This window comes from Salmo salar, unplaced genomic scaffold, assembly GCF_965601325.2.
Source record: "Salmo salar unplaced genomic scaffold, fSalSal1 ptg000358l, whole genome shotgun sequence".
Taxonomy (NCBI): domain Eukaryota; kingdom Metazoa; phylum Chordata; class Actinopteri; order Salmoniformes; family Salmonidae; genus Salmo; species Salmo salar.
The window spans coordinates 216,515-288,603 of record NW_027675359.1 but is presented as its reverse complement, the minus strand read 5'-3'; the positions used below and the strand labels follow the sequence as shown (position 1 = coordinate 288,603).

Sequence of the window (72,089 nt, the reverse complement as noted above, 5' to 3'; positions counted from 1 at the left end):
GCTCAGACATTTCAGTTGCCCAGGCTTCCCCTATGGATAGATAAATACAATAATCATGAAAAAAGTCATTGATGAAAGAGACTTCAACTAGGACTATAAAATAATGAAGAAACAGTTTAACATTTTGTTATTTTATGGCTTATATTTATTGTAGAAGTTGATAAATAACACCTGGGGACAAAAACGCCTACATCTTCTGACAAAAAGTGTTAAAATGCATAACATTCCCTTTCAGGATCCATATTTTGGTGTTTATAAGGTAAAGGACACCTGATATTTAAAGCCTTTTTGAATCCACATTTTACACTAAATAAGAACTGATATTTCCCGGGGACAGAAAAGGCACCACATGGTAGGAATGACTCAGCAGAACTCCTACACTAGTTTAGTGGATTCCAAATGTTCCCTCTACTTTATTCTACATTATTAACCTGAAATACTCACTTTACTTGGAAACTGAGTTGCAGTTTAGAGGTTAAACTATGAGCTGCTCTGTCATCTCAAAATGACCCTGTACAGATACTTTCTTATATTCAGTTTCAACTGTAGTCAAGGAGTCACCCTTCATATAACAACAGTAACCAGAGGGTGGAGCTAACAGTCAGTTTCAACTGTAGTCAAGGAGTCACCCTTCATATAACAACAGTAACCAGAGGGTGGAGCTAACAGTCAGTTTCAACTGTAGTCAAGGAGTCACCCTTCACATAACAACAGTAACCAGAGGGTGGAGCTAACAGTCAGTTTCAACTGTAGTCAAGGTGTCACCCTTCACATAACAACAGTAACCAGAGGGTGGAGCTAACAGTCAGTTTCAACTGTAGTCAAGGTGTCACCCTTCATATAACAACAGTAACCAGAGGGTGGAGCTAACAGTCAGTTTCAACTGTAGTCAAGGTGTCACCCTTCACATAACAACAGTAACCAGAGGGTGGAGCTAACAGTCAGTTTCAACTGTAGTCAAGGTGTCACCCTTCATATAACAACAGTAACCAGAGGGTGGAGCTAACAGTCAGTTTCAACTGTAGTCAAGGAGTCACCCTTCATATAACAACAGTAACCAGAGGGTGGAGCTAACAGTCAGTTTCAACTGTAGTCAAGGAGTCACCCTTCATATAACAACAGTAACCAGAGGGTGGAGCTAACAGTCAGTTTCAACTGTAGTCAAGGAGTCACCCTTCACATAACAACAGTAACCAGAGGGTGGAGCTAACAGTCAGTTTCAACTGTAGTCAAGGAGTCACCCTTCACATAACAACAGTAACCAGAGGGTGGGGCTAACAGTCAGTTTCAACTGTAGTCAAGGTGTCACCCTTCACATAACAACAGTAACCAGAGGGTGGGGCTAACAGTCAGTTTCAACTGTAGTCAAGGAGTCACCCTTCACATAACAACAGTAACCAGAGGGTGGAGCTAACAGTCAGTTACATGAGACAGCAGTAACGTGACACTGTTCTGAATCTTGCTTAAAAAATGTTATAGTCCTTCTTCAAGACATCTCTCTTACATTATTTTAGCTAAACTTATAATTTACTGGAAATCAGGTTTAGTTGTGTTTTTCCCCTGTAAGGTGTGTACGTGCTGGATAAGAACCAAAGGATGAGAAACCCTGAGATAAACATTAAACCATATAATGTAAAAGCTCCTCCACCATCTTTACCAGACGTTTTACTGATAACATGTAGACCTACTGATTAGTTTCCACTTTGAAAACTGCTGTCAGCAAGTCAGCTCAACAGTTCTTCTAACTAGTAATATCTCATTCCAGGTATTCATTCACATACTCTGTCATTTAGAATGAATTATTGTTCATAAATACTTACTTTATTTGTCAGTATTGTCCATATAGTGTTTTCTGCTCTGTCATCTCAAAATGGATCCTGTACAAAATCACATATTTACTTTCAGTCACCTCCTGGGTGGTGCAGTGGTCTAAACCACCCCATCTGAACAGTTTCTCACCAACTGGCCACCTGGTCTATAGAGACTAAATGACTATACACTCTACGCTGCACACCACATCAACGGGGATGTAGTGGAGGGTAAACCCACGTAAATGCGCTTAAGCACCTTTTTATTTGTAAAATAGCGTTTACTCAACTTTGTATTTTGTTAATTATCGTTTACCACTTCTTATGCGTTTCCAGCGTTAAGCCTAAATTCCATCGTGGAAAACGGGCCCAGGTTGGTCAGCATGATAAAGAATCATATCTCAAGCCTACTCTGTCTATTGAATGTCTGACTACGACCTAACTTTATAATAGTTATATGTAGCCAAGACTTACCAGAGTCTGTACGTCTGTCCTTCAAATCAACACATTTATCCTACTTCTAATGTTGCAGAGAAATGTGCGCTACATTTTCTACAGTCATTTTGTAACGGTGTAGACTACACAGTTACTTTCACTTTCATATGAGGAAATCACGTCCCTTCTGACGTCACCGGTGTATGGTTAAATAATGATGACAGAAGAGATCTACTAACTAGTAATAATATGTAATTCCAGGTATTCATTATCTTAATCTGTTCTTTATTGTTCAGAAATACTTTATTTGTACTTCTCTCCATATAGTGTGTTTTCCTCTTTTGTCATCTCACCATGGATCCTGCACTCAGCCGTCTCCCCACCCTGATAATAGAGTGTTTTATTGGTATCTTCCACTAGATGGCAGTAAACACCTGCTGTAACTAGACTTTACAACAGCATTCCTTATTCATAAAGGCAGTGTCTCAAAGGAGGAGTGCTGAATCAGGATCAGGTCCCCCTGTCTATGTAATCTGATTCATTATGATATAGGATCAGGTCCCTCCTCTCCATGTAATCTGATTCATTATGATCTAGGATCAGGTCCCCCTCTCCATGTAATCTGATTCATTATGATCTAGGATCAGGTCCCCCCTCTCCATGTAATCTGATTCATGATGATCTAGGATCAGGTCCCCCCTCTCCATGTAATCTGATTCATTATGATCTAGGATCAGGTCCCCCTCTCTCCATGTAATCTGATTCATTATGATCTAGGATCAGGTCCCCCCTCTCCATGTAATCTGATTCATTATGATCTAGGATCAGGTCCCCCTCTCCATGTAATCTGATTCATTATGATATAGGATCAGGTCCCCCCTCTCCATGTAATCTGATTCATTATGATCTAGGATCAGGTCCCCCTCTCCATGTAATCTGATTCATTATGATCTAGGATCAGGTCCCCCCTCTCCATGTAATCTGATTCATTATGATCTAGGATCAGGTCCCCCCTCTCCATGTAATCTGATTCATGATGATCTAGGATCAGGTCCCCCCTCTCCATGTAATCTGATTCATTATGATCTAGGATAAGGTCCCCCCTCTCCATGTAATCTGATTCATTATGATCTAGGATCAGGTCCTCCTCTCCATGTAATCTGATTCATTATGATCTAGGATCAGGTCCCTCCTCTCCATGTAATCTGATTCATTATGATCTAGGATCAGGTCCCCCTCTCCATGTAATCTGATTCATTATGATCTAGGATCAGGTCCCCCCTCTCCATGTAATCTGATTCATTATGATTCATCATTATGCTTTGTTTGGCGACTTTTTATCCATTGCCTATTGTGGTGAAATGTCAGGAACACATTTTTTTAAATGTACTTTTAATCGTTTTAGAAACGTTTAAATGACCCACATGGATTCTAACTGGGGATTCAGCTAAAACTTGTATTTTTGGGACCAAATAAATTGATACCAACAGTGGACAATTCACAGCAAAAGCATGGAGCTACAACTGTCAAGAGGAGAATAGGGGGAGTATTCCCCTTGGAGAACCCAGAGTGCAACACTGAAGAGAAACATATTGGAGAATAACAACAATCTCAATCTGAAGCTCTAAAGAAAAAATAGGAATTGTGAAAATCAGGAACACAATTCTTCCTCCTGTCCACCTATTGTCCCTGTATGAATCAGGACCACCATTCTTCCTCCTGTCCACCTATTGTCCCTGTATGAATCAGGACCACCATTCTTCCTCCTGTCCACCTATTGTCCCTGTATGAATCAGGACCACCATTCTTCCTCCTGTCCACCTATTGTCCCTGTATGAATAAGGACCACCATTCTTCCTCCTGTCCACCTATTGTCCCTGTATGAATCAGGACCACCATTCTTCCTCCTGTCCACCTATTGTCCCTGTATGAATCAGGACCACCATTCTTCCTCCTGCCCCACCTATTGTCCCTGTATGAATCAGGACCACCATTCTTCCTCCTGTCCACCTATTGTCCCTGTATGAATCAGGAACACCATTCTTCCTCCTGTCCACCTATTGTCCCTGTATGAATCAGGACCACCATTCTTCCTCCTGTCCACCTATTGTCCCTGTATGAATATTAGTTGGCATCTAATTGAAGAACATACTGCTTTATAGATCCCAGCCTGACAAACAATTGTTTGGGCCTTACTTTGAGCACTTGCACTGGGCCTCCATTGAGTCTCCATGTGTCAAGCAGTACAGAGAAACCCCCTCTAGATGACAGCAGAGGCTCTTGGAGCTACCCTGTCTATCCACCAGTTTAGTGACCTTGTTCCATCAATATGTCCATACTACTTCACAACCCATTTGAGGTCTTGACCAGCAATGTCCCATTGGGCTCAACCAAGCCGAGAGTGAGGTTCTAGAAAGAGGACTGACTTTCATACCAACTCCTAAACAGGTGGACTGACTTTCATACCAACTCCTAAACAGGTGGCCTGACTTTCATACCAACTCCTATACAGGTGGACTGACTTTCATACCAACTCCTAAACAGGTGGACTGACTTTCATACCAACTCCTAAACAGGTGGCCTGATTTTCATACCAACTCCTAAACAGGTGGACTGACTTTCATACCAACTCCTAAACAGGTGGATTGACTTTTATACCAACTCCTAAACAGGTGGACTGACTTTCATACCAACTCCTAAACAGGTGGACTGACTTTCATACCAACTCCTAAACAGGTGGACTGACTTTCATACCAACTCCTAAACAGGTGAACTGACTTTCATACCAACTCCTAAACAGGTGGACTGGGAGGAGCTCCGGAGGGGATCTACACGTCTATCATAGAAGATTGAAGTTATCAGATCATTGTGAATATGAAACAGATTTTCCTCAGATACTATTTCCAAACCCCTCACATTTGGAACCTCAGTTGGAGTCAGAAACTATACAGACTCTGATACGTAGGGATGTGGCTTCCTTTTCACTATTCAGAACCTCACCTTTTTTATCAGCTTAACCTTACAAATGGTTAAAAATCAAGCTCTAGAAATATAGTGATTAAACCAGCAGATAAGGGGGCTCAGATTGTTGTAATGGATAAAGTGAATATCTTCTTGAAGCCAATAGACAATAGGATCATGTTAAACACTATGTTCCATTGTCCCACTCAACACAACCGGAAAACACAAAGATTAATCCAGGAGATAAACTGTATGAGGATAAGTACATTACAGATAAACAGATGGTCTGTCTTTTTTTGGACAGATTCTCCAAGGCCTAGGCAGTTGTACTTACTGCCTAAAATACATATCTCCTGAGACGTGGGCGGTTCCCTGCGGCTGACCAATAGGAAGTGATTGTGTCTCAGAGATGTGGGTGGTTCCCTGCAGCTGACCAATAGTAAATGATTGTGTCTCAGAGACGTCGGCGGTTCCCTGCGGCTGACCAATAGGAAGTGATTGTGTCTCAGAGACGTGGGCGGTTCCCTGCGGCTGACCAATAGGAAGTGATTGTGTCTCAGAGACGTGGGCAGTTCCCTGCAGCTCACCAATAGGAAGTGATTGTGTCTCAGAATCTTACTGTATTGCTGAATATATAGACTTTTATTGCTGAATATATAGACTTTTATATCAACCCTCTACCCCAGAAACACCCAGCTATGTTCAGGATACTGATGAATGAAGGGTTTATTACTATTGTAGTACTGACTTTAACCTGTTGGGGCTAGGGGGCAGTATTTTCACGGCTGGATAAAAAAACGTACCCGATTTAATCTGGTTACTAATCCTACCCAGTAACAAGAATATGCATATACTTATTATATATGGATAGAAAACACCCTAAAGTTTCTAAAACTGTTTGAATGGTGTCTGTGAGTATAACAGAACTCATTTGGCAGGCAAAACCCTGAGACAGATTCTGACAGGAAGTGGATACCTGATGTGTTGCATTACCTTTAAACCTATGCCATTGAAACACACAGGGGCTTATTAATGTTTTGGCACTTCCTATTGCTTCCACTAGATGTCACCAGCCTTTACAAAGTGTTTTGAGTCTTCTACTGTGAGATCTGACCAAACAAGAGCCTTGGAACGGTGATGGCCGATTAGACTCTGGCGCGCGAGGTCATGTTGGGTACCCTCGTTCCAATACGTTTTAAAAGAGAATGCATTCGTCCGCCTTGAATATTATTCATGTTCTGGTTAAAAAAGGCACTAATGATTTATGCTATACAACGTTTGACATGTTTGAACGAACGTAAATATATTTTTTCCCCTCGTTCATGAAGTGAAGTCCGGCGGGCTTAGATCATGTGCTAACAACACGGAGCTTTTTGGACATAAATGATGAGCTTTTTTGAACAAAACTACATTCGTTATGGACCTGGGATTCCTGGAAGTGACATCTGATGAAGAGAATCAAAGGTAATGGATTATTTACATAGTATTTTCGATTTTAGATCTCTCCAACATGGCGGTTAGTCTGTATCGCAAAGCGTATTTTTCTGGGCGCAGTGCTCAGATTATTGCAAAGTGTGATTTCCCAGTAAGGTTATTTTTAAATCTGGCAAGTCGATTGCGTTCAAGAGATGTAAATCTATAATTCTTTAAATGACAATATAATATTTTACCAATGTTTTCTAATATTAATTATTTAATTTGTTGTGCTGACTTGACTGCCGGTTATTGGAGGGAAACGATTTCCTGAACATCAACGCTATAGTAAAACGCTGTTTTTGGATATAAATATGAACTTGATAGAACTAAAAATGCATGTATTGTCTAACATAATGTCCTAGGAGTGTCATCTGATGGAGATTGTCAAAGGTTAGTGCATAATTTTAGCTGATTTTATGGTTTTGGTGACGCCTGTCTTTGAATTGACAAAACATTACACACAACTATTGTCAATGTACTCTCCTAACATAATGTAACTTTATGCTTTCGCCGTAAAACCTTTTTGAAATCGGACAACGTGGTTAGATTAAGGAGATGTTTATCTTTCAAAGGGTGTAAGATAGTTGTATGTTTGAAAAATTTGAATTTTGACATTTATTTGGTTTCAAATTTGCCGCTCTTGAAATGCACCTGCTGTTGATAGGGTGCACCACGGGTGGCACGCTAGCGTCCCACATAGCCCCAAGAAGTTAATATCAACCCTCCATCCCAGAAACACCCAGCTATGTTCAGGGTACTGATGAATGAAGGGTTTATTACTATTGTAGTACTGACTTTAATATCAACCCTCTATCCCAGAAACACCCAGCTATGTTCAGGGTACTGATGAATGAAGGGTTTATTACTATTGTAGTACTGACTTTTATATCAACCCTCAATCCCAGAAACACCCAGCTATGTTCAGGATACTGATGAATGAAGGGTTTATTACTATTGTAGTACTGATTTTTATATCAAACTTCTACCCCAGAAACACCCAGCTATGTTCAGGGTACTGATGAATGAAGGGTTTATTACTATTGTAGTACTGACTTTAATATCAACCCTCTATCCCAGAAACACCCAGCTATGTTCAGGATACTGATGAATGAAGGGTTTATTACTATTGTAGTACTGACTTTAATATCAACCCTCTATCCCAGAAACACCCAGCTATGTTCAGGGTACTGATGAATGAAGGGTTTATTACTATTGTATTACTGACTTTTATATCAACCCTCTATCCCAGAAACACCCAGCTATGTTCAGGGTACTGATGAATGAAGGGTTTATTACTATTGTATTACTGACTTTTATATCAACCCTCTATCCCAGAAACACCCAGCTATGTTCAGGATACTGATGAATGAAGGGTTTATTACTATTGTAGTACTGACTTTAATATCAACCCTCTATCCCAGAAACACCCAGCTATGTTCAGGGTACTGATGAATGAAGGGTTTATTACTATTGTAGTACTGACTTTTATATCAACCCTCAATCCCAGAAACACCCAGCTATGTTCAGGATACTGATGAATGAAGGGTTTATTACTATTGTAGTACTGATTTTTATATCAAACTTCTACCCCAGAAACACCCAGCTATGTTCAGGGTACTGATGAATGAAGGGTTTATTACTATTGTAGTACTGACTTTAATATCAACCCTCTATCCCAGAAACACCCAGCTATGTTCAGGATACTGATGAATGAAGGGTTTATTACTATTGTAGTACTGACTTTAATATCAACCCTCTATCCCAGAAACACCCAGCTATGTTCAGGGTACTGATGAATGAAGGGTTTATTACTATTGTATTACTGACTTTTATATCAACCCTCTATCCCAGAAACACCCAGCTATGTTCAGGGTACTGATGAATGAAGGGTTTATTACTATTGTATTACTGACTTTTATATCAACCCTCTATCCCAGAAACACCCAGCTATGTTCAGGATACTGATGAATGAAGGGTTTATTACTATTGTAGTACTATTTTTATTAACCTCTTGGGGCTAGGTGGGACGCTAGCGTGCCACCTGTGGTGCACTCCATCAACAGCAGGTGCATTTCAAGAGCGGCAAATTTGAATCCAAATAAATGTCAAAATTCAAATTTTTCAAAAATACAACTATGTTACACCATTTGAAAGATAAACATCTCCTTAATCTAACCACGTTTTACGATTTCAAAAAGGTTTTACGGCGAAAGCATAAATTTAGAGTATGTTAGGACAGTACATTTACAAGAGTTGTGTGTAATGTTTTGTCAAGTCAAAGACAGGGTCACCAAAACCATAAAACCAGCTAAAATGATACACTAACCTTTTACAATCTCCATCAGATGACACTCCTAGGACATTATGTTAGACAATGCATGCATTTTTAGTTCTATCAAGTTCATATTTATATCCAAAAACAGCGTTTTACTATGGCATTGATGTTGAGGAAATCGTTTCCCTCCAATAACCGGCAGTCAAGTCAGCGTCACAAATTAAATAATTAAAATTAGAAAACATTGGTAAAATATTATATTGTCATTTAAAGAATTATAGATTTACATCTTTTGAACGCAATCAACTTGCCAGATTTAAAAATAACCTTACTGGGAAATCACACTTTGCAATAATCTGAGCACTGTGCCCAGAAAAATACGCGTTGCGATACAGACTAGACGTCATGTTGGGGAGATCTAAAATCGAAAATACTATGTAAATAATCCATTACCTTTGATTCTCTTCATCAGATGTCACTTCCAGGTATCACAGGTCCATAACGAATGTAGTTTTGTTCAAAAAAGCTCATCATTTATGTCCAAAAATCTCCGTCTCGTTAGCACATGATGTAAGCCAGCCGGACTTCTCGTCATGAACGAGGGGAAAAAATATATTTCCGTTCGTTCAAACATGTCAAACGTTGTATAGCATAAATCATTAGGGCCTTTTTTAACCAGAACATGAATAATATTCAAGGTGGACGAATGCATAGCCTTTTATAACGTATTGGAACGAGGGTACCCAACATGAAGTAGCGCGCCAGGTGTCTAATGGGACATCACCGTTCCATGGCTCTTGTTCGGTCAGATCTCCCTCCAGAAGACTCAAAACACTTTGTAAAGGCTGGTGACATCTAGTGGAAGCAATAGGAAGTGCCAAAATATTCCTAAACCCCTGTGTTTTTCAATGGGATAGGTTTAAAGTCAATACAACACATCAGGTATCCACTTCCTGTCAGAAAATGTCTCAGGGTTTTGCCTGCCAAATGAGTTCTGTTATACTCACAGACACCATTCAAACAGTTTTGGAAACTTTAGAGTGTTTTCTATCCATATATAATAAGTATATGCATATTCTAGTTACTGGGTAGGATTAGTAACCAGATTAAATCGGGTACATTTTTTTTATCCAGACGTGCAAATGCTGCCCCCTAGACCCAACAGGTTAACTTAGCTACTGACTTGTTCTATTGTTGTTGCATTGTCAAGAGGTTAACCTACAAGGAAGCATTTCAGTACATAATACTTGTATTGTACTTTAAATTATTATAGATATTTTAGGGTTGCCATGGATTTCAAGCAGGCTATGCCATCAGGTCCAAACCCAAAACAAGGAAATTGTAGGAGACAGGCGTGTTGGGGTTTCCTGCCAGCGTGACCACCCGCTTCACTTCCTGAACATGAAAAAGGGTGAAAGGTGGGATGCAGTAATAAGGAGTTTTTTTCAGTTTCTTTTTCAGTATTTTATTTCAGTGTTGATTAATTTAGTTAATTTAGTAAATTGTATTTAGTTATTTAGTGCAGATAATGATGTACTTCTTCTGTAGTTTGTCAGATGCAGTGAACCTGCTGAGAGATGAAGGAGGGGATGAGAGGCCAGAACATCAACCTCATCTTCATGGAGGACATTGATTCCAGATGCAGTGAACCTGCTGAGAGATGAAGGAGGGGATGAGAGGCCAGAACATCAACCTCATCTTCATGGAGGACATTGATGCCAGATGCAGTGAACCTGCTGAGAGATGAAGGAGGGGATGAGAGGCCAGAACATCAACCTCATCTTCATGGAGGACATTGATGCCAGATGCAGTGAACCTGCTGAGAGATGAAGGAGGGGATGAGAGGCCAGAACATCAACCTCATCTTCATGGAGGACATTGATGTCAGATGCAGTGAACCTGCTGAGAGATGAAGGAGGGGATGAGAGGCCAGAACATCAGTCTCATCTTCATGGAGGACATTGATGCCAGATGCAGTGAACCTGCTGAGAGATGAAGGAGGGGATGAGAGGCCAGAACATCAACCTCATCTTCATGGAGGACATTGATGCCAGATGCAGTGAACCTGCTGAGAGATGAAGGAGGGGATGAGAGGCCAGAACATCAACCTCATCTTCATGGAGGACATTGATGCCAGATGCAGTGAACCTGCTGAGAGATGAAGGAGGGGATGAGAGGCCAGAACATCAACCTCATCTTCATGGAGAACATTGATTCCAGATGCAGCTACATGTGCAAGTAATTAACCTTTTTAATTCAAGACCTCATTGACTTTAACATTTGAAAAGCAGTTTCTCCAACAATAGTTTTAACATGAACATTTTGTCCATAACTTTTTAGAGAAAGTTTCCTGAATTGAAGCATGGGACCAGATTGGTTGTTCCAGTTTTCCATGCTGATGGACATGACTTGCCATGTCAGGTACTTGAACAGGATCATTAATATTATCAGTAGGTATTAATTCATATTTTATAAGGTTTTAACCAAATAACCCTTTTACCATGGTATGACATGATTTTATATTTCTAGATGAAATTCAACACCCGATATGTAGACGGTGCTGGACTGGCAGATGGGGAGCAGATGGAGAGGCTGTGGTCGTATCTGAGGCGCTTTGGGAAGGTCACCAAAGAAATGAGGCCGTCCCATCTTATTGACCTCCTGACTGATGCACTTCTCCACCATGGGAAAACGCCAGAGGCTACGTTAGTACACTTGGAATTGTTATTCATTTACTTGATGCTGGTTGACTCTAGCGATGTTCCTAACATTTCCTGTTGTTTTGATGTAGTGGACTCTCTGCCATAGAGGGTTTCCCCAGCAACAGAAGTTGCAACAGAGGCAAAAAGGGAAATGGAAGAAATTGCACAGTCTCTTCCAGGTAAACTATTGTATCAATAATCTAGGCATAGAATTTCAGTATTGATTAGAAATGTTGTCACATCTGTCACTGTTGTTATGTTGTAGGAACAACACTGGACACCATTAGGGATTGGGGCAGGAATGTCAGTGTTGTTATGTTGTAGGAACAACACTGGACACCATTAGGGATTGGAGCAGGAATGTCAGTGTTGTTATGTTGTAGGAACAACACTGGACACCATTAGGGATTGGGGCAGGAATGTCAGTGTTGTTATGTTGTGGGAACAACACTGGACACCATTAGGGATTGGGGCAGGAATGTCAGTGTTGTTATGTTGTAGGAACAACACTGGACACCATTAGGGATTGGGGCAGGAATGTCAGTGTTGTTATGTTGTGGGAACAACACTGGACACCATTAGGGATTGGGGCAGGAATGTCAGTGTTGTTATGTTGTAGGAACAACACTGGACACCATTAGGGATTGGGGCAGGAATGTCAGTGTTGTTATGTTGTAGGAACAACACTGGACACCATTAGGGATTGGGGCAGGAATGTCAGTGTTGTTATGTTTTAGGAACAACACTGGACACCATTAGGGATTGGGGCAGGAATGTCAGTGTTGTTATGTTGTAGGAACAACACTGGACACCATTAGGGACTGGGGCAGGAATGTCAGTGTTGTTATGTTGTAGGAACAACACTGGACACTATTAGGGATTGGGGCAGGAATGTCAGTGTTGTTATGTTGTAGGAACAACACTGGACACCATTAGGGATTGGGGCAGGAATGTCAGTGTCACCCTTGAGAGGCAAAAACCTGCTCTGTGCTGGGAGGAGCAATATGTTGCAATGCTCCAGCAACATACAATTGCAATGTATGTAATGCATTTCAAATGACTAAACAAAGTTGTTATTTTTCGACATGCATTATTGTATGCCCTCTGTAATCCATGTTTTATTTTCAGGGCACAGCAGGAAAGTGGAGATGGAACAGCTGGTTTTCAGCTTGTGCAGTTCGATAGGTACTTCCTCAGTTTTTAACAGTGTCATTGTTAGATCAATGAATATAATTGATCTCCCTGGTCAAAGTATTTAGAACCTTTCTGATGACAGAAAACTGAAGACGATGGAGAGGAAGAACAGCATCCATCCTCCATCGATGGTCCCCCACCAGCAGTCTCATCCAGACTGCACTCCACAGACTGCAGAGTAACAGATTGATGGTCCCCCACCAGCAGTCACTTCCAGACTGCACTCCACAGACTGCAGAGTAACAGATTGATGGTCCCCCACCAGCAGTCTCTTCCAGACTGCACTCCACAGACTGCAGAGGAACAGATTGATGGTCCCCCACCAGCAGTCTCTTCCAGACTGCACTCCACAGACTGCAGAGGAACAGATTGATGGTCCCCCACCAGCAGTCACTTCCAGACTGCACTCCACAGACTGCAGAGTAACAGATTGATGGTCCCCCACCAGCAGTCACTTCCAGACTGCACTCCACAGACTGAAGAGGAACAGATTGATGGTCCCCCACCAGCAGTCTCTTCCAGACTGCACTCCACAGACTGCAGAGTAACATATTGATGGTCCCCCACCAGCAGTCTCTTCCAGACTGCACTCCACAGACTGCAGAGTAACAGATTGATGGTCCCCCAACAGCAGTCTCTTCCAGACTGCACTCCACAGACTGCAGAGGAACAGATTGAGGACCAATCTGGAGGGAACCTTCAGTCTGCTGCTAGAACGGAGGTTCCTCTGTGGCCTGAAAATATGCAGGTTATAGATATATATTCAACAATAGGAACAAGTCAACTCATATCAGTTCTATGATAATTCTGGGTGGTCAAACACAATAATAATGTTTATTTGTATCTGAACTTGGTTTCTGTTGCTAATGATCTATTGTTGGATGGTAATCAGAGTAATTTTATAGCAGCTTTAGGTCATTTTTTATTTATTTTTTGTTTAGATTGGATTACCTTCAACATATTTTCTGTCTGTATTATCTGTTATCAATAGATGGTCAAGGTATTGATTATGTCACACTCTGACCTAGGAGAGCTGTGTTTTCTCTGTTTAGCTAGGCCAGGGTGTGATAGGTGGGTGGGCAATCTATGTTTTATTTTCTATGTTTTGGCCGGGTATGGTTTCCAATCAGAGGCAGGTGTCTTTCGTTGTCTCTGATTGGAAGCCATACTTAGGCAGCCTGTTTTTCCTTTGTCCTTGTGGGAAGTTATTTTCTGTTTAGTTGGTGAAACCTGACAGAACTGTTTTGCTGTCGCTTTGTTTGATTGTCAGAGTGTTCTGAGTAAAATAAATACAAGATGAACATCTTCCACGCTGCACCTTGGTCTACTCCTTTCCACAGCTGTGACAGATAATCTGTTATCAATCGATGGTCAAGGTATTGATTATCTGTTATCAATACATGGTCAAGGTATTGATTATCTGTTATTAATTGATGGTCAAGGTATTGATTATCTGTTATTAATAGATGGTCTAGGTATTGATTATCTGTTATTAATAGATGGTCAAGGTATTGAATATCTGTTATCAATAGATGGTCAAGGTATTGATTATCTGTTATCAATAGTTGGTCAAGATTTTGATTATCTGTTATCAATAGATGGTCAAGGTATTGATTATCTGTTATTAATTGATGGTCAAGGTATTGATTATCTGTTATTAATTGATGGTCAAGGTATTGATTATCTATTATCAATAGATGGTCAAGGTATTGATTATCTGTTATTAATAGATGGTCAAGGTATTAATTATCTGTTATCAATAGATGGTCAAGGTAGTGATTATCTGTTATCAATAGATGGTCAAGGTATTGATTATCTGTTATCAATAGATGGTCAAGGTATTGATTATCTGTTATCAATAGATGGTCAAGGTATTGCCAACTGCCTGTCCAAAAGGCCACGGTCGGTAGTAGCATAAAAACACATGTGAAGGACTACAACCTGAGGAGACGAGGTTTGTCCTCACAGCTCCTACAGGCCCTGGTGTATGAGGATGCAGTGCAGGTGGACAGCACTGATTGGTCCTGGAGAGCAGGAGGAGCAGAGGATGATGGGGAGGTGCACCTCAAGCTAAGGCTCTTGGTGCTCTTTGTGAAGAGAAGCGGTAGATTGAGGATGATGTCTTCACTGCCAAGATGTTCTACTCACATGAGCAGGAACTGATCGTGGAGGCCTTACAACATTACACAGAGCAGGAACTGATCGTGGAGGCCTTACAACATTACACAGAGCAGGAACTGATCGTGGAGGCCTTACAACATTACACAGAGCAGGAACTGATCGTGGAGGCCTTACAACATTACACAGAGCAGGAACTGATCGTGGAGGCCTTACAACATTACACAGAGCAGGAACTGATCGTGGAGGCCTTATAACATTACACAGAGCAGGAACTGATCGTGGAGGCCTTACAACATTACACAGAGCAGGAACTGATCGTGGAGGCCTTACAACATTACACAGAGCAGGAACTGATCGTGGAGGCCTTAGAACATTACACAGAGCAGGAACTGATCGTGGCGGACTTACAACATTACACAGAGCAGGAACTGATCGTGGAGGCCTTACAACATTACACAGAGCAGGAACTGATCGTGGAGGCCTTACAACAATACACAGAGCAGGAACTGATCGTGGAGGCCTTACAACATTACACAGAGCAGGAACTGATCGTGGAGGCCTTACAACATTACACAGAGCAGGAACTGATCGTGGAGGCCTTACAACATTACACAGAGCAGGAACTGATCGTGGAGGCCCTACAACATTACACAGAGCAGGAACTGATCGTGGAGGCCTTACAACATTACACAGAGCAGGAACTGATCGTGGAGGCCTTACAACATTACACAGAGCAGGAACAGATCGTGGAGGCCTTACAACATTACACAGAGCAGGAACTGATCGTGGAGGCCTTACAACATTACACAGAGCAGGAACTGATCATGGAGGCCTTACAACATTACACAGAGCAGGAACTGATCGTGGAGGCCTTACAACATTACACAGAGCAGGAACTGATCGTGGAGGCCTTACAACAATACACAGAGCAGGAACTGATCGTGGAGGCCTTACAACATTACACAGAGCAGGAACTGATCGTGGAGGCCTTACAACATTACACAGAGCAGGAACTGATCGTGGAGGCCTTACAACATTACACAGAGCAGGAACTGATCGTGGAGGCCTTACAACATTACACAGAGCAGGAACTGATCGTGGAGGCCTTACAACAATACACAGAGCAGGAACTGATCGTGGAGGCCTTACAACATTACACAGAGCAGGAACTGATCGTGGAGGCCTTACAACATTACACAGAGCAGGAACTGATCGTGGAAGCCTTACAACATTACACAGAGCAAGATGGATGTTGTCTTGGGGAAAGAGCTGTCCTTGCTGGAAAGCTTGATGAGATACAGCACGCAGAAGGACAATGTGAATCGTTCAGAAGGGCTTTTATTGAGGGCAGAAACTATGAAGAGGAGGATGACTATTATGATGTCGACGACGACGATGACAACGATGGTGATATTGATGGAGGAATAGATGAATGAGGCTGAGGGTGATGACTACAACAACGATGGTGATATTGATGGAGGAATAGATGAATGAGGCTGAGGGTGATGACTACAACAACGATGGTGATATTGATGGAGGAATAGATGAATGAGGCTGATGGTGATGACTACAACAACGATGGTGATATTGATGGAGGAATAGATGAATGAGGCTGAGGGTGATGACTACAACAACGATGGTGATATTGATGGAGGAATAGATGAATGAGGCTGAGGGTGATGACTACAACAACGATGGTGATATTGATGGAGGAATAGATGAATGAGGCTGAGGGTGATGACTACAACAACGATGGTGATATTGATGGAGGAATAGATGAATGAGGCTGAGGGTGATGACTACAACAACGATGGTGATATTGATGGAGGAATAGATAAATGAGGCTGAGGGTGATGACTACAACAACGATGGTGATATTGATGGAGGAATAGATGAATGAGGCTGAGGGTGATGACTACAACAACGATAGTGATATTGATGGAGGAATAGATGAATGAGGCTGAGGGTGATGACTACAACAACAATGGTGATATTGATGGAGGAACAGATGAATGAGGCTGATGGTGATGACTACAACAACGATGGTGATATTGATGGAGGAATAGATGAATGAGGCTGATGGTGTGTTGTTTTTAACATGTCCATTGCTTTTTAATTGATGTCATTGTATTCCTGCCCTTTGTTTATAATGGTATGTTTTTTTTGCTCTTTTGGGGTTGAAAGAAGCACATTTCTGTTTAATTGTTAGATGTGATACAGGCCATTGTTGCATGTCATTTACTATTGATGTCATGGTGAGGAGAACCTGATTTGAGCCTGATATACCCCAAGAGTCTAATGGAATAGACAGGTTTGCTTCCTCTAAAGTATTGTCTTTTTATTGACCTGTTAGTTGTGGAGTTTGTAAATATATTTTATTTAACCTTTATTTAAATAGGCAAGTCAATGTAGATTATTTTGCAAATATTGTCATTTGAATATCTAGATCACCATCATCAATGTATATTATAGTGTAAATATTGTCATGTGAATATCTAGATCACCATTGTCATCTTTAAATAACCTTGTCATTTCAGATAAATTCACTTTGCAGGAGAGGGGAGACTGGAGGCCATGGTGGGGTCAAAGTAGCACATTTAATAAATAATTATTCTAAACAAAAACATTGTTTCTATTGAACCTGCCATACTAATAAAGGCATTTTAATCAATTATATGAAGAGTGTCTTGGTCCTCCTTTCTTTTTGATGACCTACTCACCCCTTTTACCAAAGAGCACCTTCTGTCTACCAACATTTACTATTGTGTACCTTAGTAGCGCTTCCCTTCCTCCTCTTTCTACTAACCCACAAAGGGGTTAGAACTACAATTCCGGCGCCATTTTCCCGGTTGCCGTCGCTGGACGCGATGCAACGTGAAACAGGGAGTTGTAGTTCTTCACAGAAAGCCCAGGTGTATTCAAACCATTACAGTTTTAACATTTACATTTTAGTAATTTAGCAGACGCTCTTATCCAGAGCGACTTACAGTAGTGAATGTATACATTTCATACATTTTTATTTTCCCGTACAGGGAAAAAAATGACCCACAGTTCCTCAGCACTGGAACATTTTGGAATCACAGTCATGAAACCCCCCTTAAACATATGACACAATGTTCTCACTACAACTGAGGACTCTTACAGTGGTGGACTTTATTTTAATAAATAGGTCTCAAATCAAGTCAAAGTTTATTTGTCACGTGCGCCGAATGCAACAGACCTTAGAGTGAAATGCTTCCTTACAGGCTCTAACCAATAGTGCGAAAAAAAGGTATGTGTGTGTGTGTGTGTGTGTGTGTAGGTAAGTAAAGAAATAAAACAACAGTAAAAATACATTTGAAAATAAGAGTAGCAAGGCTATATAAAGACATCGGTTAGTCAGGCTTAAGAGTTGTGAACTACAAATATGGCGTCTTTTTGTAGTTTTCTTCCTAACCCTAACCCTAGCTCAGTTGATCTGCTTTATCAATGGTGCAACATTCAACCCCTCCAAAATGCCTTAATTCATCTGATGCATCCCTCACGCAGATCCACTGACGTCTGAATCACTATTTCAATTTGTCTACAGACTCAATAGTATTTGCATTTCAAAATGCAGTATTCTCATTCATTTTGATAATTCTTTCTCATTAAGGGACATTCACTAAGAGGATTTGTTCAGATCAATGGGCTGCTCTAACATTTTAACACTGAGCCATGTGACTATACAGTAGCCTACATCTATAGTGTACTGTAAAATCATATGCTGCTTTAGGCTAAATACTATAGTTTTCTGTGTGTTTCAAAAGGACAAATGGAAAGAGGTCCTACTGTATTCTAGATGGTGGTGTAGAGTATTTACAATGTGACCTCCCTAAATAATGGTGGTGTAGAGTATTTACAATGTGACCTCCCTAAATAATGGTGGTGTAGAGTATCTACAATGTGACCTCCCTAAATAATGGTGGTGTAGAGTATCTACAATGTGACCTCCCTAAATAATGGTGGTGTAGTGTATCTACAATGTGACCTCCCTAAATAATGGTGCTGTAGAGTATCTACAATGTGACCTCCCTAAATAATGGTGGTGTAGTGAATCTACAATGTGACCTCCCTAAATAATGGTGGTGTAGTGTATCTACAATGTGACCTCCCTAAATAATGGTGGTGTAGTGTATCTACAATGTGACCTCCCTAAATAATGGTGGTGTAGAGTATCTACAATGTGACCTCCCTAAATAATGGTGGTGTAGTGAATCTACAATGTGACCTCCCTAAATAATGGTGGTGTAGTGTATCTACAATGTGACCTCCCTAAATAATGGTGCTGTAGAGTATCTACAATGTGACCTCCCTAAATAATGGTGGTGTAGTGTATCTACAATATGACCTCCCTAAATAATGGTGGTGTAGTGAATCTACAATGTGACCTCCCTAAATAATGGTGGTGTAGTGAATCTACAATGTGACCTCCCTAAATAATGGTGGTGTAGTGTATCTACAATGTGACCTCCCTAAATAATGGTGGTGTAGAGTATCTACAATGTGACCTCCCTAAATAATGGTGGTGTAGTGAATCTACAATGTGACCTCCCTAAATAATGGTGGTGTAGTGTATCTACAATGTGACCTCCCTAAATAATGGTGGTGTAGAGTATCTACAATGTGACCATATAAATAACTTAACTGGCTGAGCTAGGCTGTGTGGGGGTGAAGGCCCATATAAATAACTTAACTGTCTGAGCTAGGCTATGTGGGGGCGAAGGCCCATATAAATAACTTAACTGGCTGAGCTAGGCTGTGTGGGGGCGAAGGCCCATATAAATAACTTAACTGGCTGAGCTAGGCTGTGTGGGGGCGAAGGCCCATATAAATAACTTAACTGGCTGTGCTAGGCTGTGTGGGGGCGAAGGCCCATATAAATAACTTAACTGGCTGAGCTAGGCTATGTGGGGGCGCAGGGCCATATAAATAACTTAACTGGCTGAGCTAGGCTATGTGGGGGCGCAGGGCCATATAAATAACTTAACTGGCTGAGCTAGGCTGTGTGGGGGCGAAGGCCCATATAAATAACTTAACTGGCTGAGCTAGGCTGTGTGGCTTAACAGCATCTTTCACAAGAAAACAAAATGGCCTGATAGAAGAGGGATTTGTATTTATTTATTAGGCCGAGTTACAACTGCAACATGGCCAAAAAGGCAGCATCCTACATAAAACAATAATTGAAAGAAAAAAAGGCGATGTCTGTATCTGAATGTCTGTATCGGGATAGCCTGATCCTGATAACCTGATCCTGATAACCTGATCCTGATAGCCTGATCCTGATAGCCTGATCCTGATAACCTGATCCTGATAACCTGATCCTGATAGCCTGATCCTGATAACCTGATCCTTATAACCTGATCCTGATAACCTGATCCTGATAGCCTGATCCTGATAACCTGATCCTTATAACCTGATCCTGATAACCTGATCCTGATAGCCTGATCCTGATAACCTGATCCTGATAGCCTGATCCTGATAACCTGATCCTGATAACCTGATCCTGATAGCCTGATCCTGATAACCTGATCCTTATAACCTGATCCTGATAACCTGATCCTGATAGCCTGATCCAGATAACCTGATCCTGATAACCTGATCCTGATAACCTGATCCTGATAGCCTGATCCTGATAACCTGATCCTGATAACCTGATCCTGATAGCCTGATCCTGATAACCTGATCCTTATAACCTGATCCTGATAACCTGATCCTGATAGCCTGATCCTGATAACCTGATCCTTATAACTTGATCCTGATAACCTGATCCTGATAGCCTGATCCTGATAACCTGATCCTTATAACCTGATCCTGATAACCTGATCCTGATAGCCTGATCCTGATAGCCTGATCCTGATAACCTGATCCTGATAGCCTGATCCTGATAACCTGATCCTGATAGCCTGATCCTGATAGCCTGATCCTGATAACCTGATCCTGATAACCTGATCCTGATAACCTGATCCTGATAGCCTGATCCTGATAACCTGATCCTGATAACCTGATCCTGATAACCTGATCCTGATAACCTGATCCTGATAACCTGATCCTGATAGCCTGATCCTGATAACCTGATCCTGATAACCTGATCCTGATAACCTGATCCTGATAGCCTGATCCTGATAACCTGATAACCTGATCCTGATAACCTGATCCTGATAACCTGATGCTGATAGCCTGATCATTTATTGACAGAACAAACAGATGACTCAATGGATTTCAATCAGCTCATTTTGAATTACAGCCTTATCCAGCGAGGGGTACTGTTTTCTTAGCAAGGGAGGAGAATTATCCACCAGGGAGGACTGTGAGAATATCACATTAAAACTAAATGATATCCTTGGGCATGCTGTAGTCTTCAAATCTGGGGGAGAAGTTGTCTGGTCCCTCTGCCTGTCGTTTCTTCAGTGTGCTGAAGAGCAGTAACCTTCCAGATGACAAGTCCAAATCCAACAACTCAAGCTTCCTAGTAAAGGCCTCAAGATTTATCACAGTCCACGACTGTTTTCCTCTTCCTTGTCACTGTAGATTTAATTTAAATTACAGAATGTCGCCAAAAAAGCAACATCTGAGAGGAATTCCTCAATTTCCAAAATACAAAGGTGATCAGCTGCTGCCCTCATTTGGCTTTTTCTGACAAAATCCACAACCTGGTCATGAAGCTCACAGAATGGCTCTAGAGCTTTTCCTTTACTCAGCCAGCGCACGTTGTTGTGAAGCAGGAGATCATCCTGGATGGACTCCTCTGGTTCTGTCACCAGCTTGCTTTTCCTTTACTCAGCCAGCGCACGTTGTTGTGAAGCAGGAGATCATCCTGGATGGACTCCAGTGTTTCTGCTTCGGGCCCCTGTCTGGGGCGGGAAGTCCACTTTGAAAGTACCATGCTTAGATTCATAATGCCGTCTGAGATTGAATTCTTTGCAAACAGTGACATTTTTATTACAACAAGACACACTGGCTTGGCATTGGAGAAAGATGGTCAGATGAATGGATATCTCTCTGTCCGTTCTTCCCTGAAACTTTGATTTTCATTATCCACATTTCTTTTGTTACTTTTTGAGAGCGACATGTTCTCTTGCTATCAAGCTCATTGTTCTGAATGAATGTTGATATTAATAAAGTAGTGTTGACTACAGTAGGCTACGTAGACCTGTTTTTCCCCACCAATCAACACACAGAGAAATAAACAAAAAGTTATAATTGAATAGAGATAATGGTGATTTTATGAACTTAATCAGATCTAAATTATTTATTGTCACTGAATGTACTATCTACTAATCAAATGTTGTAAACATGTTGTTCAATTTGTAGTGTAGGCGTATTAATTGTGCTAATATTATATGCTAATTATGTTCTGGCCCGCCGACTTTAACTCAGAAAAAAATTATCCCGATGTCACGTCCTGACCATAGAAAGCTGTTCTTTTCTATGGTAGAGTAGGTCAGGGCGTGACAGGGGGGTTTTCTAGTTTAGTTTTTCTATGTTGTTTTCTAGTTTTGTATTTCTATGTTGGGTTTTGTTTGGGATGATCTCCAATTAGAGGCAGCTGGTCATCATTGTCTCTAATTGGAGACCATACTTAAGTAGGTGTTTTTCCCACCTGGGTTTGTGGGAGATTGTTTTTGAGTAGTGTATGTTTCACCTCTGCATCACGTTTTTTTTTTTTTGTTGTTCTTTAGTTTATGTGTATGTATTGCATAGTTTCACAGTTCAATAAAATATGTGGAACGATAATCACTCTACACTTTGGTCCGCTCCTCTCTAAGACAAACGTGACAGAATCTCCCACCACCAAAGGACCAAGCAGCGTGATATGGACCTGTGGACTATTGCGGAGATTAGGAGGAGTATATCCAGGGCTTTGGAGGAATTAGGGGCAGGAGAAAAGCGCCTCCCATGAGAACAGGTGGAGGCAGCGAGAGCGCGGCAACAAGGGAAGCACGGGAGGCAGACACCCCTCCCAAAAAATTGGGGGGCACACGGGGAGATTGGCACAGTCAGGTTGGAGACCTGAGCCAGCTCCTCATGCTTACCTTGGGGAGCGAGTGACTGAGCAAGCACCGTGTTATGCGGTGATGCACACTGTGTCGCCAGTGCGCATTCACAGCCCGGTGAGCTCTGTGCCTGCCCCACGTACCAGGCCTCCAGTGAGTCTATCCAGCCTGGTACGCCCTGTTCCTGCTCCTCGCACTTGCCCTGAGGTGCTTGTCACCAGTCGGGCGCCACCTGTTCCAGCCCCACACATCAGGTCTCTAGTGCGCCTGCCCAGTCCGGTGTGTCTTGTTCCTGCTCCTTGCCCTGAGTTGTGTGTTACCAGTCTGGCGCCACCTGTGCCAGCCCCACGCATCAGGCCTCCAGTACGCCTTCCCAGTCCAGAGCTTCCAGGCAACGTCCCCCAGTCCGGAGCCTCCAGCGACGTTCCCCAGTCCGGTGAGACCTTTTCCGGCTCCACGTAAAAAGCCTCCAGTGATGATCCATGGTCCGAAGCCTCCAATGATGATCCATGGCACGAAGCCTCCAGTGATGATCCATGGCACGAAGCCTCCAGTGATGATCCATGGCCTGGAGTCTCCAGTGATAATCCATGGCAAGAAGGCTGTTGGGATGATCCATGGCCCGGAGCCTCCAGTGATGATCCATGGCACGAAGACTCCAGTTATGATCCATGGCACGGAGCCACCAGTGGTGATCCACGGCACGGAGCCTGCAATGATGATCCATGGCGCGGAGCCTGCAGCGACGGCCCGCAGTCCGGAACCTCCTGAGACGGCCCGCTGTCCAGAGTCTTCAGCGACGGTCCGCAGTCCAGAACATCCGGTGATGATCCAAGGTCCGGTGACACAAAAGCAGAGGGATCAGCGGGCGGAGAGGGGGTTATGCCCCGAACCGGAGCCGACGCCTCTGCTGGAGGATCCGCGGGATGAGAAGGTTCTGCGTACTGCATCAGAGCCGCCATAGACATTAGTCACCCTCCCTAACCCTCCCTTTTTTTCTAATTTTTTTTAGGTGCATCCGGAGTCCGCACCTTTAGGGGGGGGTACTATCACGTCCTGACCATAGAAAGCTGTTATTTTCTATGGTAGAGTAGGTCAGGGAGTGACAGGGGGGTTTTCTAGTTTAGTTTTTCTATGTTGTTTTCTAGTTTTGTATTTCTATGTTTGGTTTTGTTTGGGATGATCTTCAATTGGAGGCAGCTGGTCATCGTTGTCTCTAATTGGAGATCATACTTAAGTAGGCGTTTTTCCCACCTGGGTTTGTGGGAGATTGTTTTTGAGTAGTGTATGTTTCACCTCTGCATCACGGTTTGTTGTTTTTTTGTTCTTTAGTTTATGTGTATGTATTGCATAGTTTCACAGTTCAATAAAATATGTGGAACGATAATCACGCTGCACTTTGGTCCGCTCCTCTCTATGACAACCGTGACACCCGAAGCCAAATCTAGTTGACAAACCCTGTTTTATAGTATGTCATGGCCTTTTCTGGCCAACTGCTGTTATGTTTATGATATACTATGGTGTTGTTGACAAACCCTGTTTTATAGTATGTCATGGCCTTTACTGGCCAACTGCTGTTATGTTTATGATATACTATGCTGTTGTGTCACTAGACTTTGACCAGATATTATTACATCCAAAGATCAACTGTACCTAGAACATAGATACAGAGCCACTTGTCATCAGGAAGCTGCTCTCTCAGCACAACGGAAAATATCTCAATGACTTGACATGTTCTGGTTGTGAATTCAGGCTACAAGGTAAGAATCTTCCCAGGGATTATTGTAAAGTGTGTAGAGAAATTAAATGTATGGTGTTATTTTAGTATAGTGAATGACAGTAAAACACTCAGATCTAACAGTCCATTTCACCTGGGACAGTTATGTGACAGTTCAATCATACAAAATGGCGCTAACTGGGCGTAGGCAAGTCAAATTCAAAAACACATTGTTCATATATTCGTATATTGTGGTTATTTTACAATTTGTATATTTTTATGTATAAGTTGTAAATCGTCTTTCAAAATATCGTAAAATGTGTTTTCAAACTTACAATGAGCTCCTCTTTCCTGTGTAATTTGGTTTGAAACCACTGAACATACTTTTCTTAACATTGTTATTATGAACTGAATTCAGTAACAGCATAATAATATCATACCTGTTAAACAAAGCAACACACTAGAATGAGAGAAATTATTAAAAGAGAAAGTGACTTATTAATATTATATTGTTGTTATTATTATTATTATTATTAGTTAAACTACATGGAGAAAAGGTGAAAATATCAGTCACGACTACATGTTCATGTGATGCATTAAATCACCTGACTGTTGGGATGTGTCTGTTAGTAAATGTTTTATTTCTAAGAGATAATGAATAAAATACAACAATTGACATTCAATAATTAGTTGTCACTGTGTTAACCACAACCAACATGCTGGATCTCTGTTTAGTTGTTACTGTGTTAACCACAACCAACATGCTGGATCTCTGTTTAGTTGTTACTGTGTTAACCACAACCAGCATGCTGGATCTCTGTTTAGTTGTCACTGTGTTAACCACAACCAACATGCTGGATCTCTGTGTAGTTGTCACAGTGTTAACCACAACCAACATGCTGGATCTCTGTTTAGTTGTCACTGTGTTAACCACAACCAACATGCTGGATCTCTGTTTAGTTGTCACTGTGTTAACCACAACCAACATGCTGGATCTCTGTTTACAGGGGACAGTGCTCTAAAATGAGTCTCTCTGGGAAGAGAGAGGAGGAGGGCCCTGCCTCTAAAAGGAGTGTCTCTGGGGAACATGGCACCAAATCTAAGAGGTGAGATTAGTTTTGTAAAGAATTTATCAAGAGTTTATATCCAAAACACTATATCCACCATTTCTTCTCATTTGTGTTTTTTTCTTCAGAAATTAAGGCTTATGGGTGTGTAAAATATTACTGTTCTAAGATTTAAAATTCATAGATTTTAGCGTATGCCATTTTACTGAGAACATCACAGCAAGATGACACAAATATTGTTGCATTCTCTAGATTCTGCATTCATAGATTCTCACACTTCATTTGCGTTATAGAGCCCCACAGTGGAGGTGTTATAATACCCATAACACCTAGCGGTCAAACAGGGAAATGGTTCCAATAGTTTTATAGAGCCCCACAGTGGAGGTGTTATAATACCCATAACACCTTGTGTTCAAACAGGGAAATGTTCCAATAGTTTTATAGAGCCTGTGCCTTCTTCAGGGTGATGTCATCAATACTTGAACCAGGTTATGTAGACAAACAGTGCAATTAGTGCAACTAATGACAATAGAGAGGGGTGTGTCATAATTATTAAGTTAATTAGAATGAATTGAATGAAACTGTTAAAAAAACTATAGTTTCTGGCATATTGAATATATCAGGCTATTGTTATCATATAGAAACATAACTGATAATTGTACATAACATTAGCGTCAACATACATTATTGTTTTATTCAATTTCACATATTTAATTGTTTCCTATTTCAATAGGAAACAATCTGGTTCAACCATAATGCATAATGAGCATCATCAACAGGGGAACATATTGGATGTACTCTGATAAGCTGTAGAAAGAATATATCCATTTAAAACAGTGAACTGTTCATAAGGGCCTGAGATCAAAGTCAATATTCAGACCACTAGGGGTCCATGTTTTTAGACAGGATATCCAGTAAGCCTCCCTTTGTAGTAGTAGGATCTCCATGTTACCTCCTCTCCTTGGTAGAGCAACATGCTCAATGCCTGTGTATTTGAGGGAGGAGATTGGATGGTCAGCTTCAACAAAGTGAGCTGCTATTGGACAGTCAATGTTCTTACACCTGATTGAGCTGCGGTGTTCAGCTATGCGTTGTTTTAATTGTCTTTTCGTTTGTCCTACGTAGGCTTTCCCACATGAACAGGTGATGAGATGGATTACTCCCTTGGTCTTGCATGAGATGATCCCTCTAACAGGGATTGTTCTACCTGTATGTTGATGTCTGAAGATGGATGTTTTTATAGTGCTGTTGCACTGTGCTCATGAGCCACGTTTGTAGTTCCCATTTGGGATGGGTGTCAAGAGTGTCTGAGTGGGCTCAGAGGGCAGGTCAGATCTCACCAAACTATCTACAATATTGTGACCACGCTTATAGACCACCAGTGGGGGTTCCTTATAGACCACCAGTGGGGTTCCTTATAGACCACCAGTGGAGGTTCCTTATAGACCACTAGTGGGGGTTCCTTATAGACCACCAGTGGGGTTCCTTATAGACCACCAGTGGGGTTCCTTATAGACCACCAGTGGGGTTCCTTATAGACCACCAGTGGGGGTTCCTTATAGACCACCAGTGGGGGTTCCTTATAGACCACCAGTGGGGGTTCCTTATAGACCACCAGTGGGGGTTCCTTATAGACCACCAGTGGGGGTTCCTTATAGACCACCATTGGGGGTTCCTTATAGACCACCAGTGGGGGTTCCTTATAGACCACCAGTGGGGTTCCTTATAGAACACCAGTGGAGGTTCCTTATAGACCACCAGTGGGGTTCCTTATAGACCACCAGTGGGGTTCCTTATAGACCACCAGTGGGGGTTCCTTATAGACCACCAGTGGGGGTTCCGTATAGACCACCAGTGGGGGTTCCTTATAGACCACCAGTGGGGGTTCCTTATAGACCACCAGTGGGGGTTCCTTATAGACCACCAGTGGGGGTTCCTTACAGACCACCAGTGGGGGTTCCTTACAGACCACCAGTGGGGTTCCTCATAGACCACCAGTGGGGGTTCCTTATAGACCACCAGTGGGGTTCCTTATAGACCACCAGTGGAGGTTCCTTATAGACCACTAGTGGGGGTTCCTTATAGACCACCAGTGGGGGTTCCTCATAGACCACCAGTGGGGGTTCCTTATAGACCACTAGTGGGGGTTCCTTATAGACCACCAGTGGGGGTTCCTCATAGACCACCAGTGGGGGTTCCTTATAGACCACCAGTGGGGGTTCCTTATAGACCACCAGTGGGGGTTCCTCATAGACCACCAGTGGGGGTTCCTTATAGACCACCAGTGGGGTTCCTTATAGACCACCAGTGGGGGTTCCTTACAGACCACCAGTGGGGGTTCCTTATAGACCACCAGTGGGGGTTCCTTATAGACCACCAGTGGGGGTTCCTTATAGACCACCAGTGGGGGTTCCTTATAGACCACCAGTGGGGGTTCCTTACAGACCACCAGTGGGGGTTCCTTATAGACCACCAGTGGGGGTTCCATATAGACCACCAGTGGGGGTTCCTTATAGACCACCAGTGGGGGTTCCTTATAGACCACCAGTGGGGTTCCTTATAGACCACCAGTGGGGGTTCCTTACAGACCACCAGTGGGGGTTCCTTATAGACCACCAGTGGGGGTTCCTTATAGACCACCAGTGGGGTTCCTTACAGACCACCAGTGGGGGTTCCTTATAGACCACCAGTGGGGGTTCCTTATAGACTACCAGTGGGGGTTCCTTATAGACCACCAGTGGGGGTTCCTTATAGACCACCAGTGGGGGTTCCTTATAGACCACCAGTGGGGGTTCCTTACAGACCACCAGTGGGGGTTCCTTATAGACCACCAGTGGGGGTTCCTTATAGACCACCAGTGGGGTTCCTTACAGACCACCAGTGGGGGTTCCTTATAGACCACCAGTGGGGGTTCCTTACAGACCACCAGTGGGGTTCCTTACAGACCACCAGTGGGGGTTCCTTATAGACCACCAGTGGGGGTTCCTTACAGACCACCAGTGGGGTTCCTTACAGACCACCAGTGGGGGTTCCTTATAGACCACCAGTGGGGGTTCCTTATAGACCACCAGTGGGGGTTCCTTATAGACCACCAGTGGGGGTTCCTTATAGACCACCAGTGGGGGTTCCTTATAGACCACCAGTGGGGGTTCCTCATAGACCACCAGTGGGGGTTCCTTACAGACTACCAGTGGGGGTTCCTTATAGACCACCAGTGGGGGTTCCTTATAGACCACCAGTGGGGTTCCTTATAGACCACCAGTGGGGGTTCCTCATAGACCACCAGTGGGGGTTCCTTACAGACTACCAGTGGGGGTTCCTTACAGACTACCAGTGGGGGTTCCTTATAGACCACCAGTGGGGGTTCCTTAAAGACCACCAGTGGGGTTCCTTGAAGAGGTGTGTGTTTATTTTTGTCTGATTGTAGAATATTCCAGTGCTTTTCCAGTATTGCTATCTATCAGAATACTTGGTGTACTTGGTGCAAAAGACGGTTGTTTTTCTTATTTGGTCGAGTTTTTAGCAATTCCTCTGTTGGTTTTTGAGATATTTTCATCATTGCTGCATCAAGAGTTCTGTCCTTTTAGCCTCTCATTTTGAATTTATCTGTAACTTCTTAGCATTGCTGTCAAAATCCAAACATTTTTCTACCGTACAGTTTTCCCATAGGGAATTGTAGAAACACTTAAAATAAGGGATGTGTTTCGTATAGGGTGGGGTGGCGCGGCGGTCCTTGTGGGCAAATTCTGTCATCAAAGTCTGTCATTCTCTGGATTTATGGTGTTTTCAAGACAACTGGGAAATGGGAAGTTCTAATGATGACGTCAGTGATCTTCGGGTTGGAGCTCTAGAAAGAGGCCGAGATCCCCACTTGGAATTTCGAGTTGGATGACTGTTCAAACCGTATTTTCTCAGTCGGAGCTCGTTTTTTTCAGAGTTTCTAGTTGTCCTGAACTCACTGAAGTCTGAGATTTCCCAGTTTCCAGTTGTTTTGAAGGAAGCAGAATTCATGCTGGATTCACAGCACGGCCAATGTATTCAGCCTTTTCTGTCCCATGGTGTTGCATGTAAATATTTATATTTTTAAGCTTGGAAAAGAGACCCTTACACTCAGAATTGGACCACACACCCTCTCCACTGAATTGCTGGCTAGTGACTGCTTTGCAATGCGTGCAGTTAGCCACTGATTCCTTCCAAACCACTCATTGCTAGCTAAGATTTTGAACGTATGATGTTGACATGATCAGTCCAATCAAAGCTAAGGTAGATATAACGTGATTTGACAATTTTATCTGTGGCCAATGACCTTGAGCCTTTTGGATGGGCACTTCTAATGTAACTCTATGGCAGCACCCAATGGGCTTGAATTTTTGAGCTCTCCCTGTAGATTTTACGGTGACGTAGTGTCTCCATGAGTGACAGAACACTGAGCCAATCAAGGCGCAACTACAGATCATTACCAACCCCTACGCTCAGTATTTTCCTCTGGCTGCCCCACCACCACAGAAAGCACTGAGCTAGGCTGAAACACCTGCATTTAGGAGCTGCCTAACTCAAGACAACAAAAAAGAGCATGTTTGTATGCAGCTTTATTATCATTTGTTTTACATTGTTTGCAAACTAATATGTGAAACGTATTAACTAGGCAAGTCAGTACAAATTCTTATTTACAATGACGCCTACCCCGGCCAAACCGGCGCTGGGCCAATTGTGCGCCTCCCTATGGGACTCCCAATCACGGACGGATTCGAACCAGGTACTTGCAGTGTGTTAGACAACTGTGCCAGTCGGGTGCCAATGTATATTGTATGTTGACTTTGACATGTTGTGGCTTTCAATATAAAAGAATATAAATATGAAGACTCGTATTTCACTTACCAGTCTAATGTAACGTTAGCAGGTAACGTTAGCGTCCTCTCCTTTAGCTGTTGTCTCAAAAAAATGTATGCAAGAATATCGTCAAAAATCTCTATGCTTGGACATTGATTTAGCTTTTCCAGTATTAGCAGCCATATTGTAAGTTCAAAATTTGCAAAACACTTTGTTTTCATAACTTTCATAACTCATAGATATGCGTAACGCGCTTCGCCATATACTTGCATAAATGGCCAAAAGGAACTAGCCTCCTGGCGCGCAAGCAAGCAATTGGTGTGGGATAGGTGAGGCAGGTTTGAGACTGATCTAATGAATTTACAAGAAAAATACACTTTATTTCTCAGCTGCCTCACCAACGTCTGAATGTGCATTAATAGCTTTTAATTGCTAAATATTTCCCATAGATGGCAGCATAAGACCACGAAACATCAGTTATAGGCTACAAGCAGCAATATGATTGACATAAAATAGCATGCAACCACAGACTATATGTCCCATGATTTTCTAAAATGGTCACTCATTACTTTAGGTAGCTATATAGCTCGTATTTGGGCTGTGTTGCTTTTGGGAGAGCAAATAAACAGTGACTATAGCAGGTATTGAACCCCGGGTAAATAATCACTAGTCAGAACCTCAACCTTATCATTGTGATTTGGATGCATTATAAAAAATCATTTTAAATATCTGATATTGTGAGTAAACAACCTCGGAATAGAAGACAAGACTGCATCTTCCATCCTGCCAATAAATTACATCGTACAAACCTCGTGGTTAGAAAATTACCTCGTTTTGCTCGAGAAGGCAGAGTGCACGTACTGAACCACAGCTACTGTAGTTTCGAAATGGGACTAGAAATAAGAATTACAATTCTCAGACCTTACACTTCCTGGTTGAAATGTTCTCAGGTTTTTGCCTGCAATATGAGTTCTGTTATACTCACAGACACCATTCAAACAGTTTTAGAAACTTCAGAGTGTTTTCTATCCAAATCTACTAATAATATGCATATTCTATTTCCTGGGCAAGAGTAGTAACCAGTTTAAATTGGGTACATTTTTCATCTGGCCGTGAAAATACTTCCCCCTAGTCCCAAGAAGTTAAATAATTGTTATATATTTTGTCAACGTTTATGATGAGTATTTTTGTAAATTGATGTGCACATTCACCGATGGTTTTGGTGGGAATACATTTTCTGAACATCAAGCGCCAATGTAAAATGCTGTTTTTGGATATAAATATGAACTTTATCGGACAAAACATTCATGTATTGTGTAACATAATGTCCTAGGAGTGTCATCTGGTGAAGATCGTCAAAGGTTAGTGCTTCATTTAGCTGTGTTTTGGGTTTTATTGACACATGTCCTTGCTTGGAAAATGGCTGTGTGATTATTTTTGTCTATGTACTCTCCTAACATAATCTAATCTTTTGCTTTCGCTGTAAAGCCTTTTTGAAATCGGACAATGTGGTTACATCAAGGAGAAGTGTATCTTTAAAATGGTGTAAAATAGTCATGTATTTGAGAAATTGAAATTATTAGATTTTTGCGCTAGCGCCCCATGTAGCCCATAGAAGTTAAACAGTTTTAGAAATGTCAGAGTGTTTTCTATCCAATACTACCATGCATATGCATATCCTAGCTTCCGGGCCTGAGTAACAGGCAGTTTACTTTGGGCACGTTTGTCATCGAAACTTCTAAATTCTGCCCCCTACCCTAAAAGCTAATACATGAACGTTTCTGAAAGTGATATATAGCGTTTTGTAATGAAACTCTTCTTATGTTTCCCCATCTGAGATCAGAGTAGATGAGAAATGTAATGTTTGTCTCTGTTGTGTTGAAGACAAATCAAGCAGGAGAGACCAGCCTCCCCTGTTCCCAGCTGTGTGTCCATGAAGAGTGACTGGTCTAAGGGTCAACCTATAAACTTTAGAGAGGGAGACTTTCCTACTGAACAAAGGTAAGAAGAACTCATGGGTCATGGTCAGTGAGTTAAACAACACTGTCTCTAGTCATTTCTCCTCTCCCATTTTCACATTTCTTTTTGTTGTTTTCATAATCCATAGGCTAATACTTTAGTCCATTTTCATAGTCCTAAAACAATATTAAACAAACACAACGTTCCCTCCCTGTGTGTGTGTGTGTGTGTGTGTGTGTGTGTGTGTGTGTGTGTGTGTGTGTGTGTGTGTGTGTGTGTGTGTGTGTGTGTGTGTGTGTGTGCTCTCCCTGGATGAGGAGATGTAATCTCTATCCTGATTGCCTAGTCACTTTTATCCTTACCTACATGTACACACCTTTTACTTTTACCTACATGTACATAATACCTCAACTTTCCTCAACTACCTGGTACCCCTGCACATTGACTCAGTACTGGTACTCCGTATAGCCTCATTATTACCTCAACTACCTGGTACCCCTGCACATTGACTCAGTACTGGTACTCCTTATAGTCTCATTATTACCTCAACTACCTGGTACCCCTGCACATTGACTCAGTACTGGTACTCCTTATAGTCTCATTATTACCTCAACTACCTGGTACCCCTGCACATTGACTCAGTACTGGTACTCCTTATAGTCTCATTATTACCTCAACTACCTGGTACCCCTGCACATTGACTCAGTACTGGTACTCCTTATAGTCTCATTATTACCTCAACTACCTGGTACCCCTGCACATTGACTCAGTACTGGTACTCCTTATAGTCTCATTATTACCTCAACTACCTGGTACCCCTGCACATTGACTCAGTACTGGTACTCCTTATAGTCTCATTATTACCTCAACTACCTGGTACCCCTGCACATTGACTCAGTACTGGTACTCCTTATAGTCTCATTATTACCTCAACTACCTGGTACCCCTGCACATTGACTCAGTACTGGTACTCCTTATAGTCTCATTATTACCTCAACTACCTGGTACCCCTGCACATTGACTCAGTACTGGTACTCCTTATAGCCTCATTATTACCTCAACTACCTGGTACCCCTGCACATTGACTCAGTACTGGTAATCCTTATAGTCTCATTATTACCTCAACTACCTGGTACCCCTGCACATTGACTCAGTACTGGTACTCCTTATAGCGTAATTATTGTTATTTTGTGTTACTATTTCCTTTTTTTTATTTACAAGGTATAAGGTCAACGTAGGAAGTCTGGTGAACAGGTCAGAGTTCATATCCTCAGTCAGACCAGTAGAAACTGTATCAGCAGCACTACAAGGTATCATGTCTGGTGGACAGGTCAGAGTTCATATCCTCAGTCAGACCAGTAGAAACTGGATCAGCAGCACTACAAGGTATCACATCTGGTGAACAGGTCAGAGTTCATATCCTCAGTCAGACCAGCAGACACTGGATCAGCAGCACAACAAGGTATCACGTCTGGTGGACAGGTCAGAGTTCATATCCTCAGTCAGACCAGTAGAAACTGGATCAGCAGCACTACAAGGTATCACGTCTGGTGAACAGGTCAGAGTTCATATCCTCAGTCAGACCAGCAGACACTGGATCAGCAGCACAACAAGGTATCACGTCTGGTGGACAGGTCAGAGTTCATATCCTCAGTCAGACCAGTAGAAACTGGATCAGCAGCACAACAAGGTATCACGTCTGGTGAACAGGTCAGAGTTCATATCCTCAGTCAGACCAGTAGAAACTGGATCAGCAGCACTACAAGGTATCATGTTTGGTGGACAGGTCAGAGTTCATATCCTCAGTCAGACCAGTAGAAACTGGATCAGCAGCACTACAAGGTATCACGTCTGGTGAACAGGTCAGAGTTCATATCCTCAGTCAGACCAGTAGAAACTGGATCAGCAGCACTACAAGGTATCACGTCTGGTGAACAGGTCAGAGTTCATATCCTCAGTCAAACCAGCAGAAACTGGATCAGCAGCACAACAAGGTATCACGTCTGGTGGAGCGTGTATCAATACTGCTACTCTCGGATCAGTTTTCTCCATTCAGATATTTCCTTAACATTATAATTATGTCACAATACTGACCCAGGATCAGCTTCTATTAGCACCTATGGCTGCAAGTATTGGGGAGGCTTAGTCTAATGCTTACCCAATAAAAATGCACTAAATCACAGATTTGGCACATCATTGTGTTGATGTTTGGATACACATCATGAAATATATTGAGACATATTTCAGACAGTAGCCTACAAGTATCCAAATATTACTCAATATATTGAACAATATGATTGAAATAGTCCTAAAGCCACTGTTTATATGTTAACCTCTCTAGGGTATGTGGGATGAAATCGTCCCACCTACTCAACAGCCAGTGGAATCCCGTGGCGCGATATTCAAATACCTTAGAAATGCTATTACTTAAATTTCTCAAACATATGACTATTTTACACCATTTTAAAGACAAGACTCTCGTTAATCTAACCACACTGTCCGATTTCAAAAAGGCTTTACAACGAAAGCAAAACATTAGATTATGTCAGCAGAGTACCCAGCCAGAAATAATCAGATACCCATTTTTCAAGCTAGCATATAATGTCACATAAACCCAAACCACAGCTAAATGCAGCACTAACCTTTGATGATCTTCATCAGATGACACTCTATGCTTTGACTTGACCATTCCAAGACATTTACATTTTTCCCCTTAAACCACTCGAGTGTTGCTTTAGCGGTCTCTAAATCTCTGGAAGTCTGAAACAGGTTTCCCTCAAGAATTTCCCTGTATTTAGCCCCATCCATCATTCCTTCAAATCTGACCAGTTTCCCAGTCCCTGCCGATGAAAAACATCCCCACAGCATGATGCTGCTGGGGATGGTGTTCTCGGGGTAATGAGAGGTGTTTGCACCAGACATAGCGTTTTCCTTGATGGCCAAAAAGCAAAACATTAGATTATGTCAGGAGAGTACCCAGCCAGAAATAATCACACACCCATTTTTCAAGCTAGCATATAATGTCACAAAAACCAAAACCACAGCTAAATGCAGCACTAACCTTTGATGATCTTTATCAGATGACACTCCTAGGACATTATGTTATACAATACATGCATGTTTTGTTCAATCAAGTTCATATTTATATCAAAAACCAGCTTTTTACATTAGCATGTGATGTTCAGAACTAGAATACCCACCGAACACTTCCGGTGAATTTACTAAATTACTCACGATAAACGTTCACAAAAAACATAACAATTATTTTAAGAATTATAGATACAGAACTCCTTTATGCAATCGCTATGTCCGATTTTAAAATAGCTTTTCGGCAAAAGCACATTTTGCAATATTCTGAGTAGATAGCTCGCCATCACGTGCTAGCTATTTTGAGACCCACCAAGTTTGGCACTCACCAAACTCAGATTTACTATAAAAAAAATTGGATTACCTTTGCTTTTCTTCATCAGAATGCACTCCCAGGACTTCTACTTCAATAACAAATGTTGGTTTGGTTCAAAATAATCCATAGTTATGTTCAAATATCCTCTGTTTTGTTCGTGCGTTCAAGACACTATCCGAAGGGTAAAGAAGGGTGACGCGCCCGATGCGTTTCGTGACAAAAAAATTATAAATATTCCACTTCTCACGTCCTGGCCAGTATAAGGTTAATTGTGTTTGTAGTTTGGTCAGGACGTGGCAGAGGGTATTTGTTTTATGTGGTTCAGGGTGGTGTGTTTTGTAAAAAGAGTGTTTGATTTAGTAATTCCGGGTTTTGGTTTATGTTTAGGTATTTCTATGTGGAGTCTAGTGAGTGTATGTCTATGTTTGATTAATTGGGGTTGGGACTCTCAGTTGAAGGCAGGTGTTGTCTATCTGCCTTTGATTGAGAGTCCCATATAGTAGGGTGTGTTTGTGTTTGGTAATTGTGGGTGATTGTTCTGTGTTGAGCCTATGCTTTGCCAGACTGTTGGTTGTTCGTTCATTCTCGTGAGTTCGTTTTGTTTGTTTTGATGTTCATTTAGTCTGTAAATAAATACACACGATGAGCATACACATACCTGCTGCGTTTTGGTCCTCATTCACCGACGACAACCGTGACAGAATCACCCATCAACAAAGGACTAAGCAGCGGAAGAAGGCTGGCGAGGTAAGGGAGACCGAGAGGCACCCCCAATAATTTTTTAGGGGGGGGCACAAGGGGAGTTTTGCGGGGCAAGAATGGAGTCCCAGGCCAGCTCCCCGCACTAGCATGGAGGTGCTTGTTCACAATCTGGTACGCCCAGTACCAGCACCACGCACTAGCCTTCAAGTGCGTAAACCCAGCCACGCCAGTCAACAGTCACCGGAGCTGCCCGCCAGTCAACAGTTGTCATCAGAGCTGCCCGCCAGTCAACAGTCGTCATCAGAGCTGCCCGCCAGTCAACAGTCGTCATCAGAGCTGCCCGCCAGTCAACAGTCGTCATCAGAGCTGCCCGCCAGTCAACAGTCGTCATCAGAGCTGCCCGCCAGTCAACAGTCGTCATCAGAGCTGCCCGCCAGTCAACAGTCGTCATCAGAGCTGCCCGCCAGTCAACAGTCGTCATCAGAGCTGCCCGCCAGTCAACAGTCGTCATCAGAGCTGCCCGCCAGTCAACAGTCGTCATCAGAGCTGCCCGCCAGTCAACAGTCATCGTCAGAGCTGCCCGCCAGTCAACAGTCGCCGGAGTGGCCAGACTGCCCTGACCTGCCGGAGTGGCCAGACTGTCCCCAGTTGCCAGACTGCCCAGACTGTCCCCAGTTGCCAGACTGCCCCGACTGTCCCCAGTTGCCAGACTGCCCCGACTGTCCCCAGTTGCCAGACTGCCCCGACTGTCCCCAGTTGCCAGACTGCCCCGACTGTCCCGAGTTGCCAGACTGCCCCGACTGTCCCCAGTTGCCAGACTGCCCCGACTGTCCCGAGTTGCCAGACTGCCCCGACTGTCCCGAGTTGCCAGACTGTCCCGACTGTCCCGAGTTGCCAGACTGTCCCGAGTTGCCAGACTGCCCCGACAGCCTGGAACGGCCTGAGCCGGAGCCGCCTCCAGAGATAGGTGGGTTGGGGAGGGGGGGTGTAGCACAGTGCCGTTGTTAACGGCAGCCACCCTCCCTTCCCTCCCTTTAGAAAAGGGGAATTTTTCTTTTGGTGTTGCTTGGGGTTATTTTTTGTTAAGGTGCTTCCGGGGTAGCACCTTTAAGGGGGGGGGTACTGTCACGTCCTGGCCAGTATAAGGTTAATTGTGTTTGTAGTTTGGTCAGGACGTGGCAGAGGGTATTTGTTTTATGTGGTTTAGGGTGGTGTGTTTTGTAAAAAGGGTGTTTGATTTAGTAATTCTGGGTTTTGGTTTATGTTTAGGTATTTCTATGTGGAGTCTAGTGAGTGTATGTCTATGTTTGATTAATTGGGGTTGGGACTCTCAGTTGAAGGCAGGTGTTGTCTATCTGCCTTTGATTGAGAGTCCCATATAGTAGGGTGTGTTTGTGTTTGGTAATTGTGGGTGATTGTTCTGTGTTGAGCCTATGCTTTGCCAGACTGTTGGTTGTTCGTTCATTCTCGTGAGTTCGTTTTGTTGTTTTGATGTTCATTTAGTCTGTAAATAAATACACACGATGAGCATACACATACCTGCTGCGTTTTGGTCCTCATTCACCGACGACAACCGTGACACCATTACCGTACTTCGAAGCATGTCAAACGCTGTTTAAAATCAATTTTTATGCGATTTTTCTCGTAAAAAAGCGAAAATATTCCGACTGGGAAACCCTGTTTTCGTTCAAAGACTAAAAATCTAAAATGGACTCTTCTTGTGCACGCGCGCCCCTGTCTCATTGTTCTCTGATCGACCACTTACCAAATGCGCTACTGTTTTTCAGCAATGGGCAGCAAAGTCCTCATTCAATGTTCTGCCGCCTTCTGAGAGCCTATGGGAGCCGTAGGAAGTGTCGCGTTACAGCAGAGAACCTCAGTTTTCAATAAAGAGAGTGTAGAAGGCCAAGAAATGGTCAGAGAGGGCACTTCCTGTAAGGAATCTTCTCAGGTTTTGGCCTGCCAAATGAGTTCTGTTATACTCACAGACACCATTCAAACAGTTTTAGAAACTTTAGGTTGTTTTCTATCCAAATCAAACAATTATATGCATATTCTAGTTTCTGGGCCGTAGTAATAACCAGATTAAATCGGGTACGTTTTTTATCCGGACGTGCAAATACTGCCCCCTACCCTAGAGAGGTTAATGCAGTCATCTCAGTTTCATTTGAAGCAAATCTGCAGACATCCCTTGTTTCTATCAAATGCAAAGACATTGGCAACTTCGTATTTGTAGTCAACTTTGTTCTGAATTCATCTGCTGTCACAGAGAGACTGATAAACCATGTGATTCTATGTTTAGCAGAGATCTACTGTGTATAAAGTCAATTGGAAGGGCAAAAAAGCATCTAACAACACAATCAGCTGTTCTAGTGGTCTGAGGGAGGAGGTAGATTACTCAGCTGTTCTAGTGGTCTGAGACAGGAGGTAGATTACTCAGCTGTTCTAGTGGTCTGATACAGGAGGTAGATTACGAGCGTTTTTAAGTGCCACATTAATAACAGTGGTTTTTTGAAACAGCTCAGAGATTTAACGATGCTCCTACAAAGATTCTAATAATGCTCTTGGCCTTAAAATGCTTCTGGGAAACCGGAACCAGGATAAAAATATCTGCTAAATGACTCAAATGTCAAATGAAAATGTTTTACATACAGATCTCATTATTACTGTATTGAATTATTTTTTTTAAATATTTAAATGTATATGTCACAAGTGTATCATTTGTACAGTTCTTTATTAAAAATGTATTTATTTGTTACATTTGACTGTGTAAAATCTAGCAGTACTACTGATTTCTCTGAGAGGCAGGTATATATTATTACTGTATTAAACCTAGCAGTACTACTGATTTCTCTGAGAGGCAGATATATATTATTACTGTGTTAAACCTAGCAGTACTACTGATTTCTCTGAGAGGCAGATATATATTATTACTGTGTTAAACCTAGCAGTACTACTGATTTCTATGAGAGTGAGGCAGATATATATTATTACTATGTTAAACCTAGCAGTACTACTGATTTCTCTGAGAGGCAGATATATATTATTACTGTGTTAAACCTAGCAGTACTACTGATTTCTCTAAGAGGCAGATATATATTATTACTGTGTTAAACCTAGCAGTACTACTGATTTCTCTGAGAGGCAGATATATATTATTACTGTGTAAAACCTAGCAGTACTACTGATTTCTCTGAGAGTGAGGGAGATATATAGCATTCGGGAAAAAAACATGATTGTATGTCTCTTTGAAAGGAAATCATCAAGTGATAGATTTTAAACAAATACATGTCTGTCATCGAACAATCCCATGCCGTGATTAGATAGTGTAAAAAAACACCAATCTTTTTCATAATTTCTTTAAACAATGAAAGCTAATTTACCAACTTTTCTGAAAATTGATATATGTGTCTTGTAATTAAACCCTTCAATTGCTTATAATACCATAAGTACTCCCAACAGTTACAATGTTGTATTTAATTAAAAAATATATAATAAAATGTGGAACACCTGCAAAATGCGGAGCACCATAGGCTGGAAACCACTGATCTAAAGCCTTTAGGATTTTCAACAATGCACTCTGGGGGCACTGTGGGGACACTGTGGGGGCACTTGGGGACAATGTGGGGGCACTGTGGGGACAGACAAATCTCTTGGCATGTTTTATTGACTATATATGTTGTCTCTGACCTGGTATCAGTGACATGACATCATCACCTTTAGTCTAGATTAGACTAGAGACTGAAGGTCTGTTTCTGTTGTGTTGAAGCCCAATCCATCAGGAGAGACCAGACTCACGCTCTCTGTCCATGAATAGTACATTTACATTTTACATTTTAGTCATTTAGCAGACGCTCTTATCCAGAGCGACTTACAAATTGGTGCATTCACCTATAATATCCAGTGGAACAACCACTTTACAATAGTGCATCTAAATCTTTTAAGGGGGGGGGTTAGAAGGATTACCTTATCCTATCCCAGGTATTCCTTGAAGAGGTGGGGTTTCAGGTGTCTCCGGAAGGTGGTGATTGACTCCGCTGTCCTGGCGTCGTGAGGGAGCTTGTTCCACCATTGGGGTGCCAGAGCAGCGAACAGTTTTGACTGGGCTGAGCGGGAACTGTGCTTCCTCAGAGGTAGGGAGGCGAGCAGGCCAGAGGTGGATGAACGGAGTGCCCTTGTTTGGGTGTAGGGCCTGATCAGAGCCTGAAGGTACGGAGGTGCCGTTCCCCTCACAGCTCCGTAGGCAAGCACCATGGTCTTGTAGCGGATGCGAGCTTCGACTGGAAGCCAGTGGAGAGAGCGGAGGAGCGGGGTGACGTGAGAGAACTTGGGAAGGTTATACACCAGACGGGCTGCGGCGTTCTGGATGAGTTGTAGGGGTTTAATGGCACAGGCAGGGAGCCCAGCCAACAGCGAGTTGCAGTAATCCAGACGGGAGATGACAAGTGCCTGGATTAGGACCTGCGCCGCTTCCTGTGTGAGGCAGGGTCGTACTCTGCGAATGTTGTAGAGCATGAACCTACAGGATCGGGTCACCGCCTTGATGTTGGTGGAGAACGACAGGGTGTTGTCCAGGGTCACGCCAAGGCTCTTAGCACTCTGGGAGGAGGACACAAGGGAGTTGTCAACCGTGATGGCGAGATCATGGAACGGGCAGTCCTTCCCCGGGAGGAAGAGCAGCTCCGTCTTGCCGAGGTTCAGCTTGAGGTGGTGATCCGTCATCCACACTGATATGTCTGCCAGACATGCAGAGATGCGATTCGCCACCTGGTTGTCAGAAGGGGGAAAGGAGAAGATTAATTGTGTGTCATCTGCATAGCAATGATATGAGAGACCATGTGAGGATATGACAGAGCCAAGTGACTTGGTGTATAGCGAGAATAGGAGTGGGCCAAGAACAGAGCCCTGGGGGACACCAGTGGTGAGAGCACGTGGTGCGGAGACAGATTCTCGCCACGCCACCTGGTAGGAGCGACCTGTCAGGTAGGACGCAATCCAAGCGTGCGCGCTGCCAGAGATGCCCAGCTCGGAGAGGGTGGAGAGGAGGATCTGATGGTTCACGGTATCAAAGGCAGCAGATAGGTCTAGAAGGATGAGAGCAGAGGAGAGAGAGTTAGCTTTAGCAGTGCGGAGAGCCTCCGTGACACAGAGAAGAGCAGTCTCAGTTGAATGCCCAGTCTTGAAACCTGACTGATTAGGATCAAGAAGGTCATTCTGAGAGAGATAGCAAGAGAGCTGGCCAAGCACGGCGCGTTCAAGAGTTTTGGAGAGAAAGGAAAGAAGGGATACTGGCCTGTAGTTGTTGACATCGGAGGGGTCGAGTGTAGGTTTTTTCAGAAGGGGTGCAACTCTCGCTCTCTTGAAGACGGAAGGGACGTAGCCAGCGGTCAAGGAATCGTTGATGAGCGAGGTGAGGTAGGGGAGAAGGTCTCCGGAAATGGTCTGGAGAAGAGAGGAGGGGATAGGGTCAAGTGGGCAGGTTGTTGGGCGGCCGGCCGTCACAAGACGCGAGATTTCATCTGGAGAGAGAGGGGAGAAAGAGGTCAAAGCACAGGGTAGGGCAGTGTGAGCAGGACCAGCAGTGTCGTTTGACTTAGCAAACGAGGATCGGATGTCGTCAACCTTCTTTTCAAAATGGTTGACGAAGTCATCCGCAGAGAGGGAGGAGGGGGGGGGGGAGGGGGAGGAGGATTCAGGAGGGAGGAGAAGGTAGCAAAGAGCTTCCTAGGGTTAGAGGCAGATGCTTGGAGTTTAGAGTGGTAGAAAGTGGCTTTAGCAGCAGAGACAGAAGAGGAAAATGTAGAGAGGAGGGAGTGAAAGGATGCCAGGTCCGCAGGGAGGCGAGTTTTCCTCCATTTCCGCTCGGCTGCCCGGAGCCCTGTTCTGTGAGCTCGCAGTGAGTCGTCGAGCCACGGAGCAGGAGGGGAGGACCGAGCCGGCCTGGAGGATAGGGGACAGAGGAGATCAAAGGATGCAGAGAGGGAGGAGAGGAGGGTTGAGGAGGCAGAATCAGGAGATAGGTTGGAGAAGGTTTGAGCAGAGGGAAGAGATGATAGGATGGAAGAGGAGAGAGTAGCGGGAGAGAGAGAGCGAAGGTTGGGACGGCGCAATACCATCCGAGTAGGGGGAGAGTGAGAAGTGTTGGATGAGAGCGAGAGGGAAAAGGACGGGTCTATGGACGTTTTCTATGATTGTGAAGATGGAGACTTTTCTGCATTTACAGGGTAAGTAGTACTCATGGTACATACCAGGTATGTATTCACAGAGAGACAGCAGTCTGTCCATGAAGACTCCCCTCTATGATACCGCCAATTACATGCACCAAGGGAGACATTTCTTAAATCACAGAGTAAATACTAATGGTACATACCAGGTATCTAGTCACAGAGCGACATAGTAACTTATTTTAACATCTGCCATGGTCCATCGGGAGAGACAAGACTCACCCAGCTGTCTGTCCATGAAGATTGACGGGTCTATGGACCTTCCCTATAATTTCAACATGGGAGACATTTCTTCAACAAACAGAGTAAATACTCATGGTATATACCAGGTATCTAATCACAGCGTAAATACTCCAGGTATTGATACAAAAACTTGTATGTGTTCAAAATGTTAAACACAGGTTCTACAAATCCCAGGGCACAAAACAAAAATCCAAGTTTTAAAAGTTTATATTCTGTTAACTCATACCCAAATAATGTTGTTGACACATCCTTTACTCATATTTGTGGCCATAGCATAAATTGGAGAAAAATACTTAAAAAACCCCACCTCAAACTTGTATCTCAATCTGACCGTTTAAAAAATGCTGCTATTTCCTCGTAGAACTTGATTGCTCTTTGGCAGAGCTGACCAATCAGCGGTCTATTTATGAGAATGTTTGTAATGATTGTTATACGCCCACAGCATTCTGTTGTTGGGGTACGCCCACACCATTCCCATTCAACATACTGTCCGGACCTCTGGCAGTCTTTATAGGGGTGCCACAGGGTTCAATTCTCGGGCCGACTCTTTTCTCTGTATATATCAATGATGTCGCTCTTGCTGCTGGTGATTCTCTGATCCACCTCTATGCAGACGACACCATTCTGTATACCTATACTGCTCTTAAATACAAGTAAAACAAAATGCATGCTCTTCAAAACGTAGATTTTTCTATTGTGTTATTGACTGTACGTTTGCTAATCCCATGTGTAACTCTGTGTTGTTGTTTTTGTTGCACTGCTTTGCTTTATCTTGGCCAGGTTGCAGTTGTAAATGAGAACTTGTTCTCAACTGGCCTACCTGGTTAAATAAAGGTGAAATCAAATTAAAAATGTAAAACTTAATTACCATTTTTTAGAAGGAAAACTATTTCACTCTCTTTTTAATACATTTTAGGTCAGATTTCATAGAAATCTGGAAACACTGAACAGTTACTTTAAGGGTTTATAGCTCAATCATCTGAGCTACAGTTTATGAACACAGGACGTAAGACCAACACATAAACAAACTTAGTCCCAGATACAAATTAAATCAAATTGGTCACATACACATGGTTAGCAGATGTTATTTACAATGACAGCCTAGGAACAGTGGATTAACTGCCTTGTTCAGGGGCAGATTTTTACCTTGTCAGCTCAGGGATTCGATCTAGCAACCTTTTGGTTACTGGCCCAACACTCTAACCACGAGGTTACCTGCCGCCCCAGACATACATGGTATTACATGTTATACATCATTATTATACATAAATCATTGCCAAAAGCACAAGACATGCTGTTGCATGTAGGTCTATATTATTTATGGATTGATCATATAGAGATATAAAACATAATTTTTAACTACTACAAAGCATTTACATGTGGCTCAGGAACCACTGACTCACTGCATTGTTCTATAGTATTATCAAGTCACCAGCTGTTAACTCTTAACTACTTAGGACAGCTCACGAGGTGTCCTAAATATCTGCCGACTAGGTTGGACTAGAGACTTCATACATAGCTTTAATTTATTCCCATAAGTGTCAAATGTCCTTATTCTCAGCACTTATACGACCAATTTTCTACTCTGAGACGCTTTGTGGATATGGGCCCAGATCTCAAAATATTGTTATAAAAAAAGTTGAATGTTTGTTTAACATAATAATAAAAAATGAATATTACTAATGTAACCCACTGTAAAGACTGGGTTTAGTTGATTGTGTGACACTGCTCATGTCCGCGTTCTGGACCTTCCCGCGTCCCTGTACAGAACTGTCCGCGTCCACGTACATTGTGGCGCCAAACATATTGTCTGGTTACGCGCAGAGTTGGCTGAGGTGATCTTGGGGAATAACGACTGAGTTTGTTACAGTGTTGAAACGCTGAAGTTTATTGTTCAATTAGCTTTTTGCTTTACGGTCAGGGACAGTATGAGTGTAGCCAGATCCTTTTCACTCTCTATCCTTGTTTCATTTTGTGGTTCACCGGATTCGTCATCGAGACGAGGGACAGACGAACGACCTGTTAGCTAGCCAAGCTAGTCGGTACAGCTCGGTAAGCTAGCTAGTTACTAATTAGTAGCATTGTAGTTCTCCTTCTCTCTCGTTGATGGATGCTGGCTACCTCTGTCCGGTTCTCCTCTCTTCACTAGATGGATGGTAACTTTATTGTTTAACCCCTCTGTGTCCAGGACTAATCTTTTGAATATTATTTTTGGGGCTCCTCAGTAGGTTGGACACGTTCCATTTTTTTTTATTCTCAGCTGCCTCACCAACGTCTGAATGTGAATTAATAACTTTTAATTGCTAAATATTTCCAATAGATGGAAGCATAAGACAACGAAGCATCAGTTATAGGCTACAAGCAGCAATATGATTGACATAAAATAGCATGCAACCACAGACTATATGTCCCATGATTTTCTAAAATGGTCACTCATTACTTTAGTTAACTATATATCTCATATTAGGGCTGTGTTGCTTTAGGGAGAGAAAATAAAATAGTGAGGTATTGAATAGTGAGGTAAAAATAGTGAGGTATTGAACCCCGGGTAGATAATCACTAGTCAGAACCACAACCTCAGTATACATACATTGTAAAAAATCATGTTAATATTTGATATTGGGAGTAAACAACCTCGGAATAGAAAAGACAAGAGTGCGTCTTCCAGCCCACCAATAAATTACATCATTCAACCCTCCTGGTTAGTAAATTTACCTCAACATTGAGAAGGCGAGTGAGAGTGAAGTGAAGACACCAGCTTTTTAGCTGAGCAGGTCGATGCTGGTTGATGAATTTGAGAATGAATGTACTGGGAAAATACGTTTTTCTCGACCAGAGGTGACTGAATTAATGTTCAGCTTAATGATAATCGTTATATTAATGAAGTGTAAAACATGAGCATAAAAACAGGTAATAATAAACATGAATCATCATTATATTACTTCACAGTAATCTGTTAAATGCTTTTTCAGTCCTTCCTCTTGCGTTAGCAGTGTGGAATGGGACAGAAAGAAGCGCGGGGAGTGGTGGTGTATCCAGGGAGAACTAAACTGATCATTCATATTTCCTAAATAAATAGCTATATTAAGATGAATGCACTTACTGTACATCTCTCTGGATAAGAGCATCTGCTAAATCAGGGGTTCTCAATCCGGGGTCTGTGGAGGTACTGCAGGGGTTCTGCAGGAAGCATGGGGAGTGGTGGTGTATCCAGGGAGAAAACTAAACTAATATTCTGAAATGTCATTGTGGTCTTATGTTCCCATCTATTGGAATTATGTAACAACTGCAGTAGTGCTGAAAAAATGTGTTATTCCTTACTAAAGTAGTAATTACTCAGAATTACTAGTTAATTTTATCACTTACAATCATAAAATAACAACTTATACCATAACAAACAATTAAACTTACATAAACCAAAAACACCATACATTTAGTTAATTCAGTTAATTACCAAATTGAGCTGGTCGGTCACATTTGAGAGTGAGGGAGATATATAGCATTTTGCATAAAAAAACATGATTTTTGTCTCTGAAATGAAACCATCAAGTGATATATTTTAAACAAATCCCTGTCTGTGAGAGATGTAATGTTTGTCTCTGTTGTGTTGAAGACCAATCAAGCAGGAGAGACCAGCCTCCCCTGTTCCCAGCTGTGTGTCCATGAAGAGTGACCGGTCTATGGGTAAACCTATAAACTTTAGAGAGGGAGACTTTTCTACTGAACAAAGGTAAGAAGAACTCATGGGTCATGGTCAGTGAGTTAAACAACACTGTCTCTAGTCATTTCTCCTCTCACATTTTCACATTTTCTTTTTGTTGTTTTCATAATCCATAGGCTAATACTTTTGTCCATTTTCATAGTCCTAAAACAATATTAATTAAACAAACACAACATTCCCTCCCTCTGTGTGTCTGTCTCTGTCTGTATGTGTCTGTGTCTGTCTCTGACTGTCTGTCCCGCTTTCTGTCTGTCTGTCTCTCTGATTGTGTCTTTCTGTCTGTCTGTCTCTGTCTGTCTCTGACTGTCTGTCCCGCTTTCTGTCTGTGTGTCTGTTTGTCTGTCCGTACTCACTCACTCCCTGGATGAGGAGATGTAATCTCATGTTTTGTCCACAGAAACCAACAGGAGAGATCAGAGTCAGAGATTCTCAGTGGTCAGTCTTCCCAGAGTCATCAAACAGACCTGGACTCTATATTCAGTGTATGTGGTCCTGTTATGTACATTTGTTTTTGTTGACCTCAAGTAAAGTTGATCTGTCAATCATTCATTAATGTGTTAATGAGAAAGCATTTCTTCTCTTGCTTAACTTATTTTATTTATTTATTTCAGTTGCTTGAAGAGAATATTATTACATTTGTGAAGAACGAGCTGAAGATGTTCAAGAGGATTCTTAGTCCAGAACTCCCAGAAGGCTTTGAGAGTCAGAAGCAGGATAAGGAAGTGGTGGATGCTGAAGATGAGAGGCAGGAGAGCAGTGCCAGAGAGGGGGCTCTGAAGATCACACTGCACATCCTGAGGAAAATGAACCAGAAGGAGCTCGCTGACACACTGGAGAAATGTAAGATCTGTCTGCCTCATGTTGAATGTTGTTTTATAACATTTAAAAGCTGTAGCTAAAGTACAGCTAAAGTAGCTGTCTAACTCAATGATATTGTAGCAGCCTTAACACAACACCTAGTGACCTCATCAAGTAGCAGCAGGGATGTGTTGTGTTGATTCATTTAGAGAGAGAGAAAGACAACATTAATAATACCATCAATAATACCAATAATAATATAATCAGTCACAACAGTCTGTAATGCATTATGAAAACATTTACACATTTATACAGACAGTTAAGAGAATAAATGATTATAATGTAAAACTTTATAACAGTCCTACAATACTGTAGTTATTAAAACAGATGTAATATTAATATCCTCTGTGTTATTTCTAGATTCAGATGAGCTTGCTGTGATTTGCCAACATGAACTCAAATCTAATCTAAAGAAGAAGTTTCAATGTGTATTTGAGGGGATCGCTAAACAAGGAAACCCAACACTTCTCAATCAGATCTACACAGAGCTCTACATCACAGAGGGTGGAACAGGACAGGTCAATAATGAACATGAGCTGAGACAGATTGAGACAACAACCAGGAAACAAGCAAGACCAGAGACTGCAGTCAAATGTAACGACATCTTCAAACCCTTAACTGGACAAGACAAACTTATCAGAACTGTGCTGACAAAGGGAGTCGCTGGCATTGGAAAAACAGTCTCTGTGCAGAAGTTCATTCTGGACTGGGCTGAAGGAAAAGCAAATCAGGATGTTCAATTTGTGTTTTCATTCCCTTTCCGTGAGCTGAATTTGATGAAAGGGGAAAAACACACTTTGATTGAACTTGTCAATCACTTCTCAATGGAAACCAAACAATCAGGAATCTCCATCTACAACAAGTACAAAGTTCTGTTCATCTTTGATGGTCTGGATGAGTGCCGACTGCCCCTAGACTTCCAGAAGAACAAGATCTGTTGGGACGTCACAGAGTCAACCTCAGTGGATGTTCTGCTGACAAATCTCATCAAGGGAAATCTGCTTCCCTCTGCTCTCCTCTGGATAACTACCCGACCTGCAGCAGCCAATAAGATCCCTTCAGGGTGTGTTGACCAGGTGACAGAGGTACGAGGGTTCAATGATCCACAGAAGGAGGAGTACTTCAGGAAGAGATTCAGTGATGAGGACCTGGCCAGCAGAATCATCTCACACATAAAGACATCAAGGAGCCTCCACATCATGTGCCACATTCCAGTCTTCTGTTGGATTTCTGCAACAGTCCTCGAACACATGCTGAAACATAAGAGAGAAGAGATGCCCAAGACTCTGACTGAGATGTACACACACCTTGTGGTGTTTCATACCAACCAGAAGAATGAAAAGTATCTTGGGAAAGAAGAGACAGATCCACACTTGAATAACGAGAGCATTCTGTCACTGGGAAAACTGGCTTTTCAACAGCTAGTGAAGGGCAATCTGATTTTCTATGAAAAAGACCTGAAAGAGGCTGGCATTGATGTCAATGAAGCCTCAGTGTACTCAGGATTGTGCACACAGCTCTTTAAAGAGGAATGTGTGCTGTACCAGGACAAGGTGTACTGCTTCGTTCATCTGAGCATTCAGGAGTTTCTGGCTGCTGTGTATGTGTTCCTCTCATTCATCAACAACAATGAGAATCTAATGGATGAACCTCAATCAATGTTCAGATACTTTTTCTCGCTGTTCAGAGACAAGCCTGAAGTTACTGAAGTTACTGTCTACAAGAGTGCTGTGGATAAAGCCTTACAAAGTGAGACAGGAAACCTGGACCTTTTCCTCCGCTTCCTTCTGGGCCTCTCACTGGAGTCCAATCAGAAGCACTTACGAGGTCTACTGACAAAGACAAGAATCAGCTCACAGACCCATGAAGAAACAGTCAAGTACATCAAGAAGAAGATCAGGGAGAATCCCTCTCCAGAGAGGAGCATCAATCTGTTCCACTGTCTGAATGAAATGAATGACCATTCTCTAGTGGAGGAGATCCAAAGCTACCTGAGTTCAGGAAGTGTCTCAAAACCCAACCTGTCACCTGCACAGTGGTCAGCTCTGGTCTTTGTGTTGCTGACTTCAGAAAAGGAGCTGGATGTGTTTGACCTGAAGAAATACTCCAGATCAGAGGAAGGTCTTCTGAGGCTGCTGCCAGTGGTCAAAGCCTCCAGTGCTGCTCTGTGAGTAAATAAAATGACATATAAGAAGTATTCATCAGGAAGAAATATTATGTTTAGAGAAAAATATGTATTATAATATGTATATAATTTTATATTGAATAACATATTGAATAAATCCGATTAGTATAACAATATGACAATACAATTCTAGGAGACGGAAGATGAATCTATATGTTGTTTGAGAGAATAAACCAAATGCCATTGTCCTTCTACACTACTCGTTAAATTAACAGTATGTTTGTGAAGTCATGATGATCTCTTTGTCAGGCTGTCAGGCTGTGGAGTCACAGAGGAAGGCTGTGCTTCTCTGGTCTCAGCTCTGAGGTCAAACCCCTCACACCTGAGAGAGCTGGACCTGAGTAACAATGACCTGAAGGATTCAGGAGTGGAGCTGCTCTCTGCTGGACTGGGGAATCCCCACTGTAAACTGGAGATTCTGAGGTCAGTATTCCTGTAGTTGGTCAACAAGTGATAACTGTTCACCAGATCCACATGTGTTTACCAGGCACACATAGTACACACCATATGTGTTTGGACAGTGAAGCTTACAGTTTTAAATGTGGTGCTATGATCCAGCATTTTGGATTTGAGTTGTTTCATATTAGGTGACCTTACAGAATGTCACCTTTTATTTGAGGGTATTTTCATACATATCTGTTTTACCGTTTAGAAATTAAAGCACTTTCTGTACGTAGTTCTCCCATTTGAAGAAGTCTTAATTATTTGGACAAATTCACTTATATTGTATTAAAGTAGTCAGAAGTTTAGTATTTGGTCCCATGTTCCATGCCTGCAGAGATTACATCAAGCTTGTGATTCTACAAACTTGTTGAATTCATTTGCAGTTTGTTTTGGTTGTGTTTTAGATAATGTTTTTCCTAATAGAAACTGAATGGTGAATAATGTCCTGTCATTTTGGAGTCACTTCACTTGTATTGTCAGTAAGAATAGAAGATGTTTCTGAACACTTCTACATTCATGTGGATGCTACCATGATTATGAATAATCATGAATGAATCGTTAATGATGATGAATGAGAAATTTACAGAGGCACAAAGATCAGACCCCCTCTGTTATTGGTGTTATTCTGTATACTTCTGGCCCTTCTTTGGACACTGTGTTAACTAACCTCTAGACGAGCTTCAATGCCATACACCTCTCCTTCCGTGGCCTCCAACTGCTCTTAACTACAAGTAAAACTAAATGCATGCTCTTCAACCGATCGCTGCCTGCACCTGCCCGCCCGTCCAGCATCACTACTCTGGATGCTTCTGACTTAGAATATGTGGACACCTACAAATACCTAGGTGTCTGGTTAGACTGTAAACTCTCCTTCCAGACTCACTATAAGCATCTCCAATCCAAAGTTAAATCTAGAATTGGCTTCCTATTTCGCAACATAGCATCTTTCACTCATGCGGCCAAACATACCCTTATAAAACTGACCATCCTACCGATCCTCGACTTCGGCGATGTCATTTACAAAATAGCCTCCAATACCCTACTCAATAAATTGGATGCAGTCTATCACAGTGCCATCCGTTTTGTCACCAAATCCCCATATACAGTACTACCCACCACTGCGACCTGTACGCTCTCGTTGTCTGGCCCTCGCTTCATACTCGTCGCCAAACCCACTGGCTCCAGGTCATCTACAAGACCATGCTAGGTAAAGTCCCCCCTTATCTCCGCTCACTGGTCATCATAGCAGCACCCACCTGTAGCACGCGCTCCAGCAGGTATATCTCCCTGGTCACCCCCAAAGCCAATTCCTCCTTCGGCCGCCTCTTCTTCCAGTTCTCTGCTGCCAATGACTGGAACGAACTACAAAAATCTCTAAAACTGGAAACACTTATCTCCCTCACTAGCTTTAAGCACCAGCTGTCAGAGCAGCCCACAGATTACTGCACCTTTACATAGCCCATCTATAATTTAGCCCAACTACCTCTTCCCCTACTGTATTTATTTATTTAGCTCCTTTGCATCCCATTATTTATATTTCTACTTTGCACTTTCTTCCACTGCATATCTACCATTCCAGTGTTTTACTTGCTATATTGGATTTACTTTGCCACCATGGCCTTTTTTTTGCCTTTACTTCCCTTATTTCACTTCATTTGCTCACATTGTATATAGACTTATTTTTCTACTGTATTATTGACTGTATGTTTGTGTAATACCCTTGTTTGAACCAAGTATTGAGTTTATTTGTTATAATTAATTGGTATTATATTTAAAAGATGATTGAATTGCTCCTAAACTGTAATGTTGTTAATGCATTATGCTTTTTGAAGAAATATTTATTTAATGTATAAGTGAATAGTTTGTTTTACTTTGAAGTTTACGTTTTGACCAATAAGGTCGCTTGTTAAGTTGTGGCCAATGGGAGTTGACCTGGTTAACGGGAGGGAAAAAGACGTTGATGAAAGGATGGACGTTTTACCTCAGGACGGTTGGTGAAGAAAAATTATAAAAGAAGACGACAGAACTACAACAAAACCCATAGCTACTAAGACATGAAGGGAAATACATGTTTTATTTAATAAAAGAGTTGTTATAATTTAGTTAAAACTTAGTAAAGACTGAAGCTACCGTCTCGTCGTGGAGGTATTAGCCAGCCTAGAGGTTAGCCTAGCATCGTGTGACACCGGGAGATAATTGCTTGGGAAGCTTAACGAGTTCGTGTTGCCATGGGGATATCGGTTACTAAGGAGTACTGTCTGCATGGGTCGCTGTGCTGCCTTGGACTTGGTGAGGAAACCTGCATGGAACTGCCATACTTCGCTGAGGGAATATCTACCAAGTAGTGAGTAACCACAATGTGAGGGGCTTAATTTGGACACGGGTTGTGCACGACTCATTGGGGTTTATTATTATTTATTTTTTCTTTTGATGTTGTGTCTGAACATGTATTTGTGTTTGAAAATGTTTTAATACACATATGGAACGTTATGTATGTTGCCTTGGTGGAGTCATTGATTGTTTTAATTTAATGCATGGGATGGTTTATCCTGATTCAATAACAGAAACCTATAATCATTTCATCTGAAGTTAATACCCTATTGTCATAACCCTAGATAGTTTACAATAGGAATTCATATTGGAGATGTCCTTCTCACCTAACATCCCATGCTGCTGAGATACTCTACATATGTTAATATTGTGAAAGTCATATTCAAGCCTGGTGAGAGGGTTACATTTGTTTAACTCCATGTGTTACTCTGTGTTGTTATATGTGTCGAACTGCTTTGCTTTATCTTGGCCAGGTCGTAATTGTAAATGAGAACTTGTTCTCAACTTGCCTACCTGGTTAAATAAAGGTGAAATAAATAAATAAATTGGTAATGATGAGAGGTTAGCATGTTTTGTTGTAGCCTCTGTTATTGGTAATGGTGAGAGGTGAGCATGTTTTGTTGTAGCCTCTGTTATTGGTAATGGTGAGAGGTTAGCATGTTTTGTTGTATCCTCAGTTATTGGTAATGGTGAGAGGTTAGCATGTTTTGTTGTAGTCTCTGTTATTGGTAATGGTGAGAGGTTAGCATGTTTTGTTGTAGCCTCTGTTATTGGTAATGGTGAGAGGTTAGCATGTTTTGTTGTAACCTCTGTTATTGGTAATGGTGGGAGGTTAGCATGTTTTGTTGTAGCCTCTGTAATTGGTAATGGTGAGAGGTTAGCATGTTTTGTTGTAGTCTCTGTTATTGGTAATGGTGAGAGGTTAGCATGTTTTGTTGTAGCCTCTGTTATTGGTAATGGTGAGAGGTTAGCATGTTTTGTTGTAACCTCTGTTATTGGTAATGGTGGGAGGTTAGCATGTTTTGTTGTAGCCTCTGTAATTGGTAATGGTGAGAGGTTAGCATGTTTTGTTGTAGCCTCTGTAACTCTCTCACTCATTATTATTCATGATCTTTCTCAATCATGGTAGTCACAGGCTTGATGTAGTCATTGCAGTCAAAGAATATGGGACCAAATAATAAACTTTTGACTAATTTAATACACTATGAGTGAATTGGTCAGAAAACATATGACTTTTTTAAATAGGGGGACTAGATGCATGAAGTGCTTTCATTTTTCTAAATGGTGAAACAGATATGTATGAAAATATCCTCAAATAAAAGGTGACATTATATACTGTCACCTCATATGAAACATTTGATCTGAAATCCAAAATGTTGGAGTTTAGAGCCACATTTAAAATGTTATCTTCACTGTCGAAATAGATATGTTGTGGACTGTATACTCAATACAATCTAAATCTGATACCTCACTGTCTGTCTTTTGACTGATACTGCTTTTAAACTGGTCTGGTCAGTCTACTCAAATATTTGTACTATACATGTTTCTATCTGCAGGCAAAACTTTGACAATTTGTAATTTATAATATGATACTTTAATTTACGAATAGATATGGAAGGTTTCAGGACACTGATATATCTAAATATGTTGAAAAAATATACTGCTACTATTTTCACCACCAAAGAATAGCAGTGTGATTTTAATATGATTTGACTCTTTGCAGGCTGTCAGGCTGTCTAGTCACAGAGGAAGGCTGTGCTTCTCTGGCCTCAGCTCTGAGGTCAAACCCCTCACACCTGAGAGAGCTGGATCTGAGTAACAATGACCTGAAGGATTCAGGAGTGAAGCTGCTCTCTGCTGGACTGGGGAATCCCCACTGTAAACTGGAGACTCTGAGGTCAGTATTATCAGATATGAAAGTACTTTATGCATGTAGTTCTCCCATTTGAAAAAGTCGTAATTATTCGGACATATTACTTAAAGTGAATTAAAGTAGTCATAAGTTTAGCATGTTGTCCCATATTCCATGCCTGCTGTCACGTTTCTCTAAGACAGAACGCAGAAGCAGACCAGGACAAGGTGAGTAAAATGAAGGTGAGTATTTATTGGTAGTCTTGATGTGTAATTTGAGTGATCCAGGAGACAGAGCGGCAGCGGAGGTGAGTTGATGAGAGTAGATGGGTGGATTCAATGACGTCACTGTATCCACCGACGGCCAGGCAAGGGAGTTGAATGTTCCGGGAGGATGACTGTAGACAGAGTAAACGGGGGGTGAGTAACCAGTAACAAGGACAAAACAACAAGACTAGCTCAGGAAACATGAGGCTGTTCGTTGCGAACGATCCAGCAGGGAATGGATGTCAGCTCAGGGCTTATGAAGAGGTGATGATCAGGACCAGGTGTGCAGAAGGTTGATGAGATGCAGGTGTAGGGTAATCACTAGATCTCCCGCCTAACTTCGTCGCCTGGCAACCAGATAGGTTTCTGAACGCACCCTTAGACTCCAAACAGAAAACAGTCAGCTCAGGCAGAAACAGACTCAGGAAGCGGGATTCCTGACACCTGCAGTGAGGCTTGTGATTCTACTAACAAAGATCAAACCCACTCTGTTATTGGTAATGGTGAGAGGTTAGCATGTTTTGTTGTAGTCTCTGTTATTGGTAATGGTGAGAGGTTAGCATGTTTTGTTGTAGTCTCTGTTATTGGTAATGGTGAGAGGTTAGCATGTGTTGTTGTATCCTCTGTTGTTGGTAATGGTGAGAGGTTAGCATGTTTTGTTGTATCCTCTGTTATTGGTAATGGTGAGAGGTTAGCATGTTTTGTTGTAACCTCTGTTATTGGTAATGGTGAGAGGTTAGCATGTTTTGTTGTATCCTCTGTTATTGGTAATGGTGAGAGGTTAGCATGTTTTGTTGTAACCTCTGTTATTGGTAATGGTGAGAGGTTAGCATGTTTTGTTGTAACCTCTGTTATTGGTAATGGTGAGAGGTTAGCATGTTTTGTTGTAGCCTCTGTTATTGGTAATGGTGAGAGGTTAGCATGTGTTGTTGTAGCCTCTGTTATTGGTAATGGTGAGAGGTTAGCATGTTTTGTTGTAGCCTCTGTTATTGGTAATGGTGGGAGGTTAGCATGTTTTGTTGTAGCCTCTGTAATTGGTAATGGTGAGAGGTTAGCATGTTTTGTTGTATCCTCTGTTATTGGTAATGGTGAGAGGTTAGCATGTTTTGTTGTATCCACTGTTATTGGTAATGGTGAGAGGTTAGCATGTTTTGTTGAAGCCTCTGTTATTGGTAATGGTGAGAGGTTAGCATGTTTTATTGTAGCCTCTGTTATTGGTAATGGTGAGAGGTTAGCATGTTTTGTTGTAGCCTCTGTTATTGGTAATGGTGAGAGGTTAGCATGTTTTGTTGTAGCCTCTGTTATTGGTAATGGTGAGAGGTTAGCATGTTTTGTTGTAGTCTCTGTTATTGGTAATGGTGAGAGGTTAGCATGTTGTGTTGTATCCTCTGTTATTGGTAATGGTGAGAGGTTAGCATGTTTTGTTGTAGCCTCTGTTATTGGTAATGGTGAGGTTAGCATGTTTTGTTGTAGTCTCTGTTATTGGTAATGGTGAGAGGTTAGCATGTTTTGTTGTAGCCTCTGTTATTGGTGATGGTGAGAGGTTAGCATGTTTTGTTGTAGCCTCTGTTATTGGTAATGGTGAGAGGTTAGCATGTTTTGTTGTAGCCTCTGTAACTCTCTCACTCATTATTATTCATGATCTTTCTCAATCATGGTAGTCACAGGCTTGATGTAGTCATTGCAGTCAAAGAATATGGGACCAAATAATAAACTTTTGACTAATTTAATACACTATGAGTGAATTGGTCAGAAAACATATGACTTTTTTAAATAGGGGGACTAGATACATGAAGTGCTTTCATTTTTCTAAATGGTGAAACAGATATGTATGAAAATATCCTCAAATAAAAGGTGACATTATATACTGTCACCTCATATGAAACATTTGATCTGAAATCCAAAATGTTGGAGTTTAGAGCCACATTTAAAATGTTATCTTCACTGTCGAAATAGATATGGTGTGGACTGTATACTCAATACAATCTAAATCTGATACCTCACTGTCTGTCTTTTGACTGATACTGCTTTTAAACTGGTCTGGTCAGTCTACTCAAATATTTGTACTATACATGTTTCTATCTGCAGGCAAAGCGTTGATAATTAGTCATTTATAATATGATACATTAATTTCTGAATAGATATGGCAGGTTTCATGACACTGATATATCTAAATATGTTGAAGAAATATACTGCCACTATTTTCACCACCAAAGAATAGCAGTGTGATTTTAATATGATTTGACTCTTTGCAGGCTGTCAGGCTGTCTAGTCACAGAGGAAGGCTGTGCTTCTCTGGTCTCAGCTCTGAGGTCAAACCCCTCACACCTGAGAGAGCTGGACCTGAGCTACAATCACCCAGGAGACTCAGGAGTCAGACTGCTCTCTGCTGGACTGGAGGATCCACACTGCAGACTGGAGAAACTCAAGTATGTAGAGGGTTTATGTCAATGTTCATATCAGACATGTTTGACTTCTCAGGCTGGTTAAGACAAACATTCTGACCAGCACTTGGACAAAGTTATATGCTGACTGTGTGTCATGTGTGTGTGTCGTGTGTGTGTGTATGTGTGTCGTGTGTGTGTGTGTGTGTGTGTGTGAGTTCAGGTGTATCACTCATTGACTGTCTGTTTTTCTGCTTACCGCTACAGTGTGGAACATGGTGGAGAGTTCAGAATGAAACCTGGAATTAGAAAATGTGAGTGTTGACTGCTGTGAAGAATATGACTAAGAATAAGTCTTAATTCAAGTTAAGTCAAAGACCACCATCATTACTGACTTGGTCATATTAAATATCATCTGTAGTTCTACAGAAGCACAAATCAGGGACACCAACATTTACAAAGAGTTGCTGTGTGTGTGTGTGTGTGTGTGTGTGTGTGTGTGTGTGTGTGTGTGTGTGTGTGTGTGTGTGTGTGTGTGTGTGTGTGTGTGTGTGTGTGTGTGTGTGTGTGTGTGTGTGTGTGTGTGTGTGTGTTGTAATTATTGTGAATAAGTGTGTTTTATATTACCATACAGTATAACATGTGATCATTCAACAAGTCTCAAGTTACCTTAACTTCTCCTTTTGATACCTAGAAACATCTACATTAAATGAATTAGTGAAAAGTGAGTTAACATTCTAATGTGAATGATGATGATTTCTAATATTGTGTCTGGTTTCATCCATCAGATGTCTGTGATCTCACACTGGACCTAAACACAGTAAACAGACTCCTCTCTCTGTCTGAGGAGAACAGAAAGGTGACATGTAGGAGAGAGGAGCAGCCGTATCCTGATCACCCAGAGAGATTTAAGGACTGGAGACAGGTGCTGTGTAGAGAGGGTCTGACTGGGCGCTGTTACTGGGAGGTAGAGTGGAGTGGGGGGGCTGGTATAGGAGTGACATATAAAGGAATCAACAGGAGAGGAAGGGTTAAGGACTGTTGTCTTGGATACAATGACAAGTCCTGGAGTCTGTTCTGCTCTGACAACAATTACTCTGCCTGGTATAATAATAACTCCACTACCATAGACGTCCCCTCCTCCAGCTGGTATAATAATAACTCCACTACCATAGACGTCCCCTCCTCCAGCTCCCACAGAGTAGGAGTGTATCTGGACTGGTCAGCCGGCACTCTGTCCTTCTATAGAGCCTCCTCTGACACACTGACCCACCTGATCACATTCACCTCCACATTCACTGAGCCCCTCTATCCAGGATTTATGGTTCATTATGTTGACTCCTCAGTGTCCCTGAAATAATAACTGGACACACACACACACACACACACACACACTGAACACACACACACACACTGAACACACACTGAACACACACACACACACACTGAACACACACACACACACACTGGACACACACACACACACACACACACTGAACACACACTGAACACACACACACACACTGAACACACACACACTGGACACACACACACACACTGAACACACACTGAACACACACTGAACACACACACACACACACACACACACTGAACACACACACACACACTGGACACACACACACACACACACACACTGAACACACACTGAACACACACACACACTCAACACACACACACACTGAACACACACACACTGGGCACACACACACACACACTGGACACACACACACACACACACACACACACTGGACTCACACACACACACACTGGACTCACACACACACACTGGACTCACACACACACACTGGACTCACACACACACACACACACACTGGACTCACACACACACACACACTGGACACACACACACACACCTGACACACACACACTGGACACACACACACACTGGACACACACACACACACACACTGGACACACACACACACACACACTGGACACACACACACACACACTGGACACACACACACACACACTGGACACACACACACACACACACACTGGACACACACACACACACACACACACACACACACACTGGACAAACACACACACTGGACACACACAAACACACACACACACACACACACACACACACACTGGACACACACAAACACACACACACACACACACACACACACACACACACTGGACACACACAAACACACACACACACACACACTGGACAAACACACACACACACACACACACACACTAGACAAACACACACACACACACACACACACACACTGGACTCACACACACTGGACACACACACACACACTGGACACACACACTGGACACACACACACACACACACACACATACACACACAGGACACACTCTCACACACACACACACATGCGCATCTTCCTATAATTGTGAGGACCTTGACCCACGACCTCTTACAATAACACCGTTAGTCTTTCCACAAGACTCCCATGACGTTATAGTGTGACGTTATGAGTCGACGTTAAAGTAACATTCTCACAACGTACTGCACTTGTTTTATCCTGTTTTAGATGTATCCTCTGTTTAAACATTTAAACTCTTACAATAACACTGTTAAAATACCAATGTGATCATTTCTTGTCTTTTATGTTGGAAAAACAAATTGTACAATTATATGTGGACATACGCTCCATAGTTGTACAAGTATACATGGATATATTGTACTTTTCATAATAAAACATACTTGAAACAAGAAAAAGCATGTTAATTGTGAAAACAATTTCGTTATTGATTTTTACATTGCTTCTCCCTGTCTCATGTTGACGTTTGTCATGAATCTTGACCTGGAGGCAGAACTGTGCGATTTCCTCTAGATATGTCAGCTGCAAAGTCAGAATTGGCTGTGGAAAATAATGTTGTTTTATGGTCTTAATTTAAGGGAAGGATTAGCAGTGTGGTTAGGGTTGAGGTAAGGATTAAAATCTGATTGTATTACTTTGTGCCTGTGCCAGCTAGTGAATACTTTGCTGAACTGCCTAGAGGGCAAGATTCATACCAATAAATGCCAACCTGCCTCCAGAACAAGATTCATGACAATAAATGCCAACCTGCCTCCAGAACAAGATTCATGACAATAAATGCCAACCTGCCTCCAGAACAAGATTCATAACAATAAATGCCAACCTGCCTCCAGGGCAAGATTCATGACAATAAATACCAACCTGCCTCCAGGGCAAGATTCATGACAATAAATGCCAACCTGCCTCCCAGTCATCCCCTCCTTATCTTTACAAGGCTGCAGAACCTGCAAGCTAGTGATGTGGGGGTTCTCTCATAACCCTCAGTCCCCAGGTGGGTAGATGGCAGGTTGAATAAAGAGAAGCTAGTGATGTGGGGGTTCTCTCATAACCCTCAGTCCCCAGGTGGGTAGATGGCAGGTTGAATAAAGAGAAGCTAGTGATGTGGGGGTTCTCTCATAACCCTCAGTCCCCAGGTGGGTAGATGGCAGGTTGAATAAATAGAAAACAATAGGCTACATAAAACAATCCATAAATGTATAATTATTATGTAATTTACACAAAACATTAAGGACACTTTTCTTTCCATGACAAACTGACCAGGCGTAACTCAATATTAGGAAGGTATCCTTAATATTTTGTCCACTCAGTGGCTCTGACCCTTTACATAACAGTCAATCCTAATTACCAGGAAACCTTCTTTAAATTTCCCCAAATGCTTCCACACTGCTGCTCTCTCACAGCTGCTCCAGGGCCTCTTGGGTTGAGGAGTCATTCTCTTCTAACCTGATCACAGCTGCTCCAGGGCCTCTTGGGTTGAGGAGTCATTCTCTTCTAACCTGATCACAGCTGCTACAGGGCCTCTTGGGTTGAGGAGTCATTCTCTTCTAACCTGATCACAGCTGCTCCGGGGCCTCTTGGGTTGAGGAGTCATTCTCTTCTAACCTGATCACAGCTGCTCCAGGGCCTCTTGGGTTGAGGAGTCATTCTCTTCTAACCTGATCACAGCTACTCCAGGGCCTCTTGGGTTGAGGAGTCATTCTCTTCTAACCTGATCACAGCTGCTCCAGGACCTCTTGGGTTGAGGAGTCATTCTCTTCTAACCTGATCACAAACAAAGACAAGATTCAAAAAAATAAACATGATGGTCCAACATAATGGGGGGGGGGGGGGGGTATAGGGAAGGTAGGGGACAGGAGGGGGGTATAGGGAAGGTAGGGGAGAGGAGGGGGTATAGGGAAGGTAGGGGAGAGGAGGGGTTATAGGGAAGGTAGGGGAGAGGAGGGGTTATAGGGAAGGTAGGGGAGAGGAGGGGGTATAGGGAAGGTAGGGGAGAGGAGGGGGTATAGGGAAGGTAGGGGAGAGGAGGGGGCATAGGGAAGGTGGGGGAGAGGAGGGGGTATAGGGAAGGTAGAGGAGAGGAGGGGGTATAGGGAAGGTAGGGGACAGGAGGGGGTATAGGGAAGGTAGGGGAGAGGAGGGGGGTATAGGGAAGGTAGGGGAGAGGAGGGGGGGTATAGGGAAGGTAGGGGAGAGGAGGGGGTATAGGGAAGGTAGGGGAGAGGAGGGGGTATAGGGAAGGTAGGGGAGAGGAGGGGGTATAGGGAAGGTAGGGGAGAGGAGGGGAGGTATAGGGAAGGTAGGGGAGAGGAGGGGGTATAGGGAAGGTAAGGGAGAGGAGGGGGGGGTATAGGGAAGGTAGGGGAGAGGAGGGGGTATAGGGAAGGTAGGGGGGAGGAGGATTAGGGTATAGGGAAGGTAGGGGAGAGGAGGGGTATAGGGAAGGTAGGGGAGAGGAGGGGTTATAGGGAAGGTAGGGGAGAGGAGGGGGTATAGGGAAGGTAGGGGAGAGGAGGGGGTATAGGGAAGATAGGGGAGAGGAGGGGGTATAGGGAAGGTAGGGGAGAGGAGGGGTTATAGGGAAGGTAGGGGAGAGGAGGGGGGTATAGGGAAGGTAGGGGAGAGGAGGGGTTATAGGGGAGAGGAGGGGGTATAAGGGAGAGGAGGGTGTATAGGGAAGGTAGGGGAGAGGAGGGGGTATAGGGAAGGTAGGGGAGAGGAGGGGGTATAAGGGAGAGGAGGGGGTATAGGGAAGGTAGGGGAGAGGAGGGGGTATAGGGAAGGTAGGGGAGAGGAGGGGGTATAGGGAAGGTAGGGGAGAGGAGGGGGGGTATAGGGAAGGTAGGGGAGAGGAGGGGGTATAGGGAAGGTAGAGGAGAGGAGGGGGTATAGGGAAGGTAGGGGAGAGGAGGGGGTATAGGGAAGGTAGGGGAGAGGAGGGGGTATAGGGAAGGTAGAGGAGAGGAGGGGGTATAGGGAATGTAGGGGAGAGGAGGGGGTATAGGGAATGTAGGGGAGAGGAGGGGGTATAGGGAAGGTAGGGGAGAGGAGGGGGGTGTAGGGAAGGTAGGGGAGAGGAGGGGGTTATAGGGAAGGTAGGGGAGAGGATATAGGGAAAGTAGGGGAGAGGAGGGGGGTATAGGGAAGGTAGGGGAGAGGAGGGGGGTATAGGGAAGGTAGGGGAGAGGAGGGGGGTATAGGGAAGGTAGGGGAGGGGGTATAGGGAAGGTAGGGGAGAGGAGGGGGTATAGGGAAGGTAGGGGAGAGGAGGGGGTATAGGGAAGGTAGGGGAGAGGGGGGGGTATAGGGAAGGTAGGGGAGAGGAGGGGGGTATAGGGAAGGTAGGGGAGAGGAGGGGGGTATAGGGAAGGTAGGGGAGAGGAGGGGGGTATAGGGAAGGTAGGGGAGAGGAGGGGGTATAGGGAAGGTAGGGGAGAGGAGGGGGTATAGGAAGGTAGAGGAGAGGGGGGGGGTATAGGGAAGGTAGGGGAGAGGAGGGGGTATAGGGAAGGTAGGGGAGAGGATATTTACCAACGTTTCAGCATCACTGTGCCTTCTTCAGGGTGATGTCATCAATACTTGAACCAGGTTATGTTGACAAACAGTGCAATTAGTGCAACCAATGACAATAGAGAGGGGTGTGTCATAATGATTAAGTTAATTACAATGAATTAATGAAACTGTTAAAAAAACAATAGTTTATGGCATATTAAATATTTAAAAAATAGTAGCCTATATTATATATATCCGTCTCTCCATGTAATCTGATTCATTATGATCTAGGATCAGGTCCCCCCTCTCCATGTAATCTGATTCATTATGATCTAGGATCAGGTCCCCCTCTCTCCATGTAATCTGATTCATTATGATCTAGGATCAGGTCCCTCCTCTCCATGTAATCTGATTCATTATGATCTAGGATCAGGTCCCCCCATCTCCATGTAATCTGACTCATTATAATCTAGGATCAGGTCCCCCCCTTTCCATGTAATCTGATTCATTATGATCTAGGATCAGGTCCCCCCTCTCCATGTAATCTGACTCATTATAATCTAGGATCAGGTCCCCCCCTCTCCATGTAATCTGATTATTTATGATCTAGGATCAGGTCCCCCCTCTCCATGTAATCTGACTCATTATGATCTAGGATCAGGTCCCTCCTCTCCATGTAATCTGACTCATTATAATCTAGGATCAGGTCCCCCCTCTCCATGTAATCTGATTCATTATGATCTAGGATCAGGTCCCCCCTCTCCATGTAATCTGATTCATTATGATCTAGGATCAGGTCCCCCCCTCTCCATGTAATCTGATTCATTATGATATAGGATCAGGTCCCCCCTCTCCATGTAATCTGATTCATTATGATCTAGGATCAGGTCCCCCCTCTCCATGTAATCTGACTCATTATGATATAGGATATTTTTATTTTTATTATTTCAACTTTATTTAACAAGGTTGCTAGTTGAGAAGTTCTCATTTACAACTGCGACCTGGCCAAGAATAAAGCAAAGCAGTGTGACAGAAACAACAACACAGAGTTACATAGAATAAACAAGTGTACAGTCAACACAAAATTTAAAAAAAGTCTATATACAGGTTGTGCAAATGGCGTGAGGACTTATGGCAATAAATAGGCCATAGTAGCAAAGTAATCACAATTTAGCAGATTAACACTGGAGTGATAGATGAGCAGATGATGATGTGCAAGTAGTGATACTGGTGTGCAAAAGAGCAGCAAAGTAAATAAAAACAATGATGAGGTAGGTAGATTGGTTGGGCTATTTACAGATGGACTATGTACAGCTGCAGCGATCGGTTAGCTGCTCAGATAGCTGATGTTTAAAGTTAGTGAGGGAGCAATAAGTCTCCGGCTTCAGCGATTTTTGCAATTCATTCCAGTCATTGGCAGCAGAGAACTGGAAGGAGAGGCGGCCAAAGGAGGTGTTGGCTTTGGGGATGACCAGTGAGATGTACCTGCTGGAGCGCTTGCTACGAGTGTGTGTTGTTATCGTGACCAGTGAGCTGAGATAAGGCAGAGCTTTACCTAGCATAGACTTGTAGATGACCTGGAGCCAGTGGGTCTGGCGACGAATATGTAGCGAGGTCCAGCCGACTAAAATGACCTGGGTTGCAATCATGAAAAAAAACTACCCGGCCTTCATTGTTTGACATTGAGAACATTGGGAGAGATGAGAGCTGACGTTTTAGTAAATGTGCAGATTACGTATCTCAGTCACAGACAAGAAGCTCAATTAAGACATTATCTTCACCACTGGGACTGGGGACAACAGGACCACAGGCCAAATAATACAGCTCAACACTTCCACACTACCACAGTGAGTAGAATCAGGCTTCTGAACACAGAAAACTTGCAGAATTATTAATGATGAATTGTATTACACGTTATTAGACATGTCTGTTGTTGAGGAGGATGGGAGACCCACAGTATAGGAGCAGAACGCACAGAGATGTCAAAAATGTGTTTCAAAAATCGTCAAAGAGTAATTATTTTAACCTAAAGCATTTAATAAAAACACTTATAGTACAATATTATGGGGAATAGGAATGAGAGGGCTACTTACACCATTTTGGGAAGGGATCACAGCAGTGATTGAATGAGGGTATGAGGCATGAGTTGAGGTGTTCAGAGGCTTGACCAGTGCAGGGCAGGGTTTGACTGGGAAGACAACACAAAAACACTACACAGTGAGACAAAAGAGCTAAGAATGAGTTAGTCCAAGCAAGGAGTCAAATCATAGATGTGTAATAATGTGATTGTGTTTGTGATTGACTCTACATAAAGTAATGAGAGAAAATTAACAGGGGTTCCCTCACCGTGCTTGGAGAGGAAACATTCAATGTGCCAGTGGTTGAGTGGGCCACATGAGACGTGGCTTCCAGTTCATGTGAGGAGTTAGTTGACAATGGAAGTAGAGTGGTCATCGCTTGTTAAACCATGGAACAGGAGGGGACTTAGCTGGAAATACAAATAGCAGATACGTTCCCTTGAAGGTGAGCCATCGTAGGTTTGAACAACAAGTTTGTCCATGAAATTAAACACGGAATTCACATCTCGCCCACTTGGCAAATCAAAGTAGCCCAAGAAACTTTTTCTGAATAAAGCCCTGATCATCCACATACAGTACCACATACAGTTTTAACAATTTTGGAAACGTCAGAGTGTTTTCTTTCCAAATCTACCAATTATATGCATAGCTTCTGGGCCTGAGTAACAGGCATTTTACTTTGGGCTCGCCAGACTCTCCGAACTTCCGAAAACTGCCCCCTAGCCCTAAGACGTTTTAACGGTCCTCACACTGTTCATGCTCTCATTACATAGACGCGTACTGCTCACCTGTTCATCTCGTAATGAATAATGTGGAAATTGAGCAAGTTGAGGTGACTAAACTGCTTGGAGTAACCCTGGATTGTAAACTGCCATGGTCAAAACATATTGATACGACAGTAGCTAAGAATGGGAGAAGTCTGTCCATAATAAAGCCCTGCTCTACCTTCTTAACCTCTTGGGGCTAGGTGGGACGCTAGCGTGCCACCCGTGGTGCACTCCATCAACAGCAGGTGCATTTCAAGAGCGGCAAATTTGAATCCAAATAAATGTCAAAATTCAAATTTTTCAAAAATACAACTATGTTACACCATTTGAAAGATAAACATCTCCTTAATCTAACCACGTTTTACGATTTCAAAAAGGTTTTACGGCGAAAGCATAAATTTAGAGTATGTTAGGACAGTACATTTACAAGAGTTGTGTGTAATGTTTTGTCAAGTCAAAGACAGGGTCACCAAAACCATAAAACCAGCTAAAATGATGCACTAACCTTTTACAATCTCCATCAGATGACACTCCGAGGACATTATGTTAGACAATGCATGCATTTTTAGTTCTATCAAGTTCATATTTATATCCAAAAACAGCGTTTTACTATGGCATTGATGTTGAGGAAATCGTTTCCCTCCAATAACCGGCAGTCAAGTCAGCGTCAGAAATTAAATAATTAAAATTAGAAAACATTGGTAAAATATTATATTGTCATTTAAAGAATTATAGATTTACATCTCTTGAACGCAATCAACTTGCCAGATTTAAAAATAACCTTACTGGGAAATCACACTTTGCAATAATCTGAGCACTGCGCCCAGAAAAATACGCGTTGCGATACAGACTAGACGTCATGTTGGGGAGATCTAAAATCGAAAATACTATGTAAATAATCCATTACCTTTGATTCTCTTCATCAGATGTCACTTCCAGGTATCACAGGTCCATAACGAATGTAGTTTTGTTCAAAAAAGCTCATCATTTATGTCCAAAAATCTCCGTCTCGTTAGCACATGATGTAAGCCAGCCGGACTTCTCGTCATGAACGAGGGGAAAAAATATATTTCCGTTCGTTCAAACATGTCAAACGTTGTATAGCATAAATCATTAGGGCCTTTTTTAACCAGAACATGAATAATATTCAAGGTGGACGAATGCATACTCTTTTATAACGTATTGGAACGAGGGTACCCAACATGAACTAGCGCGCCAGGTGTCTAATGGGACATCACCGTTCCATGGCTCTTGTTCGGTCAGATCTGCCTCCAGAAGACTCAAAACACTTTGTAAAGGCTGGTGACATCTAGTGGAAGCAATAGGAAGTGCCAAAATATTCCTAAACCCCTGTGTTTTTCAATGGGATAGGTTTAAAGTCAATACAACACATCAGGTATCCACTTCCTGTCAGAAAATGTCTCAGGGTTTTGCCTGCCAAATGAGTTCTGTTATACTCACAGACACCATTCAAACAGTTTTGGAAACTTTAGAGTGTTTTCTATCCATATATAATAAGTATATGCATATTCTAGTTACTGGGTAGGATTAGTAACCAGATTAAATCGGGTACATTTTTTTTATCCAGACGTGCAAATGCTGCCCCCTAGACCCAACAGGTTAAGATCTTTCGTCTGAACTATCCTCACCGGTCCTTGGCTCTGGATGACTACACGGGTAATGTCAGTTTTATCAGGGGTACTACTGGTATTCTGGCTGGCGGTAGAACTATCTCCTGTCCTAACCTCTACTACTTGGAATGGTACCGCAGTGTCAACAATAGTCTGGTCAAGGCCAACATACCATAACCCTAAATCCTCTTTCTTTATGCTTTTAATGGTCATTCCTATCTTCAAGCAATACTTCCCTTGCTCTGGATTGCAGTCAAAAACCCTGGCCTTCACTATATTCCATCTGTTTCTATATTGGGTGTGTGGATTGACATAGCCTTCTCTCTCTGTGTGAGCTATGATTCCATGAGTTACACCGGGATCTACACAGATATCTTCCCCATGAAGTCCGAGTCCTAGACTGCCAGGAGGTTAGGGACCCCATTTGGTCTGCATAGAACTCTATTGAGACATCCTTCCCTAACTCTAATCTCACTTCCTTTTTATCCAGATCGAGTGACCTTTTGTACCTAGGCCATATAAACTCCTCATCTTCTACACTATGGGTCAAGTTACAACTTTCTGACTTCTCGAGTGGTTCATGGTGTATTAGGAATATGGCTCCCACAATCAGACAGCTCAGACTGACCAGTACCCCTGTAAAGCCCCACCCCCTCCCGGAGAATATATCACCGGCTAGAGGCCAACCCACACTTTCACTTCTATGAACGCACACAGTGAGGATCGGGCGGGTTTGGGAATCTTCATTAGAGAGGTAACCCCCGAACCTTATTGGTATTCGGTTCTTCTCCTAACTCTGTGATTGTTCGACAGTGTCAGTGTGTCTTACCCTCCCGCAATGTGTGATATGAACCCAGGTAGCTCTTTCAGCTATTCTCACCACGAAGGCTATTACCAGGAACACTTGGTATGGGCCCTCCCACCGTGGCTGCTTCCAGTTCTTTTCTCCTCAGGGACTGGATCCACACCCAGTCTCCTGGTTGGATTGAGTGAATCATCTTCTCCTGTAATTCACCTGTTGGACACAAAGTCTCGGACATACGGGTTTGGTTAACCATGTGTTCTGTTAGTGTATCTTCAACTTCTATGTCTACCTGTTCTGGCCTCCCTAACTCTGGCATTCTATATGGTTTACCTGATCAGCTAAAATGTAATCCATTATTTAAGAGAGAGATCCTACATTTTACATTTACATTTTTAGTCATTTAGCAGACGCTCTTATCCAGAGCGACTTACAGTAGTGAATGCATACATTTCATACAATTTCATACATTTTTTTCTGTGCTGGCCCCCCGTAGTAAACAGACTACCCTAATCGTGTCCACCCAGTAAGTTGTGACCACTTCTTCCCATTTAATATGCTTATCTATTATAAAAAATGTTTTTTTTAAGTAGTTCGTTATCCAATAGGCCACAAAGTGTTTCCGAACCTGCTCTACTATCCCCCTGTTGACACATGGCTCTGCCCATGTGTCAATCTTGCCGCATCTCTAAACAATGACTTAGGTAGTATTGGTAACTTATCATGATACCAAATACCGTCCTTATATAAATTGCTCCTAACTTCTCCCATTTCGAAATCCCTTTCACTGGTGCTCTACACTGACAATTTTAATACAGCGTTGTCTATGTTTACATCCAATTTTAAGAACTGCTGTGTCGACGGCTGCGGTTTATCCTCTCTAGGGTAGGTGGGACGAAATCGTCCCACCTACGTAACAGCCAGTGGAATCCTGTGGCGCGTTATTCAAATACCTTAGAAATGCTATTACTTCAATTTCTCAAACATATGACTATTTTACACCATTCTCGTTAATCTAACCACACTGTCCGATTTCAAAAAGGCTTTACAACGAAAGCAAAACATTAGATTATGTCAGCAGAGTACCCAGCCAGAAATAATCAGACACCCATTTTTCAAGCTAGCATATAATGTCACATATACCCAGAAGACAGCTAAATGCAGCACTAAGCTTTGATGATCTTCATCAGATGACAACCCTAGGACATTATGTTATTCAATACATGCATGTTTTCTTCAATCAAGTTCATATTTATATCAAAAACCAGCTTTTTACATTAGCATGTGACGTTCAGAACTAGCATATGCATATTCTAGTTACTGGGTAGGAGTGGTAACCAGATTAAATCGGGTATGTTTTTTATCCAGCCGTGTCAATACTGCCCCCTAGCCCTAACAGGTTAAGAAGACGGAGATTGATGCATCGGCGTGATGATTGTCCTCTTTGTACAGATGAAGAGTGTACTTCTGTAGAACTGTTTTCATTGTTTAATGATTCCCTGTTTTGCACCATGTGAAGGTAAAACACTCAGTGGCTCAACAGAAGCCATTTACACAGATAATGTACTAGTGTAAGAAAAATCCCCCCCAATGCTTTAACCTGTTGGGGCTAGGGGGCAGTATTTTCACTGCTGGATAAAAAAATGTACCCGATTTAATCTGGTTACTAATCCTACCCAGTAACTAGAATATGCATATACTTATTATATATGGATAGAAAACACCCTAAAGTTTCTAAAACTGTTTGAATGGTGTCTGTGAGTATAACAGAACTCATTTGGCAGGCAAAACCCTGAGACATTTTCTGACAGGAAGTGGATACCTGATGTGTTGAAATACCTTTAACCTGTTAAGGCTAGGGGGCAGTATTTGCACGGCTGGATAAAAAAAAATGTACCCGATTTAATCTGGTTACTAATCCTACCCAGTAACTAGAATATGCATATACTTATTATATATGGATAGAAAACACTCTAAAGTTTCCAAAACTGTTTGAATGGTGTCTGTGAGTATAACAGAACTCATTTGGCAGGCAAAACCCTGAGACATTTTCTGACAGGAAGTGGATACCTGATGTGTTGTATTACCTTTAAACCTATCCCATTGAAAAACACAGGGGCTGAGGAATATTTTGGCACTTCCTATTGCTTCCACTAGATGTCACCAGCCTTTACAAAGTGTTTTGAGTCTTCTGGAGGGAGATCTGACCGAACAAGAGCCATGGAACGATGATGGCCCATTAGACACCTGGCGCGCGAGTTCATGTTGGGTACCCTCGTTCCAATACGTTATAAAAGAGTATGCATTCGTCCACCTTGAATATTATTCATGTTCTGGCTAAAAAAGGCCCTAATTATTTATGCTATACAACGTTTGACATGTTTGAACGAACGGAAATATATTTTTCCCCCTCGTTCATGACGAGAAGTCCGGCTGGCTTACATCATGTGCTAACGAGACGGAGATTTTTGGACATAAATGATGAGCTTTTTTGAACAAAACTACATTCGTTATGGACCTGTGATACCTGGAAGTGACATCTGATGAAGAGAATCAAAGGTAATGGATTATTTACATAGTATTTTCGATTTTAGATCTCCCCAACATGACGTCTAGTCTGTATCGCAACGCGTATTTTTCTGGGCGCAGTGCTCAGATTATTGCAAAGTGTGATTTCCCAGAGCACTAAGATCTAGGAGCACGGAGGACAGATGCAGAGCCTCGGTCTGACGTCATTAAAAGGTCATTTACCACCTTCACAAGTGCAGTCTCAGTGCTATGATGGGGTCTAAAACCAGACTGAAGCGTTTTCGTATACATTGTTTGTCTTCAGGAAGGCAGTGAGTTGCTGCGCAACAGCTTTTTCTAACATTTTTGAGAGGAATGGAAGATTCGATATAGGCCGATTTAGTTTTTTATAATTTCTGGGTCAAGATTCAGCTTTTTCAAGAGAGGCTTTATTACTGCCGCTTTTAGTGAGCTTGGTACACATCCGGTGGATAGAGAGCCGTTTATTATGTTCAACATAGGAGGGCCAAGCACAGGAAGCAGCTCTTTCAGTAGTTTAGTTGGAATAGGGTCCAGTATGCAGCTTGAGGGTTTAGGAGGCCATGATTATTTTCATCATTGTGTCAAGAGATATAGTACTAAAACACTTTAGTGTCTCCCTTGATCCTAGGTCCTGACAGAGTTGTGCAGACAAAGGACAACTGAGCTTTGGAGGAATAAGCAGATTTAAAGAGGAGTCCGTAATTTGCTTTCTAATGATCATGATCTTTTCCTCAAAGAAGTTCATAAATTTATTACTGCTGAAGTGAAAGCCATCCTCCATTTGCGAATGCTGCTTTTTAGTTAGCTTTGCGACAGTATCAAAAAGAAATTTCTGGATTGTTCTTATTTTCCTCAATTAAGTTGGAAAAATAGGATGATCGAGCAGCAGTGAGGGCTCTTCGATACTGCACGGTACTGTCTTTCCAAGCTAGTCGGAAGACTTCCAGTTTGGTGTGGCGCCATTTCCGTTCCAATTTTCTGGAAGCTTGCTTCAGAGCTCGTGTATTTTCTGTATATCAGGGAGCTAGTTTCTTATGACAGATGTTTTTAGGGGTGCAACTGTATCTAGGGTATTGCGCAAGGTTAAATTGAGTTCCTCGGTTAGGTGGTTAACTGATTTTTGTCCTCTGACGTCCTTGGGTAGGCAGAGGGAGTCTGGAAGGGCATCAAGGAATCTTTGGGTTGTCTGAGAATTTATAGCACGACTTTTAATGCTCCTTGGTTGGGGTCTGAGCAGATTATTTGTTG

The 72,089-nt window shown here is 42.5% G+C and overlaps 1 protein-coding gene and 3 long non-coding RNA genes across 5 annotated transcripts in view; 2 read left to right on the top strand and 2 right to left on the bottom strand.

Moving 5' to 3' along the window:
* LOC123732124 (uncharacterized) overlaps window positions 1-2,756 on the bottom strand; it is a 4,300-nt gene extending 1,544 nt beyond the window's left edge. The window contains exons 1-3 of the long non-coding RNA XR_014391343.1: window positions 2,283-2,756; window positions 1,821-1,877; window positions 1-30 (exon numbers count right to left, since the gene is read on the bottom strand). The exon at window positions 1-30 is cut by the window's left edge and continues 1,544 nt beyond it. This is a non-coding gene — a long non-coding RNA (uncharacterized LOC123732124). The remainder of the gene's footprint in view (window positions 31-1,820; window positions 1,878-2,282) is intronic.
* A 21,876-nt stretch (window positions 2,757-24,632) lies between these two features.
* On the top strand, window positions 24,633-50,670 carry LOC145875805 (NLR family CARD domain-containing protein 3-like). 2 transcript variants are annotated; one of them, XM_082971616.1, is made up of 8 exons: window positions 24,633-24,747; window positions 25,712-25,810; window positions 32,486-32,602; window positions 46,746-46,862; window positions 47,251-47,335; window positions 47,465-47,693; window positions 48,072-49,878; window positions 50,146-50,670. In XM_082971616.1, the coding sequence occupies exons 2-8, from the start codon at window positions 25,728-25,730 to the stop codon at window positions 50,333-50,335; spliced, it is 2,628 nt and encodes an 875-aa protein (XP_082827742.1). In that variant the 5' UTR covers window positions 24,633-24,747; window positions 25,712-25,727; the 3' UTR covers window positions 50,336-50,670. The 2 variants fall into 2 exon arrangements, with proteins under 2 accessions (XP_082827742.1, XP_082827743.1); XM_082971617.1 differs by lacking the exons at window positions 24,633-24,747; window positions 25,712-25,810; window positions 32,486-32,602 and adding an exon at window positions 42,399-42,889.
* A 6,073-nt stretch (window positions 50,671-56,743) lies between these two features.
* On the top strand, window positions 56,744-58,824 carry LOC145875808 (uncharacterized). Its single transcript, XR_014391342.1, has 3 exons — window positions 56,744-57,218; window positions 57,441-57,487; window positions 57,962-58,824. It is a non-coding gene; the product is annotated as an uncharacterized LOC145875808 (long non-coding RNA).
* Window positions 58,825-63,903: 5,079 nt separating this feature from the next.
* LOC145875810 (uncharacterized) lies at window positions 63,904-66,056 on the bottom strand. Its single transcript, XR_014391345.1, has 3 exons — window positions 65,360-66,056; window positions 65,107-65,201; window positions 63,904-64,878 (listed from the first exon to the last, which is right to left on the bottom strand). It is a non-coding gene; the product is annotated as an uncharacterized LOC145875810 (long non-coding RNA).
* Between the last annotated feature and the right edge of the window lie 6,033 nt (window positions 66,057-72,089).

Bases quoted from the DNA above. Each gene is read 5' to 3' on its own strand.
- LOC145875805 (XM_082971616.1), top strand. From the start codon at position 25,728: ATGAGTCTCTCTGGGAAGAGAGAGGAGGAGGGCCCTGCCTCTAAAAGG. The intron at 32,603-46,745 runs GTAAGAAGAACT...GTTGTGTTGAAG, and splicing joins GACTTTCCTACTGAACAAAG to ACCAATCAAGCAGGAGAGAC. The intron at 49,879-50,145 runs GTGAGTAAATAA...TCTCTTTGTCAG, and splicing joins AAAGCCTCCAGTGCTGCTCT to GCTGTCAGGCTGTGGAGTCA.